This window comes from Oncorhynchus clarkii, chromosome 14, assembly GCF_045791955.1.
Source record: "Oncorhynchus clarkii lewisi isolate Uvic-CL-2024 chromosome 14, UVic_Ocla_1.0, whole genome shotgun sequence".
In the NCBI taxonomy this organism is placed as follows: domain Eukaryota; kingdom Metazoa; phylum Chordata; class Actinopteri; order Salmoniformes; family Salmonidae; genus Oncorhynchus; species Oncorhynchus clarkii.
The window spans coordinates 29,243,008-29,314,184 of record NC_092160.1 but is presented as its reverse complement, the minus strand read 5'-3'; the positions used below and the strand labels follow the sequence as shown (position 1 = coordinate 29,314,184).

At 46.7% G+C, this 71,177-nt stretch overlaps 3 protein-coding genes across 11 annotated transcripts in view; 2 read left to right on the top strand and 1 right to left on the bottom strand.

The window, feature by feature from the left end:
* Nucleotides 1-16,603, top strand: part of LOC139366492 (NEDD4-binding protein 3-A-like) — an 85,766-nt gene extending 69,163 nt beyond the window's left edge. For 2 of the 4 annotated variants that reach the window (XM_071104013.1, XM_071104014.1), the window contains exons 3-10: nt 146-323; nt 7,512-7,721; nt 8,100-8,221; nt 9,315-9,501; nt 9,571-9,663; nt 9,856-10,107; nt 10,937-11,192; nt 14,556-16,603. In XM_071104013.1, the coding sequence (XP_070960114.1) occupies nt 146-323; nt 7,512-7,721; nt 8,100-8,221; nt 9,315-9,501; nt 9,571-9,663; nt 9,856-10,107; nt 10,937-11,192; nt 14,556-15,085 (1,828 nt within the window). In that variant the 3' untranslated portion in view covers nt 15,086-16,603. The remainder of the gene's footprint in view (nt 1-145; nt 324-7,511; nt 7,722-8,099; nt 8,222-9,314; nt 9,502-9,570; nt 9,664-9,855; nt 10,108-10,936; nt 11,193-14,555) is intronic. The other 2 variants (XM_071104015.1, XM_071104016.1) reach the window with 2 other exon arrangements.
* Nucleotides 16,604-18,643: 2,040 nt separating this feature from the next.
* On the bottom strand, nt 18,644-30,840 carry LOC139366491 (E3 ubiquitin-protein transferase RMND5B-like). 6 transcript variants are annotated; one of them, XR_011626769.1, is made up of 12 exons: nt 30,783-30,824; nt 29,579-29,637; nt 29,297-29,469; nt 28,396-28,538; nt 28,074-28,211; nt 27,846-27,946; nt 27,265-27,431; nt 24,426-24,591; nt 22,594-22,696; nt 20,648-20,802; nt 20,160-20,511; nt 18,644-20,075 (listed from the first exon to the last, which is right to left on the bottom strand). XR_011626769.1 is itself a non-coding variant. In XM_071104011.1 (11 exons), exons 3-11 carry the CDS (start codon nt 29,433-29,435, stop codon nt 20,448-20,450), a joined length of 1,176 nt encoding a protein of 391 aa, XP_070960112.1. In that variant the 5' UTR covers nt 29,436-29,469; nt 29,579-29,637; nt 30,783-30,822; the 3' UTR covers nt 18,644-20,447. The 6 variants fall into 6 exon arrangements, 2 of the variants coding, with proteins under 2 accessions (XP_070960112.1, XP_070960111.1); XR_011626770.1 differs by having other exon boundaries at nt 18,644-20,117; nt 30,783-30,822; XR_011626767.1 differs by lacking the exon at nt 29,579-29,637 and having other exon boundaries at nt 30,783-30,840.
* A 4,818-nt stretch (nt 30,841-35,658) lies between these two features.
* LOC139365869 (protein split ends-like) lies at nt 35,659-50,077 on the top strand. The gene is made up of 5 exons (XM_071102928.1): nt 35,659-36,240; nt 36,964-39,923; nt 39,966-41,545; nt 41,729-44,147; nt 44,178-50,077. Exons 2-5 carry the CDS (start codon nt 37,006-37,008, stop codon nt 49,417-49,419), a joined length of 12,159 nt encoding a protein of 4,052 aa, XP_070959029.1. The 5' UTR covers nt 35,659-36,240; nt 36,964-37,005; the 3' UTR covers nt 49,420-50,077.
* Nucleotides 50,078-71,177: the final 21,100 nt, after the last annotated feature.

Here is a 71,177-nt window from a genome sequence, read left to right as displayed (position 1 = left end):
ATTACAATATAGTTGTAGCTTGATGAAATCTAAATCATTTTCAGAACAAGCTGTTATCGCTCAGAAGAACAGGTTATCAATTGACTTGATTGGTTATCAAATTACTTGAAACCTGAATGAAAACCTTTATAATGATCCCCACCAGGAAAGAGGCCAAAGCGGGTAGCGGCCCAGGCAGCAGTAGGAAGGACATCTTCTCCAGCATGCAGTCCATGAAGAGAGAGCATGCACATGAGGAGGAACACATCAAGATCTACCACAAAGACAGAACTGAGGTGGACGTGTCAAAGAACTCACTGCCCATTAGAGGGAAATATGAGAAGGTAAGAAGAATAATGATATCCCTGAGACAACATACTGTATAGGTATGATATCCCTGGGACAACATACTGTATAGGTATGATATCCCTGGGACAACATACTGTATAGGTATGATATCCCTGGGACAACAGATAGGGTTGATATCCCTGGGACAACATACTGTATAGGTATGATATCCCTGGGACAACATACTGTATAGGTATGATATCCCTGGGACAACATACTGTATAGGTATGATATCCCTGTGACAACATACTGTATAGGTATGATATCCCTGTGACAACATACTGTATAGGTATGATATCCCTGGGACAACATACTGTATAGGTATGATATCCCTGAGACAACATATAGGTATGATATCCCTGTGACAACATACTGTATAGGTATGATATCCCTGGGACAACATACTGTATAGGTATGATATCCCTGGGACAACATACTGTATAGGTATGATATCCCTGGGACAACATATAGGGATGATATTCCTGGGACTACATATAGGTATGATATCCCTGTGACAACATACTGTATAGGTATGATATCCCTGGGACAACATACTGTATAGGTATGATATCCCTGGGACAACATACTGTATAGGTATGATATCCCTGGGACAACATATAGGGATGATATTCCTGGGACTACATATAGGTATGATATCCCTGAGACAACATACTGTATAGGTATGATATCCCTGAGACAACATACTGTATAGGTATGATATCCCTGGGACAACATATAGGGATGATATTCCTGGGACTACATATAGGTATGATATCCCTGAGACAACATACTGTATAGGTATGATATCCCTGTGACAACATACTGTATAGGTATGATATCCCTGGGACAACATACTGTATAGGTATGATATCCCTGGGACAACATACTGTATAGGTATGATATCCCTGGGACAACATACTGTATAGGTATGATATCCCTGGGACAACATATAGGGATGATATTCCTGGGACTACATATAGGGATGATATCCCTGGGACAACATACTGTATAGGTATGATATCCCTGGGACAACATACTGTATAGGTATGATATCCCTGTGACAACATGCTGTATAGGTATGATATCCCTGAGACAACATACTTTATAGGTATGATATCCCTGGGACAACATATAGGGATGATATTTCTGGGACAACATACTGTATAGGTATGATATCCCTGGGACAACATATAGGGATGATATCACTGGGACAACATACTGTATAGGTATGATATCCCTGGGACAACATACTGTATAGGTATGATATCCCTGGGACAACATACTGTATAGGTATGATATCCCTGGGACAACATACTGTATAGGTATGATATCCCTGGGACAACATACTGTATAGGTATGATATCCCTGGGACAACATACTGTATAGGTATGATATCTCTGGGACAACATACTGTATAGGTATGATATCCCTGAGACAACATATAGGGATGATTTCCCTGGGACAACATACTGTATAGGTATGATATCCCTGGGACAACATACTGTATAGGTATGATATCCCTGGGACAACATACTGTATAGGTATGATATCCCTGTGACAACATACTGTATAGGTATGATATCACTCGGACAACATATAGGTATGATATCCTTGGGACAACATACTGTATAGGTATGATATCCCTGGGACAACATACTGTATAGGTATGATATTACTGGGACAACATACTGTATAGGTATGATATCCCTGGGACAACATACTGTATAGGAATGATATCCCTGGGACAACATATAGGGATGATATCACTGGGACAACATACTGTATAGGTATGATATCCCTGGGACAACATACTGTATAGGTATGATATCCCTGGGACAACATACTGTATAGGTATGATATCCCTGTGACAACATACTGTATAGGTATGATATCCCTGGGACAACATACTGTATAGGTATGATATCCCTGGGACAACATACTGTATAGGTATGATATCCCTGGGACAACATACTGTATAGGTATGATATCCCTGGGACAACATACTGTATAGGTATGATATCCCTGGGACAACATACTGTATAGGTATGATATCTCTGGGACAACATACTGTATAGGTATGATATCCCTGGGACTACATACTGTATAGGTATGATATCCCTGGGACACCATACTGTATAGGAATGATATCACTGGGACAACATACTGTATAGGTATGATATCCCTGAGACAACATATAGGGATGATTTCCCTGGGACAACATACTTTATAGGTATGATATCCCTGGGACAACATACTGTATAGGTATGATATCCCTGGGACAACATATAGGGATGATATCACTGGGACAACATACTGTATAGGTATGATATCCCTGGGACAACATACTGTATAGGTATGATATCTCTGGGACAACATACTGTATAGGAATGATATCACTGGGACAACATATAGGGATGATATTTCTGGGACAACATACTGTATAGGTATGATATCACTGGGACAACATACGGTATAGGTATGATATCCCTGGGACAACATACTGTATAGGAATGATATCACTGGGACAACATATAGGGATGATATTTCTGGGACAACATACTGTATAGGTATGATATCACTGGGACAACATATAGGGATGATATCCCTAGGACAACATACTGTATAGGTATGATATCACTGGGACAACATACTGTATAGGAATGATATCACTGCAACAACATACTGTATAGGTATGATATCACTGGGACAACATACTGTATAGGAATGATATCACTTCAACAACATACTGTATAGGAATGATATCACTGCAACAACATACTGTATAGGAATGATATCACTGCAACAACATACTGTATAGGAATGATATCACTGCAACAACATACTGTATAGGAATGAACACATACATCTGCAGTTATCTTTTTTATCCATTATTTTAGCAACAATAACACATTTTAACATTAGACTCTTCTTAAAAAAAGCTAATTAAAAGGATATCCAGACAGAGAATGTCCTTTAATACTATACCTGTCTGTCTCTCTATACCTGTCTGTCTCTCTATACCTCCAGCATGCCATCTCCCCTCTCTAACTGTCTGTCTCTCTATACCTGTCTGTCTCTCTATACCTCCAGCATGCCATCTCCCCTCTCTAACTGTCTGTCTCTCTATACCTCCAGCATGCCATCTCCCCTCTCTAACTGTCTGTCTCTCTATACCTGTCTGTCTCTCTATACCTCCAGCATGCCATCTCCCCTCTCTAACTGTCTGTCTCTCTATACCTGTCTGTCTCTCTATACCTCCAGCATGCCATCTCCCCTCTCTAACTGTCTGTCTCTCTATACCTGTCTGTCTCTCTATACCTCCAGCATGCCATCTCCCCTCTCTAACTGTCTGTCTCTCTTTACCTCCAGCATGCCATCTCCCCTCTCTAACTGTCTGTCTCTCTATACCTCCACCATGCCATCTCCCCTCTCTAACTGTCTGTCTCTCTATACCTCCAGCATGCCATCTTCCCTCTCTAACTGTCTGTCTCTCTATACCTCCAGTATGCCATCTCCCCTCTCTAAATGTCTGTCTCTCTATACCTCAAGTATGCCATCTCCCCTCTCTAACTGTCTGTCTCTCTTTACCTCCAGTATGCCATCTCCCCTCTCTAACTGTCTGTCTCTCTTTACCTCCAGTATGCCATCTCCCCTCTCTAACTGTCTGTCTCTCTATACCTCCAGTATGCCATCTCCCCTCTCTAACTGTCTGTCTCTCTCTACCTCTCTACCTGTCTGTCTCTATACCTCCAGCATGCCATCTTCCCTCTCTACCTGTCTGTCTCTCTATACCTCCAGCATGCCATCTCCCCTCTCTCCCTGTCTGTCTCTCTATACCTCCAGCATGCCATCTCCCCTCTCTACCTGTCTGTCTCTCTATACCTCTCTACCTGTCTGTCTCTCTATACCTCCAGCATGCCATCTCCCCTCTCTCCCTGTCTGTCTCTCTATACCTCCAGCATGCCATCTCCCCTCTCTACCTGTCTGTCTCTCTATATCTCTACCTGTCTGTCTCTCTATACCTCCAGCATGCCATCTCCCCTCTCTACCTGTCTGTCTCTCTATACCTCTCTACCTGTCTGTCTCTATACCTCCAGTATGCCATCTCCCATCTACCTGTCTGTCTCTCTATACCTCCAGCATGCCATTTCCCCTCTCTACCTGTCTGTCTCTCTATACCTCCAGCATGCCATCTCCCCTCTCTACCTGTCTGTCTCTCTATACCTCTCTACCTGTCTGTCTCTCTATACCTCCAGTATGCTATCTCCCATCTACCTGCCTGTCTCTCTATACCTCTCTACCTGTCTGTCTCTCTATACCTCCAGCATGCCATCTCCCCTCTCTACCTGTCTGTCTCTCTATACCTCTCTACCTGTCTGTCTCTTTACCTCCAGCATGCCATCTCCCCTCTCTACCTGTCTGTCTCTCTATACCTCCAGCATGCCATCTCCCCTCTCTACCTGTCTGTCTCTCTATACCTCTCCATCTGTCTGTCCCTCTAAACCTCTCTACCTGTCTGTCTCTCTCTCAACCTCTCTACCTGTCTGTCCCTCTAAACCTCTCTACCTGTCTGTCTCTCTATACATCTCTACATGTCTGTCTCTCTATACCTCTCTACCTGTCTGTCTCTCTATACCTCTCTACCTGTCTGTCTCTCTATACATTTCTACCTGTCTGTCTCTCTATACCTCTCTACCTGTCTGTCTCTCTATACATCTCTACCTGTCTGTCTCTCTATACATCTCTACCTGTCTGTCTCTCTATACCTCTCTACCTGTCTTGTCTCTCTATACCTCTACCTGTCTGTCTCTCTATACCTCCAGCATGCCATCTCCTCTCTCTACCTGTCTGTCTCTCTATACCTCCAGCATGCCATCTCCCCTCTCTACCTGACTGTCTCTCTATACCTCCAGCATGCCATCTCCCCTCTATACCTGTCTGTCTCTCTATACCTCTCTACCTGTCTGTCTCTCTATACCTCCTGTATGCTATCTCCCATCTACCTTTCTGTCTCTCTATACCTCTCTACCTGTCTGTCTCTCTATACCTCCAGCATGCCATCTCCCCTCTCTACCTGTCTGTCTCTCTATACCTCTCTACCTGTCTGTCTCTCTATACCTCCAGTATGCCATCTCCCATCTACCTGCCTGTCTCTCTATACCTCTCTACCTGTCTGTCTCTCTTTACCTCCAGCATGCCATCTCCCCTCTCTACTTGTCTGTCTCTCTATACCTCCAGCATGCCATCTCCCCTCTCTACCTGTCTGTCTCTCTATACCTCTCCATCTGTCTGTCCCTCTAAACCTCTCTACCTGTCTGTCTCTCTCTCAACCTCTCTACCTGTCTGTCCCTCTAAACCTCTCTACCTGTCTGTCTCTCTAAACCTCTCTACACATCTCTACCTGTCTGTCTCTCTATACCTCTCTACCTGTCTGTCTCTCTATACCTCTCGACCTGTCTGTCTCTCTATACATTTCTACCTGTCTGTCTCTCTATACCTCTCTACCTGTCTGTCTCTCTATACATCTCTACCTGTCTGTCTCTCTATACATCTCTACCTGTCTGTCTCTCTATACCTCTCTACCTGTCTTGTCTCTCTATACCTCTACCTGTCTGTCTCTCTATACCTCCAGCATGCCATCTCCTCTCTCTACCTGTCTCTCTATACCTCCAGCATGCCATCTCCCCTCTCTACCTGACTGTCTCTCTATACCTCCAGCATGCCATCTCCCCTCTCTACCTGTCTGTCTCTCTATACCTCTCTACCTGTCTGTCTCTCTATACCTCCAGTATGCCATCTCCCATCTACCTGCCTGTCTCTCTATACCTCTCTACTTGTCTGTCTCTCTTTACCTCCAGCATGCCATCTCCCCTCTCTACCTGTCTGTCTCTCTATACCTCCAGCATGCCATCTCCCCTCTCTACCTGTCTGTCTCTCTATACCTCTCCACCTGTCTGTCCCTCTAAACCTCTCTACCTGTCTGTCTCTCTATCTCTCTAAACCTCTCTACCTGTCTGTCTCTCTAAACCTCTATACATGTCTGTCTCTCTAAACCTCTCTACCTGTCTGTCTCTCTAAACCTCTATACATGTCTGTCTCTCTAAACCTCTCTACCTGTCTGTCTCTCTTTCTCTCTAAACCTCTCTACCTGTCTGTCTCTCTATACATCTCTACCTGTCTTGTCTCTCTATACCTCTACCTGTCTGTCTCTCTATACCTCCAGCATGCCATCTCCTCTCTCTACCTGTCTGTCTCTCTATACCTCCAGCATGCCGTCTCCCCTCTCTACCTGTCTGTCTCTCTATACCTCCAGCATGCCATCTCCCCTCTCTACCTGTCTGTCTCTCTATACCTCTCTACCTGTCTGTCTCTCTATACCTCCAGTATGCCGTCTCCCATCTACCTGCCCGTCTCTCTATACCTCTCTACCTGTCTGTCTCTCTATACCTCCAGCATGCCATCTCCCCTCTCTACCTGTCTGTCTCGCTATACCTCCAGCATGCCATCTCCCCTCTCTATCTGTCTGTCTCTATACCTCTCCACCTGTCTGTCCCTCTAAACCTCTCTACCTGTCTGTCTCTCTAAACCTCTCTACCTGTCTGTCTCTCTAAACCTCTCTCCCTGTCTGACTCTCTATACCTCCAGTATGCCATCTCCCATCTACCTGCCTGTCTCTCTATACCTCTCTACCTGTCTGTCTCTCTATACCTCCAGCATGCCATCTCCCCTCTCTACCTGTCTGTCTCTCTATACCTCCAGCATGCCATCTCCCCTCTCTACCTGTCTGTCTCTATACCTCTCCACCTGTCTGTCCCTCTAAACCTCTCTACCTGTCTGTCTCTCTATCTCTCTAAACCTCTCTACCTGTCTGTCTCTCTAAACCTCTATACATGTCTGTCTCTCTAAACCTCTCTACCTGTCTGTCTCTCTAAACCTCTATACATGTCTGTCTCTCTAAACCTCTCTACCTGTCTGTCTCTCTATCTCTCTAAACCTCTCTACCTGTCTGTCTCTCTAAACCTCTATACATGTCTGTCTCTCTAAACCTCTCTACCTGTCTGTCTCTCTAAACCTCTATACATGTCTGTCTCTCTAAACCTCTCTCTGACTCTACCTTGCATCTCTCTCTGTCTTACCAGACAGTTTCACCTACTAACTATTCTAGTCTTCCTCTCTCCCTCCAGTCTCTTCCCAGGCCGTCTGCCTTCAAGCCCGTCACACCCAAGAACTTCAGTTCCATGCAGAACCTCTACCCTGCCAAGATGGAGGACTCAGACCAGGGCCTGTCCAACGGGCTCCACCAGGCCTACGCACACACACCTAGAGCTGTCTCCACCTCCTCTTCCTCCTCCTCACCCTCCCGCTACGGAGGACCCACCTCCAGCGCAACCAAGGTGCCCGTTTTAGTCTGGGGATTTCTGTCTGCTCCTGAAACATGTACAGTGTCTGTTACTAGTGTTCTTTACAAACATCAGGAAGGGACTTTATCAATACTGTCCAATGTACCAGGATTATTATGGTGATGATGATACTTCATATTGGTGGTGATTATGATGATGCTGGTGATGATAGTGATAGTGATGATGCTGGTGATGATGATGCTGGTGATGATGCTGGTAATCATGATAGTGATGATGATGCTGGTGATGATGATGATGCTGGTAATCATGATAGTGATGATGATGCTGCTGGTGATGATGATGATGCTGGTAAGCATGATAGTGATGATGCTGGTGATGATGATAACAGTTGGTATTCATGTTGTGATACAGGCGGTAGCGTCAGTGCGTGGTCAGAGTCAGGAGGATGAGAACCTGTCAGACTCTGGTCATAACTCCATGAACAGTCTTCCTCCATACAGACCTCCCTTCAGACCACAGCTGGCTCACATCAGGTCAACTCCTGTTTCTCTCTGTCTGTCTCTCTCTGTGTCTGTGTGGCTCTCTCTGTGTCTGTGTGTCTCTCTCTGTGTCTGTGTGTCTTTCTCTGTGTCTGTGTGTCTCTCTCTGTGTCTGTGTGTCTCTCTCTGTGTCTGTGTGTCTTTCTCTGTGACTGTGTCTCTCTCTCTCTGTGTCTGTGTGTGTCTCTCTCTGTGTCTGTGTGTGTCTCTGTGTGTCTGTGTGTCTCTCTGTGTGTCTCTCTCTGTGTCTGTGTGTCTCTCTCCATGTCTGTGTGTCTCTCTCTGTGACTGTGTCTCTCTCTCTCTGTGTGTCTGTGTGTGTCTCTCTCTGTGTATGTGTGTCTCTCTGTGTCTCTGTGTCTCTCTGTGTGTCTCTCTCTGTGTCTGTGTGTCTCTCTCCATGTCTGTGTCTCTCTCTCTGTGTCTGTGTGTCTCTCTGTGTCTCTGTGTGTCTGTGTGTCTCTCTGTGTGATTCTCTCTGTGTCTGTGTGTCTCTCTCTGTGTCGCTGTGTCTCTGTGTCTCTCTTTGTGTCTGTGTGTCTCTCTCTGAGTCTGTGTCTCTCTCTGTGTCTGTGTGTCTCTCTGTGTCTGTGTGTCTCTCTCTCTGTCTGTGTGTCTCTCTCTTTGTCTGTGTGTGTCTCTCTCTCTGTGTCTGTGTGTGTGTCTCTCTCTGTGTCTGTCTTTTTGTGTCTGTGTGTGTGTGTGTGTCTCTTTGTGTCTGTGTCTGTCTCTCTCTGTGTCTGTGTGTGTGTGTGTCTCTCTCTCTGTGTCTGTGTGTCTGTCTTTTTGTGTCTGTGTGTGTGTCTCTTTGTGTCTGTGTGTCTCTCTCTGTGTCTGTGTGTCTCTCTCTGTGTCTGTGTGTCTCTCTCTGTGTCTCTGTGTCTCTCTCTGTGTCTCTGTGTCTCTCTCTGTGTCTGTGTGTCTCTCTCTGTGTCTGTGCGTCTCTCTCTGTGCCTGTGCGTCTCTTTCTGTGTCTGTGTGTCTCTCTGTGTGTCTGTGTGTTTCTCTGTAGATCAGTGATGATGAAACGGAGGATAGATATGACGATGATAATGATGATGATGAAGATGTATGTTACCACCCTCAGTGCCTCCATGAGCCACATCAACACCATTGGCTCTCTGGACCGAGCATCAAAGGTTGCGGGGTCGTCGGGGGTTGCTATGACGGAGATGGCCATGTCATGTCGTAGCATGGCAACGCTCAGCCGCCTGGCGCCATACGGAGGGGAGGCTCCTCCCCCTTACGAACTGTCGTTCTCCGTAGAGGAGGTGGTGAGTGATGGATGGATCAGTTGGTTGATTTCATTAGTTGAATGACTGATTGGTTGGTTGACTGTCCAGGTTCGTGATCTGGAGGAGAGGCTGGTGGAGAAGGAACACGAGCTGAAACAGATGAGGAGGAACCTGGATGAGAGTGAAGGAGCCATTGCACAGGTTATGAGTAGACCAGCTTGTGTGTGTGTGTGTGTGTGTGTGTGTGTGTGTGTGTGTGGGCGGGCATGTGGTTGTGCGTCTATAACTGTCTTTATTTTTTTCTCTCCCCCTCCCCCCCCTCTATCTCACCCTCACTCTATCTCTCTCCCCCCCTTTATCTCTCCCCCTCTCCCCTTCCCTCCCTCCCTGTAGGTGTTTGAAGGTAAACAGCGTCTGTGGGAGAAGGAGTTGGAGGAGTTGAAGCATCTGTACGCCGCCAAGCTGCGTCAGGTTTCCCAGCATGCTCAGCATTCCCAGCATGCACTGCAGCTGCAGCTGCACAAGGCCCAGCAGGAGAAGAACAGACTGCAGGACGAACTGGAAGCTCTGGATGGGGGGAGACAGAGAGAGGGTCAGGGCAGTCTGAAGGGAACCAGCCCTACTCTGGAGGAGACTCAGTGGCAGGTGAGGGGGTGGGGGGATGGAGTGGGGAAGGTGAGGGTGTAGGAGGATGTAGTGGGGAAGGTGACGGGGTTGGGGGATGGAGTGGGGAAGGTGACGGGGTTGGGGGATGGAGTGGGGAAGGTGAGGGTGTAGGAGGATGTAGTGGGGAAGGTGACGGGGTTGGGGGATGGAGTGGGGAAGGTGAGGGTGTAGGAGGATGTAGTGGGGAAGGTGAGGGTGTAGGAGGATGTAGTGGGGAAGGTGACGGGGTTGGGGGATGGAGTGGGGAAGGTGAGGGTGTAGGAGGATGTAGTGGGGAAGGTGACGGGGTTGGGGGATGGAGTGGGGAAGGTGAGGGTGTAGGAGGATGTAGTGGGGAAGGTGACGGGGTTGGGGGATGGAGTGGGGAAGGTGAGGGGGTAGGAGGATGTAGTGGGGAAGGTGAGGGTGTAGGAGGATGGAGTGGGGAAGGTGACGGGGTTGGGGGATGGAGTGGGGAAGGTGACGGGGTTGGGGGATGGAGTGGGGAAGGTGACGGGGTTGGGGGATGGAGTAGGGAAGGTGAGGGGGTAGAAGGATGGAGAGTTGTAGGTAAGTGAAGGTAAAAACAGAGATGGGTCTGTGAACTAAGAGGACGGAGGACAGGCATAGGTTCATTTTTTTTAAAGTTTATTTCACTTTTGTATATTACCTACCTCACTTGCTTTAGCAATGTTAACACATGTTTCCCATGACAATAAAGCCCCTTGAATTGAATTGAATTGAGAGGAGGAATTGACTGAGGGATGCTGGTGAAGAGCAGGGTTTATTTAACATCCTCTTTCACCACCCCTCCCTCCTTACCGTTCAGGTGTGTCAGAAGTCGGGTGAGATCTCGTTGTTGAAGCAACAGCTGCGTGATTCCCAGACGGAGGTGACCAGCAAGCTGTCAGAGCTGTTCCAGCTGAAGACCCAGCTGAGAGAGACCAGAGGAGAGCTGCAGAGAAGTGATGGACAGATAGACACGCTGCAGACAGCCCTACAGGGGGCGCAACTTCGACAACTGGAGAAAGGTGGTGCAGAGGAGAGTGGAACACTAGAGTCTCGAGGATCAGGAGGGGCATCAGGTATATAGATATGTGGTCCTCTGTAGCTCAGTTGGTCGTGCATGGCGCTTGCACCGCCAGGGTTGTGGGTTTGATTCCTGGGGCCACATATACCTAAAATGTATACAAGCATGACTGTACGTCGCTTTTGATAAAAGTGTTTGTTAAAGATACTGTAATTTATTGTCATGTTATGTTTGATTGTTGTGTTTGATTGTTGTGTTTGATTGTTGTGTTTGATTGTTATGTTTGATTGTTGTGTTTGATTGTTGTGTTTGATTGTTGTGTGTGATTGTTGTGTTTGATTGTTGTGTTTGATTGTTGTGTTTGATTGTTGTGTTTGATTGTTGTGTTTGATTGTTGTGTTTGATTGTTGTGTGTGATTGTTGTGTTTGATTGTTGTGTTTGATTGTTGTGTTTGATTGTTGTGTTGTATTTGATTGTTGTGTTTGATTGTTGTGTTTGATTGTTGTGTTTGATTGTTGTGTTTGATTGTTGTGTTGTATTTGATTGTTGTGTTTGATTGTTGTGTTTGATTGTTGTGTTTGATTGTTGTGTTTGATTGTTGTGTTTGATTGTTGTGTTTGATTGTTGTGTTTGATTGTTGTGTGTGATTGTTGTGTTTGATTGTTGTGTTTGATTGTTGTATTTGATTGTTGTGTTTGATTGTTGTGTTTGATTGTTGTATTTGATTGTTGTGTTTGATTGTTGTGTTTGATTGTTATGTGTGATTGTTGTATTTGATTGTTGTGTTTGATTGTTATTTAATGTTATGTTGTGTGTGATTGTTGTGTTTGATTGTTGTGTGTGATTGTTGTGTGTGATTGTTGTGTTTGATTGTTGTGTTTGATTGTTGTGTGTGATTGTTATGTGTGATTGTTGTGTTTGATTGTTGTGTTTGATTGTTGTGTGTGATTGTTATGTGTGATTGTTGTGTTTGATTGTTGTGTGTGATTGTTGTGTGTGATTGTTGTGTTTGATTGTTGTGTGTGATTGTTATGTGTGATTGTTGTGTTTGATTGTTGTATTTGATTGTTGTGTTTGATTGTTGTGTTTGATTGTTATGTGTGATTGTTGTATTTGATTGTTGTGTTTGATTGTTGTGTTTGATTGTTATGTGTGATTGTTGTGTTTGATTGTTGTGTGTGATTGTTGTGTTTGATTGTTGTATTTGATTGTTATGTGTGATTGTTGTGTGTGATTGTTGTGTGTGATTGTTGTGTTTGATTGTTGTGTGTGATTGTTGTGTGTGATTGTTGTGTGTGATTGTTATGTTTGATTGTTGTGTGTGATTGTTGTGTTTGATTGTTGTGTGTGATTGTTGTGTTTGATTGTTGTGTTTGATTGTTGTGTTTGATTGTTATGTTTGATTGTTGTGTGTGATTGTTGTGTTTGATTGTTATGTTTGATTGTTGTGTGTGATTGTTGTGTTTGATTGTTGTGTGTGATTGTTGTGTTTGATTGTTGTGTGTGATTGTTATGTTTGATTGTTGTGTGTGATTGTTGTGTTTGATTGTTGTGTGTGATTGTTGTGTTTGATTGTTGTGTTTGATTGTTGTGTTTGATTGTTGTGTTTGATTGTTGTGTGTGATTGTTGTGTTTGATTGTTGTGTGTGATTGTTGTGTTTGATTGTTGTGTGTGATTGTTGTGTTTGATTGTTGTGTTTGATTGTTGTGTTTGATTGTTGTGTTTGATTGTTATTTAATGTTGTGTTGTGTTTGATTGTTGTGTTTGATTGTTATGTGTGATTGTTATGTGTGATTGTTGTGTTTGATTGTTGTGTTTGATTGTTATGTGTGATTGTTGTGTTTGATTGTTGTGTGTGATTGTTATGTGTGATTGTTGTGTTTGATTGTTGTGTTTGATTGTTGTGTTTGATTGTTGTGTTTGATTGTTATGTGTGATTGTTATTTAATGTTATGTTGTGTTTGATTGTTGTGTGTGATTGTTGTGTTTGATTGTTGTGTTTGATTGTTGTGTGTGATTGTTGTGTTTGATTGTTATGTGTGATTGTTGTGTTTGATTGTTGTGTTTGATTGTTATGTGTGATTGTTGTGTGTGATTGTTGTGTGTGATTGTTGTGTTTGATTGTTATGTGTGATTGTTGTGTTTGATTGTTGTGTTTGATTGTTATGTGTGATTGTTGTGTTTGATTGTTGTGTTTGATTGTTGTGTGTGATTGTTGTGTTTGATTGTTATGTGTGATTGTTGTGTTTGATTGTTGTGTTTGATTGTTATGTGTGATTGTTGTGTTTGATTGTTGTGTTTGATTGTTGTGTGTGATTGTTGTGTTTGATTGTTGTGTTTGATTGTTGTGTTTGATTGTTGTGTGTGATTGTTATGTGTGATTGTTATGTGTGATTGTTGTGTTTGATTGTTGTGTGTGATTGTTGTGTTTGATTGTTGTGTGTGATTGTTATGTGTGATTGTTGTGTGTGATTGTTATGTGTGATTGTTGTGTGTGATCGTTGTGTTTGATTGTTGTGTGTGATTGTTGTGTGTGATTGTTGTGTTTGATTGTTATGTGTGATTGTTATGTGTGATTGTTGTGTGTGATTGTTGTGTGTGATTGTTATGTGTGATTGTTATGTGTGATTGTTGTGTGTGATCGTTGTGTTTGATTGTTGTGTGTGATTGTTGTGTTTGATTGTTATGTGTGATTGTTGTGTTTGATTGTTGTGTGTGATTGTTGTGTTTGATTGTTGTGTGTGATTGTTATGTGTGATTGTTGTGTGTGATCGTTGTGTTTGATTGTTGTGTTTGATTGTTGTGTGTGATTGTTGTGTGTGATTGTTATGTGTGATTGTTGTGTGTGATCGTTGTGTTTGATTGTTGTGTTTGATTGTTGTGTGTGATTGTTGTGTGTGATTGTTATGTGTGATTGTTGTGTTTGATTGTTGTGTTTGATTGTTATTTAATGTTATGTTATGTTTCATTGTAATGTTATATTATGTTTCATTGTAATGTTATATTATGTTTCATTGTAATGTTATATTATGTTTCATTGTAATGTTATATTATGTTTGATAGTTACGTTACATTATGTTTGATTGTTATGTTACATTATGTTTGATTGTCATGTGTTTGTGTGACTAATGTTACTGTGTTGACCAATAAGCTAATTGGTGATCATTAAATTGTCTTTATCTCTCGCTCTCTCTCTGCTCCCCTCTCTTTCTCTTCCTCCTCTTCCCATCTCTCTCTCTCTCCCTCCCTCTCTTTATCTTCCCTCTCGCTCTCTCTTTCTCTTCTTCCTCTTTCCCTCTTTCTCTTCCTCCTCTTCCCCTCTCTCTCTCCCTCCCTCCCTCTCTGTATCTTCCCTCTCTCCCTCCCTCTTTTTATCTTCCTCCTCTCTCTCCCTCCTTCTCTCTCTTTAACTGTAGGTCCTACAGAGGAGCGTCTGCGAGCAGAGCTGTTATTAGAGCGTTGTCAGAGCGAGGCCCAGGCTACGGCCTTCGAGCAGGAGAGACAGACGTGGCAGACAGAGAAGGAGAAAGTAATCTGCTACCAGAGAGAGCTGCAGGCCAGCTACTTGGACATGTACCACCACAACCAACTACTGGAGAGAGAACTATACCTGCTCAGAGGAGAAGGAGTCGGAGGAACACTGGAGAGAGAACTATACCTGCTCAGAGGAAGAGGAGAAGGAGGAACACTGGAGAGAGAACTATACCTGCTCAGAGGAAGAGGAGAAGGAGGAACACTGGAGAGGGAACTGCAAGATGTGAGGGGAGGAAGAGGAGGAGAAGGAGGAGGGCGAGAGATGGGAGACTACAGTAACGAGTCACTGGAGAGAGAAGTGCAGGAGGTGAGGAGAGGAAGAGGAGGAGGAGAGAGAGAAAGAGGAGAGGAAGACAGCATACCTCCTCCTGGTCTTCCCTGGATAGAGAGGATAGAGTCGTCTGAGATTTGACTGAGTGGACACTAGATGGGGGGCCCATTCCAAACCAAACACTCAAACCCTCTTCCTATCTCCTTGATGAATACTCAGGCTTCTTACAGACTTTAAAGGACAGGAGGGGCCCCATTCCAAACCAAATCCTCACCCCTTATCTTTATTTCCTTGTGGAGGGCCCAGTTCCAATTCCAAAACAACACTGCACTCCTATACCTGTGTGAACTAGACTGAATAGTGTGCATATATAATCAGCAATACAATGATACCCTCTCTGGTACTGTTTTTTGGAAGTTCCACTTCCTACTTCCTGTTTCAACCCACCAATAAATGACAACTTCCTGTTTCAGTCCACCAATCAATGACAGCGTATTAGAGTCGAGAACACTTTACAATCCTTCAAGCACGACACCGACCAAACCTCACTTTAGAGGGCTGCTTGTATGTACAAAGGATAATAATAATAATAAACCTATTTGTAAATGTTACTTATTCAAATGTTGTTTTGTGTGTATATAATCAAACCAGTGAGTTTGATAGTTCCGATCCTCACAGCCGTTCTGTGGGCTTGAAGTTCAAACACTGACTGGGGGAAAGTAAGGGTAGGAATGCGTCCCAAATGGCACCCTATACCCTGTATAGTGCACTACTTTTGACCAGGACCAATGGGGCTCTTGTCAAAAGTAGTGCACTACATAGGAAATAGGGAGCCGTTTCAGATGCAACCTAGAACGTTGTCCAAAGGATCTAAAGGGATTTGGGTTTTGTCCCGGTGAGGTGAGGTACGATCATTGTCACTGGATAATAAGTCTAGTGTGTAGAGTAGGCCTAATGTAAATGACATTAAAAGTTCTCTTCATTCAGGGAGCGTCCAGGGAGCTGGGCTCAGAGGAGAAGCATAACATCACTAGACCATCAGAGGCCAACACGCGGATGATGTTGCTCTGCCATTAACAACAAGGGGCATTTTAGTCTTGTTTTTGTTGTTGGAAAATGACCCTTTAAGAAACCTGTAATACTGTAACAATACTGTATTCAGGACATTTTATGGAATTTATATTTATTGTCATGTGATTCTATTTTCTGTCCCCAGATCACTATATTGTGATCTGTATATAGTTGTTAGTTAGATATACTAATGCTGCAGAAGCATGTACTCTTTGAGGAAATAGCCTGAATAGCCTGATATTACAGCGCTGGCCGTTATTCTGCATCCCATTGGGCTAATTACTGATCATCTATTGTTGCTGTTGGAGAAAAAAGCTCATCTCCTAAACGGATATTTTCAGCAAATGGAAGAAAATTGCCATATTTTCCCATTAACAAACATACAATTAGAAAACTTTTCTCAAGTTATTTTGAATACATTTTATTGGTCCTAGATTCATTAAATATTCAGAGTTCATTGACGGGAGTTACTGCTTTCAATACATGTAAAAAAAAAATATATATATATATATGGCAAAAATAGTTTATCTGACAGCAACGTTTTGTTTAGGGAAAAATAAATACTGTACTGTGACTTGTGTTAAACCACTGGAGTTAAATATATATATATATATATTATATATGTTGGTTCTGAATTTCTATAATAAACATTTATCAAGTGGTGTGAGAGATTCTTTGAGGGCTATTTCTTTTACGTTAGCAGTTGTCTAAGTAATAAAAACAAAATCACAACCTGTAGTAAGTCACTGGTAGGGTATACCACACTATACTATAATGTACTGTACTATGCTATACTACACTGAACCCGCTAACATACATAAACCCTAGAGTCTTGTACTACACAGTAAAAATACAAGTGTTCATTTAACTCCTAAGAGTGAATTCAACACTGTTTCAGATAACATTTGGTCCCATTCTACATAGTGTTAAAGTTACTCTACAAGTCGTGTCACATTTTCAGAGTCAATTTGACTCAAAATACCTATTTGTTGTGTGCAGGATTGGACAATGGGAGAATCTCTCAATTGCCTACTGTTCGCCTTCTTCTCAAAACCCATTGGAGGAGAAGGTCAGAGGGGCGGGACTCCTGGCTTATTCATCCAATGGGTTTTGAAAAGGTGGAGAGGACACAAGGAGTATGCAACTGAGATTCTCCCAATATCTGTAGTGAAGGAGACTATTAACTGAGAGATTAGTTTTTGTGGCCCCTCTGAACTACAGATTTGAGGAATCTGCTAGGAAAGTCCCCTTTACAATGTCTCGGCCTTGGATCCTTATCACCACACACCCTTGTCACTCCCCTGTACAAACCTGGCCCTTACATACCTCCTCCCTGAGTTTGGACATTAGAGGGCAGAGGTCAGCCTAGATGTGAACAGAGGAGGATCTTTGTTAGCGTAAGGAACAGGTCTTTCCATGGGAGCCAGCCAAGGTAAGCTGAAGAGAAGGGGAGTGGCTGCCCTGTGTGGTTTTGTGAAGTTGAGTGCTGGACACACAAACACCCATTCTTTTAGAACCCTGATGGAAAAATATCTGTGTATGTACCACAGGAGGTTGGTGCAACCTTAATTGGGGAGGACAGACTCGTAGTAATGGCATGAACGGAATATATGGAATGGCATCCAACTCATTAAACACCTGGTTTCCATTCACTCCATCCCAGCCCTTATTGACCCCTCCTGCCACCCACTCTCAAGCATATTTGACTTGTGTAGTTGCCAGGTTCACGGTTTGAGCAGTTAGCAAACAGCCCTGTTTTAGACTTGACGTGTATGTTCCCGGGAGGGGGGGGGTCAAGCCAAACACCATCTCTCCCTCTGACTCACCAACCTCCATCTAACATTATATAAACCAGGGCTTAATATAACTCCACAACTCACATAGGTGACTGTGAGAGGGCGATTGTCTTCTGAGTGTGGGTTGATGAACGATATTAACTCATGATTCTGTGTTGCTGCTCTGTATGTAGGAGGGACTCTACACATGCAACCCACACTGCTCGGATTGCAAGCATTCAATGTTAGGCAGCTTACAGTATTACTTACAACTATACCACACACTAGTTAAAGTCAACAGGAGGATAGTTGTTTGCGTGAAGTGAATTCAGCTGGCCCAGGTGAAGATGTTTCTGCAACTAAAATCTCAGGCTGAGGCATGTTGTTTAGTATGGAGTCATCTGGTGTGGTAAGGCCGCCATCTGGTGGCATCTGCAGGAAGAGCATGTGAGTCAATAATAGTAGCTAGTATTGGCTGTCACCAAAAAATAACTTTCTGCAGCTAACCAAACAGAAAAACAACCAAACTGACATCTTTCTGCAGCTAACCAAACAGAAAAACAACCAAACTGACATCTTTCTGCAGCTAACCAAACAGAAAAACAACCAAACTGACATCTTTCTGCAGCTAACCAAACAGAAAAACAACCAAACTGACATCTTCCTGCAGCTAACCAAACAGAAAAACAACCAAACTGACATCTTCCTGCAGCTAACCAAACAGAAAAACAACCAAACTGACATCTTTCTGCAGCTAACCAAACAGAAAAACAACCAAACTGACATCTTCCTGCAGCTAACCAAACAGAAAAACAACCAAACTCTGATACATTTCACAAACATAAAAACAGAGTTGGAGTATAAAGTTTTTATTCCATTTCAAGATGCAGGTATAATATGAAACATGTTAGAGAATAAATATGTACAATAAAACTGGAATAAAGCAGGTAAAAGGCAAACCTATCAGACAAGAACTCAATAACTCTGACTGCTGGAAAAGAAAAAGAACCCAAGGAAGAAGCCATTACAGATCTTAATGTATTCTGGGACAGGAGGTGAATGATTGTCAACCAAAAGCAGGAAATAAAATGTCAACTAAACACAAAAGAAACGTGTACGCACAAATAAAGACCTGTTACCATCATTCATTCTGACTGGAGATCAGAGTTGATATAATGGCTGACTGCTACCATGTGTCGGCTGTTAAAGATATGCTGGTGCAGACCTTGCTGACGTCACCATTTCATGGGCTGGTATGACGTCACCATTTCATGGGCTGGTATGACGTCACCATTTCATGGGCTGGTATGACGTCACCATTTCATGGGCTGGTATGACGTCACCATTTCATGGGCTGGTATGACGTCACCATTTCATGAGCTGGTATGACGTCACCATTTCATGGGCTGGTATGACGTCACCATTTCATGGGCTGGTATGACGTCACCATTTCATGGGCTGGTATGACGTCACCATTTCATGGGCTGGTATGACGTCACCATTTCATGGGCTGGTATGACGTCACCATTTCATGGGCTGGTATGACGTCACCATTTCATGAGCTGGTATGACGTCACCATTTCATGAGCTGGTATGACATCACCATTTCATGGGCTGGGAGCTATCCGTTTGGTCCAAGGAGAAGGATTTGATCATGGATCCAATACTGATGTTGCTATTTTGTGGCAGAATTATATTTCATAAAAAGGTATAAAGTTACTTAAGGTTTCACTAATTTTACAGGAGACTTGATTCTAGCGATGATAAATAAAAACTAAATCAGACTTCACAGTAGTATAATTTGTTTTTGTTAAATACATCGGCCTACACAGAACAAGAAACAGGAAAATTATTGTTATTGGAGGCAGTTGCAAAATCAGCCAATTGACCCTCGACCTCTCCATGATCACAACTGCTGATCATCACACATACATGTACTGTAACCCATAGTGACTTTCAACCAATCAGGGCCTTTATTACATCATAGCCAATAGGCAAGATTTTACTTTTTTTACAATCAGTGTTCCATTCACAAACTGTAACCACGGTCACCTCAACCTATCAGCCAATCACAACCTCTCAATACAATATATATGTGAATATACTTTCTCAGAGGCCACTTAGCTTTACCTCTGTAATATAGAAGTTTAAATACTCTCCTGAAATCAGACAACTTCCTAAAAACCATAATGTCACATCACCTAACATCCATTCAACCGACCATTCTGTGTTCTGAGGAAAGCCTACAGATGGATATATAGAGGATTCTGTGTTCTGAGGAAAGCCTACAGATGGATATATAGAGGATTCTGTGTTCTGAGGAAAGCCTACAGATGGATATATAGAGGATTCTGTGTTCTGAGGAAAGCCTACAGATGGATATATAGAGGAAAGAAACAAGGAACAGAGCAGTCGTCCAAAAACTCTACAACTCAACTTGATACCCCATGATAACGCATCATCACATCCTTAACAAGAATTAGCCTATAGTAAGTTCTGCGGGCAGCTGCAAATGAGTGTCAATGAATGAATGATCCTTTTGAGATCTCTCTCTCTCAGGAGGTAGGATGGGGGATTTACAGGGGTCCTGGGGTAGCTCAAAGGAGCTCCACTTTGCCTGGGGGTTTCCAGGGGGTTTCAGGAAACAGGATGGGGGATCAAAAGAAGATCTGCTTGGCATCTGACGGGTTCTGCTCCATGGGACAGTAGGGGCATTTCAGTCTGAGGAGATGGAGGACAGAGTTAGACATATACAGACCGGCAGGAGAGTTTAACCACAGAGTTCCACAGGTCTGACTGTCAATGGTTGAGTGCCTGTTTGTCTGCCTGTCTGTCTGTCAACCTGGATCAGACTCACTTTCCAGCGTTGGTGAGTTTGTTGAGGGCGTCTCTGGAGATGACGTGTCCACAGATGAGCTTCATGGGAGGGTTGCTCTCTGACGTCTGCTGTCGGAGGATGGGACAGGCGAACACAGAGTGGTACCAGCACTTCTTCCCCAGATCTATCTCAATCTGGAGGGAGGGGAGACAGGACCACTCTGTTACCCTTCTATGACAACCTACTTTAATAATCCATTATAAATGGTTATACACTGCTCAAAAAAATAGAGGGAACACTAAAATAACACATCCTAGATCTGAATGAATTAAATATTCTTATTAAATACTTTTTTCTTCACACAGTTGAATGTGCTGACAACAAAATCACACAAAAATTATCAATGGAAATCAAATTTATCAACCCATGGAGGTCTGGATTTGGAGTCACACTCAAAATTAAAGTGGAAAACCACACTACAGGCTGATCCAACTTTGATGTAATGTCCTTAAAACAAGTAAAAATGAGGCTCAGTAGTGTGTGTGGCCTCCACGTGCCTGCATGACCTCCCTACAACGCCTGGGCATGCTCCTGATGAGGTGTCGGATGGTCTCCTGAGGGATCTCCTCCCAGACCTGGACTAAAGCATCCACCAACTCCTGGACAGTTTGTGGTGCAACGTGGCGTTGGTGGATGGAGCGAGACATGATGTCCCAGATGTGCTCAATTGGATTCAGGTCTGGGGAACGAGCGGGCCAGTCCATAGCATCAATGCCTTCCTCTTGCAGGAACGGCTGACACACTCCAGCCACATGAGGTCTAGCATTGTCTTGCATTAGGAGGAACCCAGGGCCAACCGCACCAGCATATGGTCTCACAAGGGGTCTGAGGATCTCATCTCAGTACCTAATGGCAGTCAGGCTACCTCTGGCGAGCACCACTCCACACCATGACTGACCCACCGCCAAACCGGTCATACTGGAGGATGTTGCAGGCAGCAGAACGTTCTCTACGGCGTCTCCAGACTGTCACGTCTGTCACATGTGCTCAGTGTGAACCTGCTTTCATCTGTGAAGAGCACAGGGCGCCAGTGGCGAATTTGCCAATCTTGGTGTTCTCTGGCAAATGAAAAACGTCCTGCACGGTGTTGGGCTGTAACCACAACCCCCACCTGTGGACGTCGGGCCCTCATACCACCCTCACGGAGTCCGTTTCTGACCGTTTGAGCAGACACATGCACATTTGTGGCCTGCTAGAGATCATTTTGCAGGGCTCTGGCAGTGCTCCTCCTGCTCCTTGCACAAAGGCGGAAGTAGCGGTCCTGCTGCTGCTGGGTTGTTGCCCTCTTACGGCCTCCTCCACGTCTCCTGATGTACTGGCCTGTCTCCTGGTAGCGCCTCCATGCTCTGGACACTACGCTGACAGACACAGCAAACCTTCTTGCCACAGCTCGCATTGATGTTCCATCCTGGATGAGCTGCACTACCTGAGCCACTTGTGTGGGTTGTAGACTCCGTCTCATGCTACCACTAGAGTGAAAGCACCGCCAGCATTCAAAAGTGACCAAAACATCAGCCAGGAAGCATAGGAACTGGAAGTGGTCTGTGGTCCCCACCTGCAGAACCACTCCTTTATTGGGGGTGTCTTGCTAATTGCCTATAATTTCCACCTGTTGTCCATTCCATTTGCACAACAGCATGTGAAATGTATTGTCAATCAGTGTTGCTTCCTAAGTGGACAGTTTGATTTCACAGAAGTGTGATTGACTTGGAGTTACATTGTGTTGTTTAAGTGTTCCCTTTATTTTTTTGAGCAGTGTAGTATTATACATGTTATTTTTGATTTCTTTTCTATTTCATGAATAGTTAAAAATAGTTATGAATTACAATTCTTGCTTTTAAATGCTAATAGGATTAACCACCCAGAGAAAGTCACCCAGAGAAAGTCATGAGAGAAAAGCAGAGAGCTTAGAGAGGGAGACTTACAGGCAGCTCGTCCTTGTGTGTCCAGACTCCACTACACTGTCTCTGTTCAATCACCTGTTTGATGTTCATCAGGACTGGCAGAGCCATGCAGCCTGACGCAAAACTGACAAAGAATTCAACACAGAAAGACACACATGGAAATCACAGATATCGTTGAAGTTGGAAGTTTACATACAGCTTAGCTAAATACATTTAAACTCAGTTTTTCACAATTCCTGACATTTAATCCTAGTAACAATTCCCTGTCTTAGGTCAGTTAGGATCACCACTTTGTTTTAAGAATGTGAAATGTCAGAGTAATTGCAGAGAGAATGATTTATTTCAGCTTTTATTTATTTCATCACATTCCCAGTGGGTCAGAAGTTTACATACACTCAATTAGTATTTGGTAGCATTGCCTTTAAATTGTTTAACTTGGGTCAAATGTTTCGGGTAGCCTTCCACAAGCTTCCCACAATAAGTTGGGTGAATTTTGGCCCATTCCTCCTGACAGAGCTGGTGTAACCGAGTCAGGTTTGTAGGCCTCCTTGCTCGCACACGCTTTTTCAGTTCTGCCCAAACATTTTCTATAGGATTGAGGTCAGGGCTTTGTGATGGCCACTCCAATACCTCGACTTTGTTGTCCTTAAGCCATTTTGCCACAACTTTGGAAGTATGCTTGTGGTCATTGTCCATTTAGAAGACCCATTTGCGACCAAGCTATAACTTCCTGACTGATATCTTGAGATGTGGCTTCAATATATCCACCTAATTTTCCTGCCTCATGATGCCATCTATTTTGTGAAGAGCACCAGTCCACAACATGATGCTGCAACCCCCGTGCTTCATGGTTGGGATGGTGTTCTTTGGCTAGCAAGCCTCCCCCTTTTTCCTCCAACCATAACGATGGTCATTATGGCCAAACAGTTCTATTTTTGTTTCATCAGACCAGAGGACATTTCTCCAAAAAGTACAATCTTTGTCCCCATGTGCAGTTGCAAACCGTAATCTGGCTTTTTTATGTCGGTTTTGGAGTAGTGGCTTCTTCCTTGCTGAGTTGCCTTTCAGGTTATGTTGATATAGGACTCGTTTTACTGTGGATATAGATACTTTTGTACCTGTTTCCTCCAGCATCTTCACAAGGTCCTTTGCTGTTGTTATAGGGTTGATTTGCACTTTTCTCACCACAGTATGTTCATCTCTAGGAGACAGAACGCGTCTCCTTCCTGAGCGGTATGACAGCTGCGTGGTCCCATGGTGTTTATACTTGCGTACTATTGTTTGTACAGATGAACGTGGTACCTTCAGGCATTTGGAAATTGCTGCCAAGGATGAACCAGACTTATGGAGGTTTTTCTGGGGTCTTGGCTGATTTCTTTTGATTTTCCCATGATGTCAAGCAAAGAGGCACTGAGTTTGAAGGTAGGCCTTGAAATACATCCACAGGTACACCTCCAATAGGTTAATTGACATCATTTCAGTCAATCAGAAGCTTCTAAAGCCATGACATAATATCCTGGAATTTCCCAAGCTGATTAAAGGCACAGTCATCTTAGTGTATGTAAACTTCTGACCCACTCAAATTGTGATACAGTGAAATAATCTGTCTGTAAACAATTGTTGGAAAAATGACTTGTGACATACACAAAGTAGATGTCCTAACCGACCTGCGAAAACTATAGTTTGTTAACAAGACATTTGTGAAGTGGTTGAAAAATGAGTTTTAATGACTCCAACCCAAGTGTATGTAAACTTCCGACTTCAACTGTACATACTGCAGTGAAAAACAATGACAAGGAATCTTACTATCAGCGTTATACTGCTGTGTGTGTATGTGTGTGTGTGTGTCTAACCTGACACTGAGAGGTGACTCTACAGATAGTCCCAGCAGAGCGCAGGCGTCCCTGGTGAAGCTGTTACAGATGTCAGCCCACTGGTTGGTCTCTAACAGAGAGCGGTAGGGAGAGTTCTCTATGCCGTGCCGCAGGTACACCAGACTACCCATGAGGATCTGGATGTCTGGGGGAGAGAAGACACTGCTGTAATGGATTTCTGGAGGGAGAGGTCTGGGGGAGAGGAGACAGTGTTATTCAGGGTGTCTGGGGGAGAGGAGACAGTGTTATTCAGGGTGTCTGGGGGAGAGGAGACAGTGTTATTCAGGGTGTCTGGGGAAGAGGAGACAGTGTTATTCAGGGTGTCTGGGGGAGAGGAGACAGTGTTATTCAGGGTGTCTGGGGGAGAGGAGACAGTGTTATTCAGGGTGTCTGGGGGAGTAGAGACCGTGTTATTCAGGATGTCTGGGGGAGAGGAGAAGGTGTTATTCAGCATGTCTGTGGGAGACAGGGGTTATGGAGGAGGGAGGAAGGAGGGTGTCCATTCACAGACTATTGGAACAGATCATTAGTCAGTCAGCTGGTAAGAGAAAGAAGCTATGAAGTCGTGTAAGAAAGCTATTGAGAAAACAAAAATGAGGGTTTCTTATTGGACTGGTTGTTCCTATATATACAGTGCCTTGCGAAAGTATTCAGCTCCCTTGAACTTTGCGACGTTTTGCCACATTTCAGGCTTCAAACATAAAGATATAAAACTGTATTTTTTGGTGAAGAATCAACAACAAGTGGGACACAATCATGAAGTGGAACGACATTTATTGGATATTTCAAAAAATTTTAACAAATCAAAAACTGAAAAATTGGGCGTGCAAAATTATTCAGCCCCTTTACTTTCAGTGCAGCAAACTCTCTCCGGAAGTTCAGTGAGGATCTCTGAATGATCCAATGTTGACCTAAATGACTAATGATGATAAATACAATCCACCTGTGTGTAATCAAGACTCCGTATAAATGCACCTGCACTGTGATAGTCTCAGAGGTCCGTTAAAAGCGCAGAGAGCATCATGAAGAACAAGGAACACACCAGGCAGGTCCGAGATACTGTTGTGAAGAAGTTTAAAGCCGGATTTGGATACAAAAAGATTTCCCAAGCTTTAAACATCCCAAGGAGAACTGTGCAAGCGATAATATTGAAATGGAAGGAGTATCAGACCACTGCAAATCTACCAAGACCTGGCCGTCCCTCTAAACTTTCAGCTCATACAAGGAGAAGACTGATCAGAGATGCAGCCAAGAGGCCCATGATCACTCTGGATGAACTGCAGAGATCTACAGCTGAGGTGGGAGACTCTGTCCATAGGACAACAATCAGTTGTATATTGCACAAATCTGGCCTTTATGGAAGAGTGGCAAGAAGAAAGCCATTTCTTAAAGATATCCATAAAAAGTGTTGTTTAAAGTTTGCCACAAGCCACCTGGGAGACACACCAAACATGTGGAAGAAGGTGCTCTGGTCAGATGAAACCAAAATTGAACTTTTTGGCAACAATGCAAAACGTTATGTTTGGCGTAAAAGCAACACAGCTGAACACACCATCCCCAATGTCAAACATGGTGGTGGCAGCATCATGGTTTGGGCCTGCTTTTCTTCAGCAGGGACAGGGAAGATGGTTAAAATTGATGGGAAGATGGATGGAGCCAAATACAGGACCATTCTGGAAGAAAACCTGATGGAGTCTGCAAAAGACCTGAGACTGGGACGGAGATTTGTCTTCCAACAAGACAATGATCCAAAACATAAAGCAAAATCTACAATGGAATGGTTCAAAAATAAACATATCCAGGTGTTAGAATGGCCAAGTCAATGTCCAGACCTGAATCCAATCGAGAATCTGTGGAAAGAACTGAAAACTGCTGTTCACAAATGCTCTCCATCCAACCTCACTGAGCTCGAGCTGTTTTGCAAGGAGGAATGGGAAAAAATTTCAGTCTCTCGATGTGCAAAACTGATAGAGACATACCCCAAGCGACTTACAGCTGTAATCGCAGCAAAAAGTGGCGCTACAAAGTATTAACTTAAGGGGGCTGAATAATTTTGCACGCCCAATTTTTCAGTTTTTGATTTGTTAAAAAAGTTTGAAATATCCAATAAATGTCGTTTCACTTCATGATTGTGTCCCACTTGTTGTTGATTCTTCCCCAAAAAATACTGTTTTATATCTTTATGTTTGAAGCCTGAAATGTGGCAAAAGGTCGCAAAGTTCAAGGGGGCCGAATACTTTCGCAAGGCACTGTATATATATATGTTTGGTGCCTAATGAACATCCTTGTCAAAAAGCTCTTCAAGACCACCAGGAGGCCCCAGCCAGGGTATGTCTGTCCCTACCTCTCTTCAAGACCACCAGGAGGCCCCAGCCAGGGTATGTCTGTCCCTACCTCTCTTCAAGACCACCAGGAGGCCCCAGCCAGGGTATGTCTGTCCCTACCTCTCTTCAAGACCACCAGGAGGCCCCAGCCAGGGTATGTCTGTCCCTACCTCTCTTCAAGACCACCAGGAGGCCCCAGCCAGGGTATGTCTGTCCCTACCTCTCTTCAAGACCACCAGGAGGCCCCAGCCAGGGTATGTCTGTCCCTACCTCTCTTTAAGACCACCATGAGGCCCCAGCCAGGGTATGTCTGTCCCTACCTCTCTTCAAGACCACCAGGAGGCCCCAGCCAGGGTATGTCTGTCCCTACCTCTGGTGCTATGAGATGAAGGACTGTTAGTGCCTACGTTCAGACCATCATATATCTGCTGCCTAAATTTCTATCTGTCCCACCCTGCTGACCTGAACAGGGCCCAGGCTGTCTGTGTTCCTACCTCTCTGGTGCTGCGAGGCGAAGGGCTGGAAGTGCCTGGCGTACTGTAGCGCCTCCAGCTGGTTGGTGATGCCTCCGTTTAACAGGCTGATGAAGTAGAGGCGGTGCAGCTTGAACTCCAGGGTACTGTTCAGGTCCAGCAGGCGCTGCCGGTTTGTTACTGCCCACCTGGATTGTAATCATTAGTGCATACCGTAGCAAACAGTTGTAAATTGAAAACAATAATTTCTATTGGACAAATTCAGGTAGGTCCCTCCCCGTTTCCTTCTGTTTGGTTCTGTTTGGCTCCTAGTGAATAGACCCCAATTCAATCAATTCAGGAAGTCAACTGAAATTCTAATTGACCTTCAACCCTGGCATTTCAGATCTCAATTGTGTTCACTACTCTAAAGTTAATCAGTTACTGAATGGCTGAAAATGATCAAAGAGGGGTTTGATTCACATTCAACTGCACACAGAGAGGAAGTATAGTACATACTCTAGTGCTGGTCTGAGGTCAGTATATAACAGAGAGGAGGTACAGTACATACTCTAGTGCTGGTCTGAGGTCAGTATATAACAGAGAGGAGGTACAGGACATACTCTAGTGCTGGTCTGAGGTCCTGCATCCTCAAGGCCTCCAGGATCCTGTTGAGTTCCAAGAACGGCTGCTTCATGCTCATGTCAATCACTACTCCAGACTCCTGGGAGACACACAAACAATAGAGAAGCCAGGCAGTTGTAATGCATATGAAATACACCAAATGTCTTCAATTCTGGTTCTGGGGACCAACAGGGTGTGCAGGCTTTTGTTTCATCTCAGTTGTTTACCTGACATAGGTCCTCTGCCACGCTCAGCATGCCTTGTCTGTACAGGTGTTCCACAATGGTCTCACTAAGGTACTTCTGTCTCTCAGGTGAGTCCCACACTGTCTCTGCCACCACTGCACTCACCTCTGCATCAAAGTTCTACAGAAACACAACCAGGAAACAACCAAAGGATAACCGGAAATAAAACACACAGAATCTGCTGAAATTTCTCCCTTGTGTGCTTAAGGTACATTTTATAAACCGCAAGGGAGTTGTGTCATCATTCATCTTTTCTAAAAATGTAAAGATTCTATAATGAAAGTATTTACTGGGAAACTCTCACCCTGTCGATAGCTTTGCCAACTTTGGAGACACTGCCGTGGATGTCCTTGTGTCTGGAGGCCAGCAGCTGTACCGTTTCTTTAATGTTCTTACAACACTGGGCCATGGTCTGAGACAGCACCGTCAGATCTGCATCTTGTACCCCTGAAGGAGAGCCATATATTTAGAGAGCTGGTACATTGAGGTTTCTGCATTGTGATTGACATGACACAAAACTCTATGGCAGCCATGTTGGCGCCGTAGAAATACAATGACTTACACCATGCCATTGTTGAATACTCCTTTCTGATTGGCATGAAGGGCATTCTAGAGCGTGCATTAACGCACGGTATATTTGCACGGTGGAATTCAACGGCTATAGTTCATTCTTACATGTTCTATGTTTGAGCTGCTTTTGAATGCATAGACCCTCGTTGATTGTCCCTTACATATTTCTATGGTTATCGACCCCATTACATGGGAACATTTTAACAATGCTATGTAACAGAATGTCTAGAATTAGAACGATATTCAAGTGATGTCTCTGCTCTGAAGGAGACAGCAATCAGGTTCAAACAAATCAGAACATTAAAAGGTTAAAAAAGGTTAAAAGCAGTCCTGTTGAACGCACATAAAGAAACCTATGAATCAATTCTGTGGCGGAACCCTCGCGAGTCAAGGCACGCAACCGGAGCAAAACAATATTTCATTTCTCTTAGGGCCAAATTGTTTAAATAACTTCAATTGCATATTGTTGAAGTGCTTTAGTTGTACTCCTGCATCGAATTCCTCAAATATGGGGCCTGTAACAGTGTGTGCAGGTATCTATCATTCTTTCATTTAGTACCATGCAGCTGCAAGGTACCGGATGACTGGAGTGGACACTACTTCTAAACTAGAGCGTGGAGCTGGCTCTGCCTTACCGAATGTAACCAGCTGTCCCCGTAGCTCACAGACGCTGCGAAGAAGTTCGTCCAGACGTTCCTCTGACTGGTGTCCGTACATGACGAACCTATGGAGCACCTTCTCCAGCTCCCGCTCCACACACGCACACTGCTCCATACCTAGACTGGGACTCTACCGCATTCACTACCACCTGGGAGAGACAAGACATATGGAACTAGGCCTAGATCACTGGTCCTCAAACCTCTCCCCGGGGACCACCAGACATTTCACAATATTGTTGTAGCCCTGAACCAGCTCACCTGAATCACCTAGTCAAGGCCTGATGATTCGTTGACAGGTTGAATCAGGTGTGCTAGCTCTGGAATATAGCAAATACATAGAACAACTAGGGGTCCCCGAGTAGAGGTTTGAGAACCACTGAACAAGGTCACAGACAATAACTCAATATTTTGCAATCCTCCCATAACCCCTACAGTTGTTTCACTACTGGTATAACTGATTTAGCCAAACTGGTCAACAAAATCCTTTATTAGTTTAATCAGATTTGCTAGAGCCTAAAGTGTGCAGTGGCACAGTATTCATAATCATTGAGATGCAACAGAAAATATGAAAGAAGAACAGTCTATTTTAGATCAACAAGTGCAGAACAGTTGTTAGGCCTGGATGTTTTGGTCTCATTGACAAATTAGGCATTCCTGTTGTATACATTTGAAAAACATTGCTTAGCAACTTTCCTCTTCTCTTCCTAAAATATAAAAACTTTTCTTTTGAATTGTTCATCTGACAAATATAAAAATAGCTATAGTACGAAGCTAAACCTACTGTAAACCAGTGGCTACTTTTGGAACTGCTTTGCTCGCTGAAGCTAATAGGCCCTGTCCATAGCCTCAAGCCCTCAAACAATGACATTCGACTGCAAAACAGAGTTTGAACGGTATGCTAACTAGTCAAATCGTTTGCTGACACTTTGTTTGAGTCAAGTAGCTAGCTAAAGACTAACAATATAGCCAGCTATGTTCTTGTTACTTACTCAAAACTGACAACAAATCTCTGATAACAGCTATGGTAGCAAATATCAAGTTAGCTACGCTAGCTAAGCTAACTAGCTATATCCACAACAATATTAACAGTACCAAGCCAGCTAGCGTAGCTAGTTATCTAGCTGTATAAGACGTCGTATCAAACACCACTTAGTTACAATGGCGATTATCATACAGCGAGAAATCCTAATGGCAACTGAGACATGTTGTTGAGTAAGTTAGCTTTCTACGTTTGTCGCATAACGTAAACAAACAGCTAGCTAACGGTAATGTAAACCTAGCATGGACCGAAGCTGTTTGTTTGACTTGTCTATAATGGTGTATTTTAATTGATTGTATAGTTAGAAAGATAGCCAGATTGTCCAAATACTTTTTTCAATTCTCAAATATATCAACGACATGTCAGAAAATATCAAAATAAATTAAAATAACAACATAAAACGTCAACATAAACACCACTTGCCTGTCGTGACAGCTATTCTCCACCAGTCGTCCTTCGATCTGCGGAACTTCCTTCCTGTGTAGCATGTCTCGGATTTTCATAATAAAAGTACTGGAGTTACTTTACCCATGAATGTAAGGTTCTTAGACTTGATTCAATGTTTCAGTTTTTACAGAGTGTAAAGATACTATATTTTCAGAGTTCCATCCTCTGATACATAATCATGTATGCCTATAAAACAAGTAAAATGTAGGTTTCAAAGTGATAGCATTTGATTCCAATATTAAATTGTCTAACAATAGCCTACAACTTCATTGCGAACCCCAGGTGGTGCTGTATGGACGGTTATGCATGGAGATCTATGGCCAGATTGCAGACCTATGGTGAAGACAGGTGTGTGGCTTGGAGCTGTCCAGGGGATTTCCCACCTGTGATATAACTATCTGGTAATGACCCCAGACCGGCATTGATGTGTAAAACACACACACACACACACACACGCACACACGCAAAAACATAATTATGCATGTAGATTACTAAAAGTCACTCATAAGACATGTCTCAATTATTCATGTCATCAATAAATTCAAGGTCTCAATTCCGTTACTTCAATAACTTGCATTACCACATACTGAGTGTATAAAAAAAATAAAAATAAAAAAAAATAAAGAAAAATCTTGCACTAGGGATTCTGTGATCAAGCTAATCAGTGACGATTTTAGCATGTAAATCTTGGTGGGGCAAACTCCCCAAATTGTTTTTAGATGCATGCCAGCAAAGCCACTACACAACACTAAACAATACATTAAGGCACTATAACAGTGACAAACGGTGCCTACATAAAGCCAACGTCTCACCACTGCTACCCCTGGCTATCAGCGGAGTCTTCTCTGGCAGCGAAACAGTTCATTCAGCCTCATTTACTGCCTTTAAAAAAAACATAGCTGATATGGCTGACTTGCTTAAAAAAATGTGCTTTCTACTGACAATTGAGATGTACAAACTATGGCATAAGGGGACGGCAAGCGCATAAGAGGCCATCCATAATTTTGATTAAAACATTAATGAGGCTACTTTTCTGTAGGTGCATGGTGGTCAAACAAGCAAGGGGTGTCCCACCGATTAGAGAAGCACTAGTAAGTAAGATAAGTGTTGTTCTCTGCAGCTCAGTTGGTCGAGTACGGCTCTTGCAACGCCATTACAGTGAGTTTGATTCCCTGAACCACCCATACGTAAACATTGATGCAAGCTTGACTGTAAATGGCTTTGGATAAGAGTGTCTGCTAAATGGCATATGTTATTATTACATTAGGATATCTGTACAAGTCAAATTAACTCCAATTGATCTCGTCTTTCACTCCTTATGATCTAAACATGCATGATCACACTTCACAACAGACGATTGGAGGGATTTTTGCATGGGATCTTTCTAGAAGGAAATGAAACCCCCAATAGGCTAGATTACAGTCATGCACATAAATCCTTACACACACTTGGATTGCTTCAAGTTAGGTGACAGATTCACAAACCACAATTACACCCCAAAAAGGACAACAAACTAGGGCAGTTGAAAAAAAGACAGATTTAAAATGTAACCCTGCTGGTTTCTATTCAGTCATGTTTGTCATGAACACTAAGGGGTTGGTTTGTTCTTAAATACCCTCTATTCAGTCCTGTTTGTCATGAACACTAAGGGGTTGGTTGGTTCTAAAATACCCTCTATTCAGTCCTGTTTGTCATGAACACTAAGGGGTTGGTTTGTTCTTAAATACCCTCTATTCAGTCCTGTTTGTCATGAACACTAAGGGGTTGGTTGGTTGGTTCTAAAATACCCTATATTCAGTCCTGTTTGTCATGAACACTAAGGGGTTGGTTTGTCCTTAAATACCCTCTATTCAGTCCTGTTTGTCATGAACACTAAGGGGTTGGTTGGTTCTAAAATACCCTCTATTCAGTCCTGTTTGTCATGAACACTAAGGGGTTGGTTTGTCCTTAAATACCCTCTATTCAGTCCTGTTTGTCATGAACACTAAGGGGTTGGTTGGTTCTAAAATACCCTCTCATGAGACTTGGCCTTGGTTTAGCATCACAACCCAAAGATAGGAGCACAGGAAATAAACACAGCCACATGAGTTTACTGTCTGAGGGGGAAACAGTTATCTGGCTCACAATTTCCCTCCCATGTTGTGTCTGATAGTGACAGTGGTATACTCTTCCTCCCATGTTGTGTCTGATAGTGACAGTGGTACACTGTTCTTCCCATGTTGTGTCTGATAGTGACAGGAGCTCACTGTTCCTCCATGTTGTGTCTGATAGTGACAGGAGTTCACTGTTCCTCCCATGTTGTGTCTGATAGTGACAGGAGCTCACTGTTCCTCCCATGTTGTGTCTGATAGTGACAGGAGTTCACTGTTTCTCCCATGTTGTGTCTGATAGTGACATGAGTTCACTGTTCCTCCCATGTTGTGTCTGATAGTGACAGTTGTTCACTGTTCCTCCCATGTTGTGTCTGATAGTGACAGGAGTTCACTGTTCCTCCCATGTTGTGTCTGATAGTGACAGTTGTTCACTGTTCCTCCCATGTTGTGTCTGATAGTGATAGGAGTTCACTGTTCCTCCATGTTGTGTCTGATAGTGACAGTGGTACACTCTTCCTCCCATGTTGTGTCTGATAGTGACAGGAGTTCACTGTTCCTCCATGTTTTGTCTGATAGTGACAGGAGTTCACTGTTCCTCCCATGTTGTGTCGGATAGTGACAGGAGCTCACTGTTCTCTAACACTATGTGTAACTTCCTGGTGATATCTATGTGTATTTATAACGTGTCATAAAATAATGTAGGCCAGTTTACTGTAGGAGAATCTGACAAACCATGGCAACCAAACCAACTGCTGTCTCCTGGCTGTCTGTCTGCTGAGGTCGCTGGTCCAGAATAAAATTATAGCTGGAGAGGATAGCTAGGGGTGTAGGATGACATCGCCGCTTATACTTAAGTGATGATCTAGGATCAGTTGCACTTGCATCCTAATGTTTAAGTCCATAGCTGATGAAGAGTAAACTGATCCTAGGCCTGTGGTTAGAGACAGAGTCTGCCCAGATGTCCAGGGGAATGAGATCTCTCTGCCCCCTGACATAATGTTACTGCTATAATGCTGCCTCAGTCACTATGTGCATTCCAAATGGCTCCCTATTCCTTATCTAGTGCACTACTTTCGAACAGGCTCTGATCAAAATTAGTGCACTACTATGGAACAGGGTGTGGTCAAAATATATGCACTACTTTGGAAAAGGCTCTGGTCAAAAGTAGTACACTATATAAGGACTAGGGTGCCTTTTCGTACTAAATCCCACTGTCATTATGTTGTCTTGAATGAGACCAGCGATCAAGGAGTTTCTACTGGCTGGTGCTGAATCAGTAAGAGGACGGTGCTTTATTGGGTTAGTCCCATAAGGACCACTGATTGTCCCCAACATGACAGAACAGGCAGACCACACACACACTCACACACACCTTGTTATACATTCTCTCTAGCTACGAGTAGAACCTTCCCAAGTAAAATCTCTCACTGGCCACAACTTAAATCTCAAAACTGAAATACCTCATGAGGGGTGTTATTAACTTGGGTTTCCAAGCAAAGCAGCAACAGACAGCTGAACATGTAGTGTAACATGTGAACCTAAACACACCATGTGAACGTACTGTAGTTAATGTTAACCAAACGGTCTCACTAACAGACAAACACAGTGCATAAGATGCCTGCCTGTGACACAGCGGCCATTGGGTGGTCTGCAATTTTAACCCTTGACCTGGCTGGCTGACACCCAATCAGTCATTTGAGGCTACAAACTTCCTCTCACCTCTCTCTCGCACATCCCACATGCGCACACACACGCACGCACGCACGCACGCACGCACGCACGCACGCACGCACGCACGCACGCACGCACACACACACACACACACACACACACACACACACACACACACACACACACACACACACACACACACACACACACACACACACACACACACACCACTCACTCCCAACAACCTGAAAGACCAAAGAGTCTAGTAGGCCAGGTAGCCATTTTGTATCCCCCCCCTCTTCCCCTCTCTTCCCATTTTCTCCCCTCTCTTCCCATTCCTCTCCCCTCTCTTCCCATTCCTCTTCCCTCTCATCCCATTCTCTCTTCTCCATCCCTCTCTTCCCATTCCCTCTTCTTCTCCCCTCTCTTCCCATTCCCTCTTCTTCTCCCCTCTCTTCCCTTTCTCTCTACTTCTCCCCTCTCTTCCCATTCTCTCTTCTCCTTCCCTCTCTTCCCTTTCTCTCTACTTCTCCCCTCTTCCCATTCTCTCTTCTCCTTCCCTCCCTTCCCTTTCTCTCTACTTCTCCCCTCTCTTCCCATTCCCTCTTCTTCTCCCCTCTCTTCCCATTCCCTCTTCTTCTCCCCTCTCTTCCCATTCCCTCTTATTCTCCCCTCTCTTCCCATTCCCTCTTCTTCTCCCCTCTCTTTCCTTTCTCTATTCCTCTCCCATCTCTTCCATTTCCTCTCTACTCTCTATCCCCTCTGTCCCGTCACTTTGGGCCCCAGGCAGCTAAACGTACCCTACCATCTCCTCCTGGTAGTGTGGGTCTATATATAACCCAGGACCCTGTGACTGAGCTGGCTCCAAGTGTCAGATTCCAGAGGCATCCATCCTGGCTGGAACAGCACCTGCTGCTAACTATTACTCCCCTCCCTCTACCGGAATCAGACAGGGTAGCTGCTGCCAAACCAAAACCCCCAACCCCAGCCTGTTAGAGAGAGGGGAACAATTTAAAAAATCAAGGTTGGACTCATCAATTCCTTATCCTTGAGTTGTTTCGGAGGGGAGGGGTGGAGAGAGTGGCCGAGAGAGGGGCAGAGAGAGGGGCAGAGAGAGGGGGCTGAGAGAGGGGCAGAGAGAGGGGCAGAGAGAGTGGTGGCTCTCCTGTTGCTCTTTTCATAAGTGTCTCTTTATAATTCAGCTGGAGTCTATGAGTCTATGAAGTGTCTGTGCTCAGACCAGCTCAGGCTGAGCTGCACTGTACTGGGCTGTACTTTACTGGGCTGTACTGGGCTATACTTTACTGGGCTGTACTGGGCTGTACTAGACTGTACTGGGCTGTACTGGGTTAAGGTAGAGCACAGTATTGCAGCAGCAGAAACAGCAGCTCTATAATGTTGAAGGTGGAGGCAGTAGTTATATAGCAGTATTGCTGGACTGACTGGACTGACTAGACGGTGGAATAGAGGCAGTGGAATGAATGAGGGGAGTTATTCCAACACAGAAGAACTCACGCTAGGAAGGGAGAACCCCGGACATCTCCAGCCAAAGGTACAGTAGCGATCCCTCTGGCTTTCTCTGAAGTATCCCTGTGACACCCATACTGAGAGGGAGTGAGCTAGCTGAGTGCAGCCACAAGGCATGGCAATGAGGAGAAACTAGATTCAAGGTATGTATGAAACAGAGCAAAAACGTTTATGTACCGGTACCTTTTTAGGATGTGGCCTATTATTACTCTTCATTGCCTGTAACTCTTGATTACTTTACAAAATGCTTGCAGAAAGAAGTTAATTTTCATTTTATTGTAAAAGAAGCATGTGTGACAGAGATATATGCTAGCTGTTAGCAGAGCACATGCCTGAATGAACTTCTACGGTTGAACAATGCTAATTGCTAAGTCCTAATGCTAAAAATACTGAATGACAATGTTATTACGCTTTGATGAATCAATCATTCATCGCTATTTTCTACTAAAGTTAGTTATTACTTTAAAATGTGTAGGCTATTTCAAATTATACAGATACCCATATATCTATTCATATGTCCATATGTCATTTGTGTGCATGCCTGTTTCTCTGAGACAAATTACTAAGTTAGCTTACTGGTTAGCCGGTAAGTTAGTGTGACATTTGAATGATTAGGGCCTCATTGGCCTCATGGAATGATTAAGATGGCAAAATGAGTTCAAATTATGCTATGAATGTTTGTATGTGTATCCTCTCAATTACACATTCACCCGAATAACTTGTAACTTGTATGCTAATTACTAGTGTATTTGAGTACGTTGGTAATGCTACTTTGAAAACAAAACAAAACTGTGTATCTCTGCCCCCCCCCCCCTCCCCCCCCTCCCTTGCATACACACACACAAACATACACACACACACCACAGGAGAAATTGGCTGGTCCCCTGTGAGTCCTGAGTGGTGTAGAGATGGACAGCTGGACCCTACGGGGGGACAGCTACTCCTTCCTCCGCAGCAGCGCTCCACGCGTCTTCTCTCTGCGCCACCGTGACGGAACCCCGAACCACGTGGAGATCTTCGACATCACCAACATCCCCAGCCAACGCTCAGCCATCTCTGAGACCACCTGCCTCTGTGACATCTTTGGGGACGACTGTGAGTCACTCTCCAGTAGCCCAGCTACAGGGGCCTTCGTCCACCCTCCCGTCCCCCCACCCAGGCGGGAGGCAGCAGGGCCAGGGCAGAGCTCAGAGTTGCCCCCAGTGTTGCCCTGCGTGGTGGATGAGCTGAACGACTCGACAAGTTCTTACCACACAGCACCAGAGAGATTTGAGGATTCTACAGAGAAGCTCAGTCCTCCAACGCAGAGGGAGAATAATTATAATTTATCTGAAGGCTGGGTGTCAGGAGCATTAGCTACTGCACTAAACAACTCATCATCATCGTGGACATCTAAGGACATCAGCCCAAGACTAGAACAAGGAAACACAGCTCCAACACCTGGATGGAGGACAGATGACTCCTCACCTGAGGTGCCTAGCCTTACCTTTAATACTACAACACCTTCACCTGGCTACAGTAATACTACAACACCTTCACCTGGCTACAGTAACACTACAACACCTTCACCTGGCTACAGTAACACTACAACACCTTCACATGGCTACAGTAACACTACAACACCTTCACCTGGCTACAGTAACACTACAACACCTTCACCTGGCTACAGCAATACTGCAACACCTTCACCTGGCTACAGTAACACTACAACACCTTCACCTGGCTACAGTAACACTACAACACCTTCACCTGGCTACAGTAATACTACAACACCTTCACCTGGCTACAGTAATACTACAACACCTTCACCTGGCTACAGTAATACTACAACACCTTCACCTGGCTACAGTAATACTACAACACCTTCACCTGGCTACAGTAATACTGCAACACCTTCACCTGGCTACAGTAATACTACAACACCTTCACCTGGCTACAGTAATACTACAACACCTTCACCTGGCTACAGCAATACTGCAACACCTTCACCTGGCTACAGTAATACTACAACACCTTCACCTGGCTACAGTAACACCACAACACCTATCCCTGAAGGTAGAGGTTCAGCTTCATCAGTGGTCCAGCGTTTACCTGCCCCCTCACCACAGTGTAGAGAAACCCACTTGTCACCTAAACCAGAGAATAGGTACTCCAGCCCTTCATCTGAATCCGTGGTCCCTGTGCATTCCATTGAGGCCAGAGACAGAGCTGTCTCAAATGGGGTCAGAGGTACAGCCTCTTCACCTGACGATACAGATCGGTCTTTACCTGAGACCAGAGTAGCTCAGTGCTTACCTGAACCAAGGAACATCAGCCCCTCACCTGAGTTAATTGCCAACCCTTTTTCACCTGATTACATAGTGTCATTTGAACCTAGGGTTAGAGCCATAACACCTAAGTTAGAGGACTCTGTCAGTACACCTGACATAGAGGACACTGTCAGTACAGCTAAATTAAAGGACTCTGTTAGTACATCTGAGTTAAAGGACTCCGTCAGTACACCTGAGTTAGTGGACTGCATCAGTACACCTGAGTTAGTGGACTCCATCAGTATACCTGAGTTAGTGGACACCATCAGTATACCTGAGTTAGTGGACTCCATCAGTACACCTGAATTAGTGGACTCCATCAGTACACCTGAATTAGTGGACTCCATCAGTACACCTGAGTTAGTGGACTCCATCAGTATACCTGAGTTAGTGGACTCCATCAGTATACCTGAGTTAGTGGACTCCATCAGTACACCTGAATTAGTGGACTCCATCAGTACACCTGAGTTAGTGGACTCCATCAGTACACCTGAGTTAGTGGACTCCATCAGTATACCTGAATTAGTGGACACCATCAGTACACCTGAGTTAGTGGATTACTTCAGTACACCTGAGTTAGTGGACTCCATCAGTACACCTGAATTAGTGGACACCATCAGTACACCTGAGTTAGTGGACTCCATCAGTACACCTGAGTTACTGGACTCCATCAGTACACCTGAGTTAGTGGACTCCATCAGTACACCTGAGTTAGTGGACTCCATCAGTACACCTGAGTTAGTGGACTCCATCAGTATACCTGAATTTGTGGACTCCATCAGTACATCTGAATTAGTGGACTCCATCAGTACACCTGAGTTAGTGGACTCCATCAGTATACCTGAGTTAGTGGACTCCATCAGTACACCTGAGTTAGTGGACTCCATCAGTACACCTGAATTAGTGGACTCCATCAGTACACCTGAGTTAGTGGATTCCATCAGTACACCTGAGTTAGTGGACTCCATCAGTACACCTGAGTTAGTGGATTCCATCAGTACACCTGAGCTGATACCTCACCTGTCCCCTGCAGAGAGAGACCTGAGCTCCTCAGAGGAAGCCCAGAGCACCATCTCAACACCTGCCCCCATGTACACCCCTCCTACACCTGTCACCTCCTCACCTGAGCTCAGGTCTACCAGTACCACACCTGAACTCAGATCAGCCAGCATCACACTTGAATTGAGATCAACCAGTGTAACACCTGAACTCAGTCTGCTCAGTGTCCCAAATGAACTCAGGTCAGCCAGTGTCACAACTGAAGTCAGTTTAGCTAGTATCACATCTAGTTCTGAACTACTCAGGTCAACGAGTCTCACACCTGATTTGAAATCAGATCCATCCTCCTCAACTAGCTCATACCACTCAGGTTCCTCCTCATCCTCAGACACCTGGACAAAAACGTCCTCAAGAACCCCCTCACCTGAAACAAGGTACTATAGAACCCTATCAAGAACCCCCTCACCTGAAACAAGGTACTATAGAACCCTATCAAGAACCCCCTCACCTGAAACAAGGTACTATAGAACCCTATCAAGAACCCCCTCACCTGAAACAAGGTACTATAGAACCCCATTAAGAACCCCCTCACCTGAAACACGTTATGATAGGACCCTATCAAGAACCCCCTCACCTGAAGTAAGGTATGCCAGCCCCCCTATAAAACCCAGGAGATCAGCGCAGTCACCTGCGATCAGAATCACATCCTCCACACCTGAGATCAAGAGAAGAGACCTCACACCTGAGGTATCTGGACAGGTAAAGGCCAAGTCCCTGGACCCTCGGTTCAACTCCTCCTCCACCCAGGTCTCAGGTATCACCTACTCCATCCTCTCCCCAGAAGCCAGGGTGCTGGTGTCAAAACCTGAGATCAACGATCTCCTCTCCTCAGCTGAGCCACAAGGCAGAACACACCTGTCAACTGAGAGGAAGAGCACCACCCCTACCGAAGAGAACAGATGGAACCGTCTCTCACCTGACTCCATAGGTAGAGGTTCCTCACCTGGAAGCAGAGGTACCAACTCCTCACCTGAGATTACAGGGATATACAGCTCTATCGTACATCATCCTGAGACTAGAGAAATAGCTGCATCACCACAGCCACCCAGATATAAAAACCTCTCACCTGAGTATAAAACCCCTTCACCTCCGAAGAGTCAAACTGTCTCACCTTATCCAACATATAAAACCCCCTCACCTCTGCCCGGGTACACAGCCGACTCACCTAAAGTGGAAGCTGCTCGCTCCTCATCTGAGCTAAACACTTCAGCCCCCTCACCTGGAGTGGAAGCTGCTCGCTCCTCATCTGAGCTAAACACTTCAGCCCCCTCACCTGGAGTGGAAGCTGCTCGCTCCTCATCTGAGCTAAACACTTCAGCCCCCTCACCTGGAGTGGAAGCTGCTCGCTCCTCATGTGAGCTAAACACTTCAGCCCCCTCACCTGGAGTGGAAGCTGCTCGCTCCTCATCTGAGCTAAACACTTCAGCCCCCTCACCTGGAGTAAAGAATCCTGCCCACTCACCTGAATGCAGGGCTTCACCTGGAGTAAAGAGTCCTGCCCACTCACCTGAATGCAGGGCTTCACCTGGAGTAAAGAGTCCTGCCCACTCACCTGACTGCAGGGCTTCACCTGGAGTAAAGAATCCTGCCCACTCACCTGAACGCAGGGCTTCACCTGGAGTAAAGTGTCCTGCCCACTCACCTGAATGCAGGGCTTCACCTGGAGTAAAGAGTCCTGCCCACTCACCTGAATGCAGGGCTTCACCTGGAGTAAAGAATCCTGCCCACTCACCTGAATGCAGGGCTTCACCTGGAGTAAAGAATCCTGCCCACTCACCTGAATGCAGGGCTTCACCTGGAGTAAAGAATCCTGCCCACGCACCTGAATGCAGGGCTTCACCTGGAGTAAAGAATCCTGCCCACTCACCTGAACGCAGGGCTTCACCTGGAGTAAAGAATCCTGCCCACGCACCTGAATGCAGGGCTTCACCTGGAGTAAAGAATCCTGCCCACTCACCTGAACGCAGGGCTTCACCTGGAGTAAAGAGTCCTGCCCACTCACCTGAATGCAGGGCTTCACCTGGAGTAAAGAATCCTGCCCACTCACCTGAACGCAGGGCTTCACCTGGAGTAAAGAATCCTGCCCACTCACCTGAACGCAGGGCTTCACCTGGCTCACCTGGAATAAAGAGTCCTGGCCCCTCACCTGAATGCAGGGCTTCACTTGGCTCACCTGGAATAAAGAGTCCTGGCCCCTCACCTGAACGCAGGGCTTCACCTGGAGTAAAGAGTCCTGGCCACTCACCTGAACGCAGGGCTTCACCTGGCGTACGTGAGAGGCGTGTTGGTGGCCTATCAGACAGACTCATTACTAACGGCACCTCAAACCCCTTGGGTAATCACCTTTCTCACGACTTCAGGGAAGCATCACCTACTGAAGAGAGTAGAGAGACCACCTCTTCACCTGTACTAGGAGAAATCCCAGTCCCCTACAAGTTCCCTGCCCACTCACCTGAGATCATAAACATCACACCTGAAATCAGAAACTTCACACCTGAAATCAGACCCATCTCACCTGATCCCACTGTTTCTTCTAGAGGAAGGAGCCCCTCCCTTTCACCTGACCACGGGGTTACAGGCAACTCACCTGTCCAGAGACTGGAGCCTAAACATCTAGTCTCATCTCTAACCCCTGACCTTAGTGACAGCAGCAACCTCTCACACAAGTCTCCTACACCTGAGCACCCATGTAGAGAAACCTCACCCAACTCTAGGAATAAAACCATAGAGAGGCTAACTGAAGCAGACATGGCTCATCATATGGGTAAGGAAGACACCCCTTCTCCTCCCCTCACCAGGTTCACTCCAGTACACATCCTATCCCCGGTCCCTGGGAGGCCACATGGCCACTGGGGAAACAGGAATCACAGACCCCCTGAGACCCAGGCAATTGAGGTCATAATGGAGTCTGAGAACATGATGGAGTCTGTCACAGACGCTGTGACATCCAGGGGAAGCCCCACTTTTTCATCTGTTGACAGTAACACCCGGGCCTACGACAGCCAATCACACCTGGAAAGGTTGGAAAGGGAGAGGGAGAGAGATGAAGAGGAGGAGGAGGAGGAGGAAGAGAAGGAGGAGGAGGAGAGAGATGGGGAAGAGGAGGAGGAGAAGAGGGAGAAAGATGGGGAAGAGGAGGAGGAGGAGAGGGAGAGAGATGGGGAAGAGGAGGAGGAGGAGAGGGAGATGTTGTGGGAGATGCAAGAGAGGGATAGAGAGACGCAGAGGGAAAGAGAAAGGAACAGAGAGATGGAGATAAGGGAGAAGGAGGAGAGGGAAAGAAAGATGGAGAGGCAGAGGGAGGAGGAGGGTGAAAGAGAGAGGGAGAGAGAGGAAAGGCAGAGACACAGGGAGGAAGAAAAGGAGAGGGCAATGGAGAGGGAGTGGCAAGCGGAGAGGGAGAGGGAAAGGGAGAGACAGGGGGAGGAGCAGGTGCCTGGAAAGGGGGAGGGAAGGCAGGAGGAGGCCAGTTACAAGGGGGAACAGGTTGACCTGTCATTCAGTGTCAGGAATAGAAAAGGACCTGCAAGCCGCGACGCAGCTCCCACAAGCAGAGAGAGTCGACAGGGAATGCCAGCCGCTTGCTCCTATTCAGAGAGGTTGCTCACCACCAGACTACAGCAGATACAACAGCTACAACAGCAACAACACGGTATACTTCACAGAGCTGCACAAAGCTCCCAGCCAGAGACAGCCAGAGGAGGTGGACCGGGACCCACCAAGAAGATTCAGCCCCAGCCCAAGTACAATCCTGCGATACCCCAGCTCGGGAGGTCCATTCCTGGATGCGTCTCAGTTAACGGCTCCAGCTCCAGCATGGGCAGCAAGCTGGATGTGGAGGACAACGAGGTGAAGTGGTTCAATGACGTGGCCTTCCGCAGCCTGTCCTCTGGATCCCCTCAGGTGGACTACCTGGACATGTACAACTCCAGCCACCGCTCCTCCACCGGAGCCTCCCAGCCCTCCACCCAGGACAGCCCAGCAGGGGCTAATGCAGCCTTGCTGGCCTACGCCGACCTCAGAGGGTCTGCTCCACGGCTGGACAATGGAGACTTCCCAGTCCCACGCCAGCAGCAGCAGCCCACCTCTGGGGCTTATTATCCACCCCATGACGGCCTGGACTCATCCAAAAAATATGAGATGGGCAGCTTTGAGTGTGTGGACGTGGCTGTGGAGAGAGAGGAGCCCAAGAAGGTGATGAGAGGAGTGCCCAAGAGACAGATCCAGCTGAAGAGAAGGAATACGGCCGAGCTGAAGATGGGTGAGAACAGCAATGGTAGTCCTGTCATGGTTCCTAGTCCTGTAATGGTTCCTGTGGCTCCTGTGGCTTCTATTGTTCCGATGGACAGTACCTCTCTAAAGAGACACAACAGAGAGACGTTGCAGAGACAACACAGCACTCCTCCGGCCTTGCAGGAAGCCTACTGCCCGGAATCCAGCCCTGAACCTGCCACCGAGAGGACTGAGCAGACCAAGAGGAATGGCAAGCTCCAGAAGTCTTTGTCCCTGGACGAGACATGTACCAAAACCAAGATGGCCACCTGCCTGATCAACAACATCCTCTCCAAGAAGATGCAGAATGTTGGTAAACAAACTGACCAGGAAGGAGAAGGAGGTGACCTCAGCCCCTCTGAGGACAAAACCCCTCTTCCCCCTGATAGTGAGGCGTCAACCCTTAAAGAGTCCACAAAACCAGAGACACGGAATCTGAGTTCCAGCATAAATTCACAAAACAGTTTTTCTTCTGAGCACCTGGCTGTGAGAAGAGAGACCAGTCCAAACACTGACGTAAACAGACAACAGAGAAGTTTCGGGGTGATATCCAGTGTTAGACGAATGAACCATACTATTAATACTGACTCCCCTTCTCTACAGCGAAGCAACGAGAGGCCTGAACCTACCAGCACAACCCCTGAGATGAGTCCCAACGCACATTTTGCTCCTGTTACCTTTCCTCGGAGAAGCAACGAGAGAATTGAATCTCACAGCAACAGAAGCCCTAACCATGTTAACCCTTGGATGAGATCTGAGCCCCCTACTACTAGTTGTCCTCAGAGACACAGCGACAGAACTGAGTCTCCTGCCAGAAACCCAAACTCTTGGAGAACTGACCCGGTCAAACCAGAGATGAGGTCTGAACTGGTGTTCCCGTTTGAGAGTAAAAAACCCACAGAGAAGAATGCCAATATGGGGGGTAAGCAGACACGTGACAGTATATGGAGGGATGACAGTAAATGGAGGGATGAAAGGGATTACAAACAGGCAGGTGACTCAGCAGATGCAGCTGCCCGGAACACCAGCGTTCCCGCTGCCACCCGAGCCAGCAGCACGCAGGCAGGAATGACAAACACAAAGCTGGAATACCCCTCTGACTCTTTAAACCATAAACATTTGAGCGTCAAGAGCACCTACATGTCCAAAACACCAGAGATCACTCTGAAACCCAGCCCTGTTACAGAGATAAAGAAAACCTCTTCTCTCAACATCTCACTGTTGCCCGAGATGGAAACTAAACCTGAGGGTAACCACGAGACTGCCTCCCTTGGGAAGACCTGTCAGAGAGAAACAACAGAAGAAGACAGGACAGTGGAGACTTCACATACAGAAACCAGAGATGAGGACAGGAGAATAGGGACTTCACATAGAGAAAGAAGAGAAGAAGAGAAGGGGGTGAATACCTTGAACAAGATGAATGAACAGACTGTGAATATGGATGCCAATAGGAACAGTAAAGCCAAAGCTCCCATGCACAAAGTGAGAGATGTGAGAAGGCTGGTGAAAAACACATACAACCTGTCATTCAAGGCCATGCCAGCACCAGAGAAGGAGGAGAGAAGTGAGGAGAGGGGAGAGGAACAGAGACAGGAAAGGAGGGAGGAGATAAAAGAGGAAAGGGAGGAGGAAAGGAGGGAAGAGAAGAAAGATGACAGAGTGGAAAGGAAAGAGGGGAGATATGAAGAGATAATAGTAAGGAGAGAAGAGAAGAAAGAGAAAAAGATACCACCTCACCCAATATCTCTCCAGAAAGAGGAAAAGATACCACCTCACCCAATATCTCTCCAGAAAGGGGAAAAGCTACCACCTGACCCAATATCTCTCCAGAAAGAGGAAAAGCTACCACCTCACCCAATATCTCTCCAGAAAGAGAAAAAGCTACCACCTGACCCAATATCTCTCCAGAAAGAGGAAAAGCTACCACCTGACCCAATATCTCTCCAGAAAGAGGAAAAGCTACCACCTCACCCAATATCTCTCCAGAAAGGGGAAAAGCTACCACCTGACCCAATATCTCTCCAGAAAGAGGAAAAGCTACCACCTCACCCAATATCTCTCCAGAAAGAGAAAAAGATACCACCTCACCCAATATCTCTCCAGAAAGGGGAAAAGCTACCATCTCACTCAATATCTCTCCAGAAAGAGGAAAAGCTACCACCTGACCCAATATCTCTCCAGAAAGAGGAAAAGATACCACCTGACCCAATATCTCTCCAGAAAGAGGAAAAGATACCACCTCACCCAATATCTCTCCAGAAAGAGGAAAAGCCGATGCAGATGGAATTCAAAGCTATCAGCTGGAGAGAAAACAAAAACAAAACAACAACAACGTCCAACAAAACAGACGGAGAAACGTCTAGAGGCAAACCTAAGCCTGATTTTTTACAGCAGGTGTCCAAACGACCCCGGAACCTCTCTGATGTAGCACCTAAGAGTTGCGCAACAGAGGAAGTAGCTGTGACAGAGACAGAGTCAAACCAACACAAGACCCCTGTACAGGACACTGTCAAAACAGAACCAGGCAACACCAAGGTGAAACCCAGTGAAACAGAGTCACCGAGAGTAACCAGGAGACACCGAAGTATATCAGAGGCTAGTGACAAACCTGAAGTGGTGAGAAGAGATACCAAGCCACCTATGCTGGGCAGCAGCCCTAAACTCCCCAGTAAAGACAGAAGAGTGTCTTGTGCTTCTCTGGTACTACAGGATGGATCTAATAAGCCCAAGTCATTCTCAGCCTTAGTTCCTGCCTGCTCCCCAGGTCCAGCTCCAGCATTCCCAGCCCCAGCTCCAACCCTGGCCTCCTCACCCTCACTTGGTCCCAAAGCTTCGCCAGCCCCAGCTTCTCCAGCACCAGCTTCATCCCCAGTTCTAGGCACTCCACCTTCCACTGTCCCCATCAAGACCCCTACCCCCAGCCACTCCGTGTCCATACTGGTTAAGGAGAAGGGCTACCAGGCAGATATTGGGTCTTTGGTCTCTGAGGCTGTGTCAGAGGCCATAACAAGGAGTGGGCGTGAAGGTGGGGGTGGAGGTGGAGGCGTCCCAGGGAAACATATCAACCAAATAGAGATCCCTCTTCAGATCCGTGGACCCTCAGATGGGGGTACAAGTGACTCACACAGACAGAGAACTTACTCGTCCTCTTCTACATCCTATGTGAAAGCAGCCTCATCCGTATCATCCTCAAGCACTGTGAAAGAAACCTCATCCTTCTCCTCGACCTCTGTCAATGCATCAACCTCCGCATCATCTTCTGTGAATGCATCATCCTCGGCCTCATCCTTTTCCTCATCTTCCGTCAATGCATCAGCCTCTTCCTCTCATACCCATTCGGCCCCAAATTCTCCCAGGCTTCAAAGAGACTCTGCTCAAACGGAAGACAGTGTTAGGACCCCTTCGAATCAGGAGAGGGTTAGTGTCAGAGCCACGGTCAGAGACATAGAGCAACGCACGACATCATCACCACCACCCTCACAGAAGAAAACAGAGGAAGACACTGCTGAAAAAGAGACGGTGAAGAAATCAACCTACTCACCTAAGTTACCAGGCTCGCTACCAGGCTCACCAGCACTGATGAGAAGATACCGACCACAAGTGATTGAGGTGAGGTCGTTGTCCAAAGAAATACATAAACAAGATAAACAAGAGAAGAACATCACGTCAAACACCAGACCACAAACTATAGAGGTTCACTCAATAGCCAACGGTCCGCCACTGGCACTGAAACCAAAGTTCAAACCGACAGATGCAAATTCACTGTCCAATGAAACACAGCAGAAACCAGTGGAGGCAGCAACATCAACCTTCAAACAGAACACAGAAGAGGAGAGACCTGTGAACAATGAGAAACCATCAACTTCAGCTACGACTATCCACAGACATCTATCGAATGATTCGACCCCAGTGTCTAACTACAATAAAAAGTTATCAGTTTCTGCAGTGTCCAGCTACAGGCCTTCACCTACCAAAACAACAATCATCGCCAGTTTCTCTCACAAACCAGCATCAACAACAGTAGACGCAGAGACATCCAATGAAAGGCCAAAGCAACCAGAGGCCTCAACCCAGGGACAAGGAGAGGCCCCCAGCTACACACAGAGACCCACAACCCTCACAGTCTCAGCCCCAGCTCCAGCTCCAGCCCCAGCTCCGAACCAAGCCCCTGCTGCCCCAGATCCTGCCCCAGATCCTGCCCAAGTCCCTACCCATGCCCCTGCCCAAGTCCCTACCAATTCCCCTGCCATACACTCAAGCCAGTCAGCTGTTGTGGATATAACCAACCACCTGCAGCATCCAAAAACAAAAACAGCGTACCCTCAGGAGCAAACTATGCCGGTTACCTTCAACAATACAAACCAATCTGCCACGGTATCCACAAACACACAGGCTCCCATATACACACACCACATACACACACAGCAGCCCATACACAGATCCTTGTCCAGCGACCACTCGCAGAGGGCAGACGACCTGCATTTCTACGCATCAGATGACCCCCCTAGTTATGACGAGAGAGAGAGGTTCAGCCCACTCCACCTACCTGACCTGCCCCAGAGGAAGCTGAACCGCTACCACCCCTCCTCTCCCTTCTCCTCTGCCTCCTCCCGTCCCCCTCCCTGCTCCTGCACCTCTGGCTGCCCCTCCCACGGCCTTACACCCCCTCACCACCACCACTCCCCCCACACCTCTCCCTTCCCCTCCCCCTCCCACTCCCCTGGTCAACCCCCTCTCCGCCTACACCAGTGCAGAGCGGATCCCCATTCTCTGAGATCAATCGGCTACCAGCCCAGCTCTCCCAAATCATCCACCCTCCCCAGCCCCACCCAGCCCCCTCCAGGCATGTACCAGTCCCTCCACCAACCCCACCCCTCCATACTCCAGCCCTGCCTGGCTGACCGCCCTCTCCAGCACCCCCAACACATGGAACCCCGTCGGGCCCCCACTCTCCACCGCTCCCCCCAGGGCCAGCCATCTGTCTCCGGGGGCCCCTACAGTGACCACAGCCACTCTCCCAACCTGCCCCCTATGGACCCTCAGTACTTGTGCAGCTCACAGAGCCTAGGGCCATCCTATGGATCTGATTATGGGAGTCTGTCTGGGTCTGACTACCCAGACAGTACAGGTGGTCTGGGGTACGGGCAAACCCCTCGCAGGGTCCTCATGGATCCTGACACGGGGAAGTATTTCTACATTGAGGTGCCTGTGCAGCCACTGAGGAAGATGCTGTTTGATCCAGAGACGGGCCAGTATGTGGAGGTGCTCATCCCTCAGAGTACCATGTCTCACTCAGGCCTTTACCCTCCCTTGGCCGCCCCCTACTCCACCGCCTCAGCGGCCCCCTACTCCTCCATCCACAACCCCAATATATATGCCCCAGCCCCCCAGTACCTCCCCTATGGCCACCCTCCTCCAGCACCTCATCCCCAGTCCCAGCCCCAGCCACCCCGCCACCCAGAGGCTCCAGTCCCAGGGACGATGCACCAGAATGGGGCTCAGGTCGGCTACGGGAGCCCCGGGAGCCAGGGGTCCAAGCCGGAGCCCCATAGTCATGCACCTCTGGACCAGAGCTACCTGGATAGCATGTACTACGTCCCTACAGGCATGAACACTAGTCCCCCGGACTGCTACCACAAACAACCCTCCAGTCTGCCCAACGCGGGGGGGAAGAGGGCCTGAAATAGTCGTCTTCCTGGTGTCTGTAGGGTCTCAGAATACAGCCATGCCAGGGTGTATATGAGGTGCTTTAATGTAAGCCTCAGGCCTTGATGTTAGCTTTGTTTCCCTGGCAACTGGACTGGAGTGAATGATTCTTTAGTTGTGGTTGTTTGTTGTTTTTTAAATGTTTTGTTGTTTATGTTCTTCGCTGCTTTTTATTTGCCTGGTTGCCTGATTATGTTAGCTTTTTATGCATTGATTTGGTAAGAGAAAAAAACTATTATTGTGTTTGAAGGTCCGTGAGGATATTTCTGGGATTTCTAATGATATTTTTCTTTGACAAAAACAAAAAATCTAAATGTTCTACTGGTTACCTAAAAGCCATCAGGTGTACCTTATCCATTCTCAGAGATTATTCATTCAATCTAAACAAACACTTACTGTTTGCATTTACATTACGTTTAGATACATGTTTCAATGCATACGTCTAATATTTAAATAAATTCACCTTGAATTAAAACCAATATCTCCTAAAGACTTGAAACTGCTATTTGGGAAGATCTCATGGATGTGATGTTTTTCTCTGTTTATTATTGAATGAATAGGTTTTGTTCACAAAGAAGCTGCAATGACACTAATAAAAATGTGTAAGATATTGAATGTAATAAAACTCCTGTAGAGTGCACTGGTCTGTTCTGTCTTGATACTTCTGAATAGATACTGATACTTCAATCCAACACCTGACAGATGGAGTTTTTCCAGACCATGTGGCCTGACCAAAAGAAGCATCGCCTTCCCCTGCTAAGACGCTGCATGCATCAACCAATGGTGGCGTGCTACATCATGACAGCTGTTGACCTCAAGATTGCTAGAAGATAACGATGTAAAATACCTATCCTGGCTTTGTAAGATCTGGCCTGAATCAGCAAAGCCTGGACAGAGGAACGTGCCCAAACTCTAAACCCTAATGGCCATGTGACTTGATCAAGAGGAACTCCTGGCCCTACTGCACCAATAAGCTTCGGGAGGGACTTGTTTTAATACTCCACCCACTCAAAGGTACTCATAAACTATGCCTCCCGAGTGGCGCCGCAGTCTAAGACACTGCATCACTACAGATCCGGGTTCGATCCCAGGCTGTGTTGCAACCGGCCGCTATCGGGAGACCCATGAGGCAGCGCACAATTGTCCGGGTTAGGGGAGGGTTGGCCGGCCGGTATGTCCTTGTCCCATCGTGCTCTAGTGCCTCCTTTTGGCGGGCTGGGCGTATGCACATTGGTGTGGCGGGCTACCGGTTAAGTGAGCAGTGTGTCAAGAAGCAGTGAGGCTTGGTGGGGTCGTGTTTCGGAGGACACTCTTGACCTTCGCCTCTCCCGAGTCCGTAGGGGAGTTGCAGCGATGGGACAAGATTGTAACTACCAACTGGGGAGAAAAAAGGGGTAAAAAGTAAAAAAATCTAAATAAATTCGTACTCATGAACACACACACACACACCTCTCAGGATGAGGTCAAACATGACCTGCGGTCCATCTGTCTGGCTCAGACTGCCATCTAGTGGTGAGGAGAGGGAATGCAGCCACGGAAGAAGTTATTAAGAGGACGACAGAATACTACTGTACAGAGATGACATCATACTGTAGCTGTTTTCATTCTCCTCTGGGAATGTTGCATCAGGCCTGAATACCAGGCTCCTGTGTTGCCCTTTACCCTGAATACCAGGCTCCTGTGTTACCCTTTTCCCTGAATACCAACGCCATGTCAACTATACTTTCATCTTTATTCTGTCAACCCAAAAACATTACACACATTATTCATCATAACTTTGCAGTTGTCTTAACAGTGTAAAGGACAACATTTTGCTCAGATCTTAACATGTCTCTGTCTGTCCTGATGTCCCTGGGGTACCTCTTATTTCTAAGGACTAGATTACATTTGGACCATAGCAGATATGCGTTATAGCGCTACATAAACGCAATTCTGCGAAAGCGGGAACATTGCCTTTACATTTCCATCACGCATTGAGGTGGATCTTCTGTGATCCGACTAAATCATCATCTTTACGTACCTGCCCTCTAGATGCTCCCAGAACAAACACAATATTATTATGCTGATCGGGACTTACTTTGTGCTTCCCAATTTCGCCCACTTGGGGGCAACATAAACTGCAGCACAGGATAGCTTCTGAAGTAGTCTATCTTGGGGAGAATCTACAGGGAACAAAAATATAAATGCCACATGTAAAGTGTTGGTCCTATGTTTCATAAGATGAAATAAAAAATCCCAGAAATGTTCCATATGCACTAAAAGCTCATTTCTATCAAATTGTGTACACAAATTTGTTTACATCCCTGTTAGGGAACACTTCTCCTTTGCCACGTCGAATCTATCAATGGGACAGGTGTGGCATATCAAGAAGCTGATTAAATAGCATGATCATTACACAGGTGCACCTTGTGGACAATAAAAGGCCACTTTCACTTTCACACAATGCCACAGATGTCTCAAGTTTAATGAGTGCATGTCATCGGCATGCTGACTGCAGGCCTGTCCACCAGAACTGCCTCCAACGTAATTTTAGAGAATTTAATAAAGCTCGATTGTGGGGAAAACTCCTTCTGGCTACCCAGTGACTGCACCCCTGCCCAGTCATGTGAAATCCATAGATTAGGGCCTAATTCATTTATTTCAATTGACTGATTTCCTTCTATGAACTGTAACTCAGTCAAATCTTTGAAATGGTTGCATGTTGCATTTACAATTTTGTTCAGTACAAATAGCATTTTCATTTTCTTTGTGTCCCCTCTCCTCACCTCCTTCTCAAAACCCATTGTAGGACAAGGTCAGAGGGGACTGACTTTCTCACCCAATGGGTTTTGACAAGGAGGCGAAGAGAGAGGATGACAGAAGTAAAATAAATGCTATTGAGATTTTCCTTGGTGTCAGCCTTTCGTGACAAAACACAGTCCTACTCATGCAGTAAATATGTTCTCAGTTATCATGTTTTGATTCTTTTTTTCTTCTTCAGTTGACTCAGCGTAGTAATGACACATAGTAAAACTGCTATTACAGACATATTACAGCCAACAGTTGCATTTGTATTACATATTAGTCATTGAGCAGATGCTCTTCTCCAGAGTGGCTTGTAGTTGCCTCTCTTTTCCAGCTCCAACCACATGTCAAAGGCTCCTAGAACTATAACCAGATCCTTATACAAACCATTAGGGACTTGGTCAATGTGATCTCTGTTGTGGTAGACTGCTTAACTAATGAGAGCGTTGAACATTAGTGTGTGTGTGTGTGTGTGTGTGTGTGTGTGTGTGTGTGTGTGTGTGTGTGTGTGTGTGTGTGTGTGTGTGTGTGTGTGTGTGTGTGAACACCTGACAGATACAAGCAGAGGGTAAGACACACACACATGCATTAGTGGTAAAGACACCTGGTGGAAGACCTTCTCCAGATGTGTTGGTCTGGTCTGGTGGAAGACCTTCTCCAGATGTGTGTTGGTCTGGTCTGGTCTGGTGGAAGACCTTCTCCAGATGTGTGTTGGTCTGGTCTGGTGGAAGACCTTCTCCAGATGTGTGTTGGTCTGGTCTGGTGGAAGACCTTCTCCAGATGTGTTGGTCTGGTCTGGTGGAAGACCTTCTCCAGATGTATGTTGGTCTGGTCTGGTGGAAGACCTTCTCCAGATATGTTGGTCTGGTCTGGTGGAAGACCTTCTCCAGATGTGTGTTGGTCTGGTCTGGTGGAAGTCCTTCTCCAGATGTGTGTTGGTCTGGTCTGGTCTGGTGGAAGACCTTCTCCAGATGTGTGTTGGTCTGGTCTGGTGGAAGACCTTCTCCAGATGTGTGTTGGTCTGGTCTGGTGGAAGACCTTCTCCAGATGTGTTGGTCTGGTCTGGTGGAAGACCTTCTCCAGATGTGTGTTGGTCTGGTCTGGTCTGGTGGAAGACCTTCTCCAGATGTGTGTTGGTCTGGTCTGGTGGAAGACCTTCTCCAGATATGTTGGTCTGGTCTGGTGGAAGACCTTCTCCAGATGTGTGTTGGTCTGGTCTGGTCTGGTGGAAGACCTTCTCCAGATGTGTGTTGGTCTGGTCTGGTGGAAGACCTTCTCCAGATGTGTTGGTCTGGTCTGGTGGAAGACCTTCTCCAGATGTGTGTTGGTCTGGTCTGGTCTGGTGGAAGACCTTCTCCAGATGTGTGTTGGTCTGGTCTGGTGGAAGACCTTCTCCAGATGTGTGTTGGTCTGGTCTGGTGGAAGACCTTCTCCAGATGTGTTGGTTTGGTCTGGTGGAAGTCCTTCTCCAGATGTGTGTTGGTCTGGTCTGGTCTGGTGGAAGACCTTCTCCAGATGTGTGTTGTTCTGGTCTGGTGAAAGACCTTCTCCAGATGTGTGTTTGTCTGGTCTGGTGGAAGTCCTTCTCCAGATGTGTGTTGGTCTGGTCTGGTGGAAGTCCTTCTCCAGATGTGTGTTGGTCTGGTCTGGTCTGGTGGAAGTCCTTCTCCAGATGTGTGTTGGTCTGGTCTGGTGGAAGACCTTCTCCAGATGTGTTGGTCTGGTCTGGTGGAAGACCTTCTCCAGATGTGTGTTGGTCTGGTCTGGTCTGGTGGAAGACCTTCTCCAGATGTGTGTTGGTCTGGTCTGGTGGAAGACCTTCTCCAGATATGTTGGTCTGGTCTGGTGGAAGACCTTCTCCAGATGTGTGTTGGTCTGGTCTGGTCTGGTGGAAGTCCTTCTCCAGATGTGTGTTGGTCTGGTCTGGTGGAAGACCTTCTCCAGATGTGTTGGTCTGGTCTGGTGGAAGACCTTCTCCAGATGTGTGTTGGTCTGGTCTGGTCTGGTGGAAGACCTTCTCCAGATGTGTGTTGGTCTGGTCTGGTGGAAGACCTTCTCCAGATATGTTGGTCTGGTCTGGTGGAAGACCTTCTCCAGATGTGTGTTGGTCTGGTCTGGTCTGGTGGAAGACCTTCTCCAGATGTGTGTTGGTCTGGTCTGGTGGAAGACCTTCTCCAGATGTGTTGGTCTGGTCTGGTGGAAGACCTTCTCCAGATGTGTGTTGGTCTGGTCTGGTCTGGTGGAAGACCTTCTCCAGATGTGTGTTGGTCTGGTCTGGTGGAAGACCTTCTCCAGATGTGTGTTGGTCTGGTCTGGTGGAAGACCTTCTCCAGATGTGTTGGTTTGGTCTGGTGGAAGTCCTTCTCCAGATGTGTGTTGGTCTGGTCTGGTCTGGTGGAAGACCTTCTCCAGATGTGTGTTGTTCTGGTCTGGTGAAAGACCTTCTCCAGATGTGTGTTTGTCTGGTCTGGTGGAAGTCCTTCTCCAGATGTGTGTTGGTCTGGTCTGGTGGAAGTCCTTCTCCAGATGTGTGTTGGTCTGGTCTGGTCTGGTGGAAGACCTTCTCCAGATGTGTGTTGGTCTGGTCTGGTGGAAGTCCTTCTCCAGATGTGTGTTGGTCTGGTCTGGTCTGGTGGAAGTCCTTCTCCAGATGTGTGTTGGTCTGGTCTGGTGGAAGACCTTCTCCAGATGTGTTGGTCTGGTCTGACTAGGATGTAAATGGAATGTGTCAGACTCAGATCTTCCGGTGATTAAAAGATGATGATTTTACTTTGGTTCCCTGGATGGAGTTGTGTCACGATCAAATACTTTTCTTGTAGTCATGGCGACTGGTTGGAGTGGATAGTTAAAGGTCATTCCCTCTCGCTTGGGAGATAGGGACCCAGACACACATAGCATTGTAGGTGTATGTAGGAATATTATGTATTGTAGGTGTCTGTAGGAATATTATGTATTGTAGGAGTCGGTAGGAATATTATGTATTGTAGGAGTCTGTAGGAATATTATGTATTGTAGGAGTCTGTAGGAATATTATGTATTGTAGGAGTCTGTAGGAATATTATGTATTGTAGGAGTCTGTAGGAATATTATGTATTGTAGGAGTCGGTAGGAATATTATGTATTGTAGGAGTCTGTAGGAATATTATGTATTGTAGGAGTCGGTAGGAATATTATGTATTGTAGGAGTCTGTAGGAATATTATGTATTGTAGGAGTCGGTAGGAATATTATGTATTGTAGGAGTCGGTAGGAATATTATGTATTGTAGGAGTCTGTAGGAATATTATGTATTGTAGGAGTCGGTAGGAATATTATGTATTGTAGGAGTCTGTAGGAATATTATGTATTGTAGGAGTCTGTAGGAATATTATGTATTGTAGAAGTCTGTAGGAATATTATGTATTGTAGGAGTCTGTAGGAATATTATGTATTGTAGGAGTCTGTAGGAATATTATGTATTGTAGGAGTCTGTAGGAATATTATGTATTGTAGGAGTCTGTAGGAATATTATGTATTGTAGGAGTCTGTAGGAATATTATGTATTGTAGGAGTCTGTAGGAATATTATGTATTGTAGGAGTCTGTAGGAATATTATGATTGTAGGAGTCTGTAGGCTATTTTGAGAAAGAAAACGATGCACAGTTCTAAGACTCTGTTAGACTGACTGGGTGAAAGTTTACCGTAGTATGTTCGGAAGTGGGTAGGATTAGAAATGCTGCAAGACACACACACACACACACGCCTTGAATACACAAACACACACACGCGCCTTGAATACACACACATGCGTAATAAACCACTAGACACACCTCACTAACACACTGACTTGCTGACTGTGGTGGTAGTGTTGAACATCCAGGACATTGCTCAACGTCAGACCCAGACAGGAGCTCCCTCAGTCAGTCAACACAGACAGAGACACACCCTGTCAGCCCGTGTCTCTGGAGGTACACCAGGGACATCAGGACAGACAGAGATATGCCCTGTCAGCCCGTGTCTCTGGAGGTACCCCAGGGACATCGGGACAGACAGAGATATGCCCTGTCAGCCCGTGTCTCTGGAGGTACCCCAGGGACATCGGGACAGACAGAGATATGCCCTGTCAGCCCGTGTCTCTGGAGGTACCCCAGGGACATCGGGACAGACAGAGATATGCCCTGTCAGCCCGTGTCTCTGGAGGTACCCCAGGGACATCGGGACAGACAGAGATATGCCCTGTCAGCCCGTGTCTCTGGAGGTACCCCTAGGGACATCGGGACAGACAGAGACACACCCTGTCAGCCCGTGTCTCTGGAGGTACACCAGGGACATCAGGACAGACAGAGATATGCCCTGTCAGCCCGTGTCTCTGGAGGTACCCCAGGGACATCGGGACAGACAGAGACACACCCTGTCAGCCCGTGTCTCTGGAGGTACACCAGGGACATCGGGACAGACAGAGATATGCCCTGTCAGCCCGTGTCTCTGGAGGTACCCCAGGGACATCGGGACAGACAGAGATATGCCCTGTCAGCCCGTGTCTCTGGAGGTACACCAGGGACATCGGGACAGACAGAGATATGCCCTGTCAGCCCGTGTCTCTGGAGGTACCCCAGGGACATCGGGACAGACAGAGATATGCCCTGTCAGCACATGTCTCTGGAGGTACCCCAGGGGCATCGGGACAGACAGAGATATGCCCTGTCAGCCCGTGTCTCTGGAGGTACACCAGGGACATCGGGACAGACAGAGATATGCCCTGTCAGCCCGTGTCTCTGGAGGTACCCCAGGGACATCGGGACAGACAGAGATATGCCCTGTCAGCCCGTGTCTCTGGAGGTACCCCAGGGACATCGGGACAGACAGAGATATGCCCTGTCAGCCCGTGTCTCTGGAGGTACCCCAGGGACATCGGGACAGACAGAGATATCCCCTGTCAGCCCGTGTCTCTGGAGGTACCCCAGGGACATCGGGACAGACAGAGATATGCCCTGTCAGCCCGTGTCTCTGGAGGTACACCAGGGACATCGGGACAGACAGAGATATGCCCTGTCAGCCCGTGTCTCTGGAGGTACCCCAGGGACATCGGGACAGACAGAGATATGCCCTGTCAGCCCGTGTCTCTGGAGGTACCCCAGGGACATCGGGACAGACAGAGATATGCCCTGTCAGCCCGTGTCTCTAGAGGTACCCCAGGGACATCGGGACAGACAGAGATATGCCCTGTCAGCCCGTGTCTCTGGAGGTACACCAGGGACATCGGGACAGACAGAGATATGCCCTGTCAGCCCGTGTCTCTGGAGGTACACCAGGGACATCGGGACAGACAGAGATATGCCCTGTCAGCCCGTGTCTCTGGAGGTACCCCAGGGACATCGGGACAGACAGAGATATGCCCTGTCAGCCCGTGTCTCTGGAGGTACCCCAGGGACATCGGGACAGACAGAGGTGATTTTAATACAGATTATGTTATTGTCTAATGCTGTGATATTGTCCGATTCTTTTAGAAGGTGACTTAGCTGTGGGAAAAAGCTAGCCCTGTTTTTAGGAGGGAGTCTCTCTCTGACATAGAACAACATCAACATCATAGACATGAAAACCACATTGAGCTCTTTATCAAGACATTTTACACACACGCACACACATACAAATTCACACACATACACATGCAACCGCCCACACAGACACACACGCACACACACACACAAACACACACACACACACACACACACACACACACACACACACACACACACACACACACACACACACACACACACACACACACGTTCCAGTTGCGCCTGCTCACCTAGGGGTGAGTGGGATTGACATCCTGACCCTGTGTCTGGTGTGGGCCAACGTGGGTGACGGGCTGATGGAAAAGCCCACCCTTTATTGTCTCAGTGACAGCAGGAAAACAGCAGAGAGGGGATCCCCCCTGTGTGGGTGGAATGGGCTGGCCCATCTGATAGGGCACGATAAAACCATAGAGGGAAAAACAATGAAGTTATTTGGAGTAAAATGTGAGCAATATGCTGGACTGTATTTTCCAGTGTGTGTGATTGTTGTAATGTGGATGAGAGGATACTGACAGACAGGAGACAGACAGGGATGGGTGGTCATGTTCTGTACATTGATGGTCATGTTTACACATGGTGATGGTGCCGGAGGGGTCTTATCGGCTCAACCACGCTATTTTCTTAGTTTTTTTGCATTGTCCATTGCTTGTTTTGGTGTTTTGGATTGGTGGTCATGTAGACCAGTCTGTAGACGTGACCTCTTATACACCAGGGTTGACTACCAAGAACCAGACTCGGAGGAAAACAGGAAGAACGTGTCTGTGTGCTTGAGTCTGTGTGTCTTTGTAAACCAGGGCATTAGGTAACACTGGTCCATACCAGACGTTATTACGTAGTAGTAGTAAATCAATGAGACATTACTTTATCAGAAACCTTTTCCTCTACAGTGTCTGGAGTCATGTAGGAATCAGCCGTGGCAAGAAAGTGAATGTCTGCTCTGTTTTCACGTCTTCTGTTTTATTACAATGTGATTATGTCTTGCTGCTGTGTTCATGTTTTGCTACCTGCCTCTGGATACAGGATCTAACTGGAGAGATCCTGTTCCAGTTCCTCAGTCTCAACCACATGGTAGTTGAGAGTAGCAGTTAGAGAGGAATCTACCTTACCTGTCTGGCCCTTCACCTGTTCTCCCCTGATATGCCCATATTTGGCTTGTTTCCTGGGGAAGGGGCGAGACCAAAGGGGCATGTTGGGATATGTCGGTACTGTATGAGTGGACCTGGGTGACAGCTTCTGAGTGACGGAGGGAGGGAGGGAGTGACGGAGGGAGGGATTGAGAAACACCTGACTGTTGCCCTCCGGTTATCTTTTCATCACTTAGCAACCGACATGCATAACAACAAACCCACATTTCAGAATCCTCCATAGAGGATCGAGGGGCAAAGACACCAACATTACCTTTTTCTTATATCATTATTTTCAGTTGATATTGACTGGAAAAAAAGTCACATTCGTAAAGAATTTAAAGTCATTATTGATATTCTGTATTTGTAAGTAAAGGTAAATGGTTGATTGTAAAATGTAACATGTGTTCCCTTCAGGTGCCTCCCTTCTGCCTCTACCCGTCTGCCTCTACCCGTCTGCCTCTACCCGTCTGCCTCTACCCGTCTGCCCCTACCCGCCCGCCTCTACCCGTCTGCCTCTACCCGCCTGCCTCTACCCACCCACCTCTACCCGTCTGCCCCTACACGTCTGCCCCTACACGTCCGCCCCTACCCGCCCGCCTCTACCCGTCCGCCTCTACCCATCTGCCTCTACCCGCCCGCCTCTACCCGCCCGCCTCTACCCGTCTGCCTCTATCCGTCTGCCTCTACCCGTCTGCCTCTACCCGTCTGCCTCTACCCGTTTGCCACTACCCGTCTGCCTCTACCCGTCTGCCTCTACCCGTCTGCCTCTACCCGTCTGCCCCTACCCGCCCGCCTCTACCCGTCCGCCACTACTCGTCTTCCACTACCCGTCTGCCTCTACCAGTCTGCCTCTACCCGTCTGCCTCTACCCGTCTGCCTCTACCCGTCCGCCTCTACCCGTCTTCCCCTACCCGTCTGCCTCTACCCGTCTAACTCTACCCGTCTGCCTCTACCCGTCCGCCTCTACCCGTCCGCCCCTACCCGTCTGCCTCTACCCGTCTGCCTCTACCCGTCTGCCTCTACCCGTCCGCCTCTACCCGTCCGCCTCTACCCGTCTTGCCCCTACCCGTCCGCCTCTACCCGTCTGCCTCTACCCGTCTGTCTCTACCCGTCTGCCTCTACCCGTCTGCCTCTACCCGTCTGCCTCTTCCCGACCGCCCCTACCCGTCCGACTCTACCCGCCCGCCTCTACCCGTCCGCCTCTTCCCGTCCGCATCTACCCGTCTGCCCCTACCCGTCTGCCCCTACCCGCCCGCCTCTACCCGTCTGCCCCTACCCGCCCGCCTCTACCTGTCTGCCTCTACCTGTCTGCCTCTACCTGTCTACCTCTACCTGTCTGGCTCTACCTGTCTACCTCTACAGGTCTGCCTCTACCTGCCCGCCTCTACCTGCCCGCCTCTACCCGTCTACCCCTACCAGCCCTTCTCTACCCGTCTGCCTCTACCCGTCTGCCCCTACCCGTCTGCCTCTACCCGTCTGCCTCTACCCGTCTGCCTCTACCCGTCTGCCTCTACCCATCTGCCTCTACCCGCCCGCCTCTACCCGTCTGCCCCTATCTGTCTACCTCTTCCTGTCTGCCCCCACCTGTCTGCCTCTACCCGTCTACCTCTATCTGTCTGCCTCTACCTGTCTGCCTCTACCTGTGTGTCTCTACCTGTCTAACTCTACCCGTCTACCTCTACCCGCCCGCCTCTACCCGTCTGCCCCTACCCGTCTGCCTCTACCCGCCCGCCTCTACCCGCCCGCCTCTACCCGTCAGCCTCTACCCGTCTGCCTCTACCAGCCCGCCTCTACCCGTCTGCCTCTACCCATCTGCCTCTACCCGCCCGCCTCTACCCGTCTGCCCCTACCCGTCTACCTCTACCTGTCTGCCTCTACCCGTCCGCCTCTACCCGTCCGCCCCTACCCGTCTGCCTCTACCCGTCTGCCTCTACCTTTCTGCCTCTACCCGTCTGCCTCTACCCGTCTGCCTCTTCCCGTCTGCCTCTTCCCGACCGCCCCTACCCGTCCGCCTCTACCCGCCCGCCTCTACCCGTCCGCCTCTTCCCGTCCGCATCTACCCGTCTGCCCCTACCCATCTGCCCCTACCCGCCCGCCTCTACCCGTCTGCCCCTACCCGCCCGCCTCTACCTGTCTGCCTCTACCTGTCTGCCTCTACCTGTCTACCTCTACCTGTCTGGCTCTACCTGTCTACCTCTACAGGTCTGCCTCTACCTGCCCGCCTCTACCTGCCCGCCTCTACCCGTCTACCCCTACCAGCCCTTCTCTACCCGTCTGCCTCTACCCGTCTGCCCCTACCCGTCTGCCTCTACCCGTCTGCCTCTACCCGTCTGCCTCTACCCGTCTGCCTCTACCCATCTGCCTCTACCCGCCCGCCTCTACTCATCTGCCCCTATCTGTCTACCTCTTCCTGTCTGCCCCCACCTGTCTGCCTCTACCCGTCTACCTCTATCTGTCTGCCTCTACCTGTCTGCCTCTACCTGTGTGTCTCTACCTGTCTATCTCTACCCGTCTACCTCTACCCGCCCGCCTCTACCCGTCTGCCCCTACCAGCCCGCCTCTACCCGTCTGCCTCTACCCGTCTGCCTCTACCTGTCTGCCTCTACCTGTCTGCCTCTACCCGTCTGCCTCTACCCGTCTGCCTCTACCCGCCCGCCTCTACCCGTCTACCCCTACCAGCCCGGCTCTACCCGTCTGCCTCTACCCGTCTGCCCCTACCCGTCTGCCTCTACCCGCCCGCCTCTACCCGCCCGCCTCTACCCGTCTGCCTCTACCCGTCTGCCCCTACCCATCTGCCTCTACCAGCCCGCCTCTACCCGTCTGCCTCTACCCGTCTACCTCTACCTGTCTGCCTCTACCTGTCTACCTCTTCCTGTCTGCCTCTACCCGTCTGCCTCTACCCGTCTGCCCCTACCCGTCTGCCCCTACCCGTCTGCCTCTACCTGTCTGCCTCTACCTGTCTACCTCTATCTGTCTGCCTCTACCTGTCTGCCTCTACCTGTCTACCTCTACCCGTCTACCTCTATCTGTCTGCCTCTATCTGTCTGCGTCTAGCTTGTCTGCCTCTACCCGTCTACCTCTACCCGTCTACCTCTACCCGTCTACCTCTACCTGTCTGCCTCTACCCGCCCACCTCTACCCGTCTGTCTCTACCTGTCTACCTCTACCTGTCTACCTCTACTTGTCTGCCTGTCTACCTGATTTCATATCAGCTCAGTGTTGCCACACTTCACCTCCTCACCTCCTCACCCCCTCACTTCCTCTACTCTCTAAAATATGTCTAGAGGTTATTATACTACAAATGACTCATCAGAATCACCAACCACATTTGGTTGTACTAATGACTTTGGCTGGGCCTCTCTTTTGCTCAATCACACAGGAAAATCCCTAGCTGAAGGCAACATGTTTTATCACATACCTGAGGGTCTATGTTTATTTTTTTATTTCACCTTTATTTAACCAGGTAGGCCCGTTGAGAACAAGTTCTCATTTACAACTGCGACCTGGCCAAGATAAAGCAAAGCATTGCGACAAAAACAACACAGAGTTACACATGTAATAAACAAACGTACAATCAATAACACAATAGAAAACGTCTATGTACAGTGTGTGCAAATGCAGTAAGATTACGGAGGTAAGGCAATAAATAGGCCATAGACACTGGAGTGATAAATGCGCTGATGATGTGCAAGTAGAGATACTGGGGGTGCAAAAGAGCGACAAAAAAATAACAATATGGGGATGAGGTAGTTGGGTGTGCTATTTACAGATGGGCTGTGTACAGGTACAGTGACTGGTAAGCTGCTCTGACAGCTCATGCTTAAAGTTAGAGAGGGAGAAATAAGCTTCAGTGATTTTTGAAATTTGTTCCAGTCATTGGCAGCAGAGAAATGGAAAGAAAGGCAGCCAAAGTGGGTGTTGGCTTTGGGGATCACCAGTGAAATATACCTGCTGGAGCGCGTGCTACGAGTGGGTGTTGCTATTGTGACCAGTGAGCTGAGATAAGGCGGGGCTTTACCTAGCAAAGACTTATAGATGACCTGGAGCCAGTGGGTTTGGCGACGAACTTGAAGCGAGGGCCAGCCAACGAGAGCATACAGGTTGCAGTGGTGGGTAGTATATGGGGCTTTGGTGATAAAATGGATGGCACTGTGATAGACTACATCTAATTTGCTGAGGAGAGTGTTGGAGGCTATTTTGTAAATGACATCGCGGAAATCAAGGATCGGTAGGATGGTCAGTTTTACAAAGTTATATTTGGCAGCATGAGTGAAGGAGGCTTTGCAAAATAGGAAGCCGATTCTAGATTTCATTTTGGATTGGAGATGTTTAATGTGAGTCTGGAAGGAGAGTTTACAGTCTAACCAGACAACTAGGAATTTGTAGTTGTCCACATATTCTAAGTCAGAACCGTCCAGAGTAGTGATGCAAGTCGGGCGGGTGCGGGCAGCAATCGGTTGAAGAGTGTCATTTAGTTTTACTAGCATGTAAAAGCAGTTGGAGGCATTGAAGCTCATCTGGAGGTTTGTTAACACAGTGTCCAAAGAAGGGCCAGAAGTATACAGAATGGTGTCGTCTGCGTAGAGGTAGATCAGAGAATCACCAGCAGCAAGAGTGACATCATTGATATATACAGAGAAAAGAGTCAGCCGAGGATTGAACCTTGTGGCACTCCCATAGAGACTGGCAATGGTTAGGACAACAGGCCCTCCGATTTGACACACTGAACTCTATCTGAGAAGTAGTTGGTGAACCAGTCATTTGAGAAACCAAGGCTATTGAGTCTGCCGATAAGAATGCGTTGATTGACAGTCGAAAGCCTTGGCCAGGTCGATGAAGACGGGTGCACTGTACTGTCTTTTATCAATGCCGGTTCTGATATTGTTGACCTTGAGCGTGACTGATGGGCACCCATGATCAGCTCAGAAACCAGATTGCACAGTGGAGATGGTACGGTGGGATTCGAAATGGTCAGTGATTTGTTGTTAACTTGGCTTTTGAATATTTTTTAAAGGCAGGGCAGGATGGATATACAAAAGATGGATATACGAAAGATGTTGAACAGGCTAGTAATAGAGGTTGCAACAATTTTGGCGGGTAATTTTAGAAAGAGAGGGTCCAGATTGTCTAGCCAAGGTGATTTGTAGGGATCCAGATTTTGCAGCATCAGCTTCCTGGAATTGGGTGGAGAAGCGCGGGGGGGGGGGGGGGGTTGTTTCTGCAGAGCTGTTGACCGGGGTAGCGGTAGCCAGGTGGAAAGCATGGCCAGCCATATAAAAATTCTTATTGAAATTCTCGATTATCGTAGATTTATCGGAGGTGGCAGTGTTTCTTGTCCTCAGTGCAGTGGGCAGCAGGGAGGAGTGCTCTTATTCTCCATGAACTTTACAGTGTCCCAAAACGTTTTGTAATTAGTGCTACAGGATGCAAATTTCTGTTTAAAAAAGCTAGCCTTAGCTTTCCTAACTGATTGTGTATATTGGCTCTTGACTTCCCTGAAAGGTTACATATCGCGGATGTCACGACGTCCGCCGAAGTTGGTCCCTCTCCTTGTTCAGGCGGCATTCGGCAGTCGAAGTCACAGACCTTCTAGCCATCACTGATCCACTTTTCATTTTCCATTGGTTTTGTCTTGTCTTTCATCACACCTGGTTCCCATTCCATCAATTACATGTTGTTTATTTAACCCTCTGTTCCTTGTTTCTTGTAGTGTTTATGCACGGTATGCTGGTATTTACCGGGTTTTGTTTGACCCATTTATTGTATTGTTCTGTTGACGGTGGTTTATGGATATTAAATGACACCCTTGTAAATCAGTTTTTGCTCTTCTGCGCCTGACTTCTCTGCCGCCAGCACGCACCTCACTACAGCGGGGGCTATTCGATGCTAATGCAATACGTCACAGGATGTTTTTAGGCTGGTCAAGGGCAGTCAAGTCTTGGGTGAACCAAGGGCTATATCTGTTCATATTTTTTTTTTAATTGAATGGGGAATGCTTATTGGGGCAGCAGGGTAGCCTAGTGGTTAGCCTAGTGGCTAGTAACCGGAAGGTTGCAAGTTCAAATCCCCGAGCTGACAAGGTACAAATCTCTCGTTCTGCCCCTGAACAGGCAGTCAACCCACTGTTCCTAGGCCGTCATTGAAAATAAGAATTTGTTCTTAACTGACTTGCCTAGTTAAATAAAGGTAAAATAAAAAATATAAACATTTAAGATGGAGGGAAAAATCATTGATCCTGGTTGAAGACAGCAGATGTGTATTTAGAGGGCAAGTTGGTCAGGATGATATCTATGAGGGTGGCCATGGTTACGGATTTAGGGTTGTACCTGGTAGGTTCCTTGATAATTTGTGTGTGATTGAGGGCATCTAGTTTAGACTGTAGGATGGCCGGGGTGTTAAGCACATCCCAGTTTCAGTCACCTAACAGTACAAACTCTGAAGATAGATGGGGGGCAATCAACTCACATATGGTGTCCAGGGCACAACTGGGGCTGAGGGGGGTCTAAAACAAGGAGTAGGATAAGGGTACGGCTAAAGGCTATAAGAACTTGTCATCTAGAGCATTGGGGACAGAGATTCAGGGCATAATGTACAGACAAGGGTATGGTAGGATGTGAGTACAGTGGAGGTAAACCTAGGCATTGAGTGACGATGAGAGCGGTTGCGTCGCTGGAGGCACTAGTTAAGCCAAGTGATGTCTACGCATGTGTGGAGGATGCGACAAAAGAGCTATCTAAGGCATTTAGGGCGGGTCTGGGGGCCAAGTGATCATAGGGTCCAATGAGCAGCAATAAGTTAGTCAGGGGACCGTTCGGTAGTTGCTACTACGCTAGGTGAGCTGGAAAACACGGCAATTCAGAAAGCTAGTGGGCTGTGGCCAGCAGATGGATCTTCGATGACGTCGCAACGGAAAAGCCTGTTGAAACCACCTCGGATGATTACGTCGGCAGACCAGTCGTGATGGATTGGCGGGGCTCCATATCGGCAATAAAGGGTCTGGGCCAATTGGCAAAAGAGGTATTGTAGCCCAATAATTAGCTGGTGGACCTCTTCGGCTAGCCGGGAGATGGACCTAGCTCGAGGCTAGCTCAACTGGTGCTTGCTTCGGGGCTGAGACGTTAGCCAGGAGTAGCCACTCGGGTTGCAGCTAGCTACCTGCGATGATCCGGTGTAATGGTCCAGAGCTTGCGGTAGGAATGCGGAGATGTGGTAGAGAAAAAGCAGTCCGATATGCTCTGGGTTGATATCGCGATGTGCAGACTGGCAGGTATTGACCGAGCTGAGGCTGGCTGGTGTTCGAGTTAACGGTGAAGACCGCTAGCAGTGGCTAACTGACTACTAGCTAGTAGCTAGTTAGCTGGCTCGCTTCTGATGGGAGTTCCGGTTCTAAAGTATAAAACTAGCAAATCTGTACCACATTGGGTGAGGTGGGTTGCAGGAGAGTATATTCAGTTCGTAGATGAAAAGTGAGATTAAAATATATGCGAAATATATACGAAAAAAACTAGGAAAACTATTATTTACACAGGACAAGACGGGACAAGACAAAACACACGTTCGACTGCTACGCCATCTTGGATTTCTATATATTTTATCTGATGCCTCATTAGTCAACTGGTAATGGATTTACTACAGGGATGTGTAGTCTGATATTCTCATTTACGATGGTGTGGGAAGCATCGGTCTCTCTCAGGTCCATGGTATAGTTGTGTCTCTCAGGTTCATGGTATAGTAGTGTCTCTCAGGTCCATGGTATAGTAGTGTCTCTCAGGTCCATGGTATAGTAGTGTCTCTCAGGTCCATGGTATAGTAGTGTCTCTCAGGTCCATGGTATAGTAGTGTCTCTCAGGTCCATGGTATAGTAGTGTCTCTCAGGTCCATGTTATAGTAGTGTCTCTCAGGTCCATGGTATAGTAGTGTCTCTCAGGTCCATGGTATAGTAGTGTCTCTCAGGTCCATGGTATAGTAGTCTCTCAGGTCCATGGTATAGTAGTGTCTCTCAGGTCCATGGCATAGTAGTGTCTCTCAGGTCCATGGTATAGTAGTGTCTCTCAGGTCCATGGTATAGTAGTGTCTCTCAGGTCCATGGTATAATGGTCTCTCTCAGGTCCATGGTATAGTAGTGTCTCTCAGGTCCATGGTATAGTAGTGTCTCTCAGGTCCATGGTATAGTAGTGTCTCTCAGGTCCATGGTATAGCAGTGGTCTCTCTCAGGTCCATGGTATAGTAGTCTCTCAGGTCCATGGTATAGTAGTCTCTCTCAGGTCCATGGTATAGTAGTGTCTCTCAGGTCCATGGTATAGTAGTGTCTCTCAGGTCCATGGTATAGTAGTGTCTCTCAGGTCCATGGTATAGTGGTCTCTCTCAGGTCCATGGTATAGTAGTGTCTCTCAGGTCCATGGTATAGTAGTGTCTCTCAGGTCCATGGTATAGTAGTGTCTCTCAGGTCCATGGTATAGTAGTGTCTCTCAGGTCCATGGAATAGTAGTGTCTCTCAGGTCCATGGTATAGTAGTCTCTCAGGTCCATGGTATTGTAGTGTCTCTCAGGTCCATGGTATAGTAGTGTCTCTCAGGTCCATGGTATAGTAGTGTCTCTCAGGTCCATGGTATAGTAGTGTCTCTCAGGTCCATGGAATAGTAGTGTCTCTCAGGTCCATGGAATAGTAGTGTCTCTCAGGTCCATGGTATAGTAGTGTCTCTCAGGTCCATGGTATAGTAGTGTCTCTCAGGTCCATGGTATAGTAGTGTCTCTCAGGTCCATGGAATAGTAGTGTCTCTCAGGTCCATTGTATAGTAGTGTCTCTCAGGTCCATGGTATAGTAGTGTCTCTCAGGTCCATGGTATAGTAGTGTCTCTCAGGTCCATGGTATAGTAGTGTCTCTCAGGTCCATGGTATAGTAGTGTCTCTGAGGTCCATGGTATAGTAGTGTCTCTCAGGTCCATGGTATAGTAGTGTCTCTCAGGTCCATGGTATAGTAGTCTCTCAGGTCCATGGTATAGTAGTGTCTCTCAGGTCCATGGTATAGTAGTCTCTCAGGTCCATGGTATAGTAGTGTCTCTCAGGTCCATGGTATAGTAGTGTCTCTCAGGTCCATGGTATAGTGGTCTCTCTCAGGTCCATGGTATAGTAGTGTCTCTCAGGTCCATGGTATAGTAGTGTCTCTCAGGTCCATGGAATAGTAGTGTCTCTCAGGTCCATGGTATAGTAGTGTCTCTCAGGTCCATGGTATAGTAGTGTCTCTCAGGTCCATGGAATAGTAGTGTCTCTCAGGTCCATGGTATAGTAGTGTCTCTCAGGTCCATGGTATAGTAGTGTCTCTCAGGTCCATGGTATAGTAGTGTCTCTCAGGTCCATGGTATAGTAGTGTCTCTCAGGTCCATGGTATAGTAGTGTCTCTCAGGTCCATGGTATAGTAGTGTCTCTCATGTCCATGGTATAGTAGTGTCTCTCAGGTCCATGATATAGTAGTGTCTCTCAGGTCCATGGTATAGTAGTGTCTCTCAGGTCCATGGTATAGCAGTGTCTCTCAGGTCCATGGTATAGTAGTGTCTTTCAGGTCCATGGTATAGCAGTGTCTCTCAGGTCCATGGTATAGTAGTGTCTCTCAGGTCCATGGTATAGTAGTGTCTCTCAGGTCCATGGTATAGTAGTGTCTCTCAGGTCCATGGTATAGTAGTGTCTCTCAGGTCCATGGTATAGTAGTGTCTCTCAGGTCCATGGTATAGTAGTGTCTCTCAGGTCCATGGTATAGTAGTGTCTCTCAGGTCCATGGTATAGTAGTGTCTCTCAGGTCCATGGTATAGTAGTGTCTCTCAGGTCCATGGTATAGTAGTGTCTCTCAGGTCCATGGTATAGTAGTCTCTCAGGTCCATGGTATAGTAGTGTCTCTCAGGTCCATGGTATAGTACTGTCTCTCAGGTCCATGGTATAGTAGTGTCTCTCAGGTCCATGGTATAGTAGTCTCTCTCAGGTCCATGGGCCTATGTTTCATAACATACCTGGTGGAGGTGGCAGATCAATGAAGAGGAATGGGAGGAATGACAGAGATGACAGAGATGACAGAGATGAGAGAGAGAGAGAGAGCGAAAGACCATACATCTTGTCACACACTCCCACCCCCCAGTCAATGTGGGTTTGTAGTCAGGCTCACCAGCCTGCAGTAACAATTCTGTAATGGTCATTGGATTCTTACTGCATGAGATAAAGAAGTGAGTCATGGAAGGGACACTCTGGACACAGACATTGTGAATATAGACATGAACACACACAGCACAGATGATCACAGACTTCTAGACTTCTATGAACTCTAGCCAGGGGTCACAATCCCTATCCTATTACCTTAAATGTACTGTACATATTACCTCAATTACCCCGCACATTGGCACTCTACCGGTATCCCCTGTATATAGCCTTGTTACCGTTCTCTCTCTCTCTCTCTCTCTCTCTCTCTCTCTCTCTCTCTCTCTCTCTCTCTCTCTACATTGGGGCAGCTCTGTTTATCTCCTAAACAAAAAGGTTTTATTTAGTCTGTATTTAGTCTGTATTTAGATGCTCCACCGACTATCTACAGACTATCAGACTATCAGTAACATTTCAACTAACTATCTATTAACCCTGGTCCTAACCCTAACCTTAACCCATATCCTAACCCTAGCGCTAAGCCTAGCCCTAACCTTAACCCTCACCTAACCTTTATTCTAAATTGAACACTTATTGTAACCTTAGCAAGCAGTTGTTTACCAACAGCTAGCTTGTTGATAGTATGTGAAAATCCAGACCATCCAAATAAATTGTGACCCAAAACAATGAACCGTTGTGGATATCTTTCTTTGTCAAAGTAGGGTAAGGGTTGAGGCTAGGGTTAGGACTAGGTTAGGGTTATCTCTCTGTTTGAAGTTCCTGTCAGAGATAAGCAGCTGTTATAACAGTATGATTTTCCATGTGTTTTCCCCCCAAACAGGTTCCTTGCACTGTGTTTTCAGACAACTAACAACTGAACCTCTAGGTTAAATCTCAAATGGCACCCTAATCCCTTCATAGTGCACTACTTTTGACCAAGGCATTATGTATTATGCATTATGTACTCGGGAATAGGGCGTAATTAGGGACGCAAACAAAATGTAGCTGAAAGGGATATAGAACAGACCTGGAAGGTGTTCAGCAGGACACAATGTTCTGCCATGTTCAGATTTGACAAGGGAAGGCTGATCAGAGATCTGTGCCTAAGGGCAACTTCTGTTAGTTCCCGTAGGAGTATCATAACAATGTCATAACAGAAGCCAAGTACCAACTACCGCATGTTAGCTCAGCAACTGCACAGGCACAGCAACGTGCAGACGTGCTTTGGAAAATGATACCTAGGTTGGCTTGAGTCCAACTTTTAATGCAAGATAATAGCTTAAAAACACATAAAGAGATTCCTAAGGGGATCAATCAATTAGAGAGAGACACATTTTGGAAACTATTACCAATACCAAGCAGTCAGCCAACAGTATTATACAGGTAGGTACAGGACAACACCAAGCATGTAACGGTTCTCCTCTTGTGAAGTAAAGGCGGACCAAAGCGCAGCGTGGTGGTTGTTCATTGTATTTATTGACGAACCTATACATGAACAAACTAACGAAAACAAAACAAGAAACGTGAGAACTCAAAACAGCCCTGTCTGGTGCAAAACACAAAAACAGGAACAATCACCCACAAACAAACAGTGAAACCCAGGCTACCTAAGTATGATTCTCAATCAGAGACAACTAATGACACCTGCCTCTGATTGAGAACCATACTAGGCCGAAAACATAGAACTGACCCAAAACATAGAAAAACAAACATAGACTGCCCACCCAACTCACGCCCTGACCATACTAAATAAATGCAAAACAAAGGAAATAGAGGTCAGAACGTGACAGTACCCCCCCCCCAAAGGTGCGGACTCCGGCCGCAAAACCTTGACCTATAGGGGAGGGTCTGGGTGGGCGTCTGTCCGCGGTGGCGGCTCTGGCGCGGGACGCGGACCCCACTTCGCCATTGTCTTAGTCCGCCGTATTGTCCGCCTCCGTGGCTTACTCCCCATGCCCACCCCTCTCAATGACCCCACTGGACAGAGGGGCTGCTTGGGACAGAGGGGCAGCTCGGGACAGAGGTGAAGCAGCTGCTCGGGACCGAGGGACAGCTGCTCGGGACAGAGGGACAGCTGCTCGGGACAGAGGGACAGCTGCTCGGGACAGAGGGACAGCTGCTCGGGACAGAGGGACAGCTGCTCGG

Coding starts and splice junctions, on each gene's coding strand:
- LOC139365869 (XM_071102928.1), top strand. CDS start 37,006: ATGGACAGCTGGACCCTACGGGGGGACAGCTACTCCTTCCTCCGCAGC. Junction 39,924..39,965: donor ACCCCCTCACCTGAAACAAG/GTACTATAGAAC, acceptor ACCTGAAACAAG/GTACTATAGAACCCCATTAA. Junction 44,148..44,177: donor GAGGCGTCAACCCTTAAAGA/GTCCACAAAACC, acceptor ACGGAATCTGAG/TTCCAGCATAAATTCACAAA.
- LOC139366491 (XM_071104010.1), bottom strand. CDS start 29,435: ATGGAGCAGTGTGCGTGTGTGGAGCGGGAGCTGGAGAAGGTGCTCCAT. Junction 28,539..29,296: donor GGGACAGCTGGTTACATTCG/GTAAGGCAGAGC, acceptor GCTCTCCTTCAG/GGGTACAAGATGCAGATCTG. Junction 27,432..27,845: donor GACCTCAGACCAGCACTAGA/GTATGTCCTGTA, acceptor ATTACAATCCAG/GTGGGCAGTAACAAACCGGC.